We start from the raw sequence: 72,089 nt of genomic DNA, 5'->3' as shown, positions 1-72,089 counted from the left end.
TGGAGACCTCTCTCACATTGCTAGAAGTCAATGCAGCCGAAAGTTGGAAGATTCAGGGCAAATAAAAGAAACACCTTTTTCATGCAGCACATAGTCACATTTTTGAACTTGTTCCCACAGGAGGCAGTGATGGGTCATGAATTTGGATGGCTTTGGAAGAAGACTGGACAAATGCATGTTGAAGGAGGCTATGAATGGTTACTAACCATTCTTGTGGTTGTGCTCTTGTGGTTGGTTACTGCTTCCTGGTTTTCCAGAGGCATCTGGTTCAGCCACCGTGAGATCAGGGCCATCGGTCCGATTCTACAGGCTCTTCTTACATTTTAATGTCAGCTGTTTTGCTGAGAGACCAGCAGATGTATTGCTGTTACGAAGCTCAGAGAACTCAGTGGAACTCCAGGTCCAGTTTCCAAGTGGGGCTTGGAAAGACCCCTGTTTGAAACCTTGGAGAGCACCTAGTGGTCAATATTCAATTTCCCAGTTCAGTATTTGGCCAGTCATATAGTTCTTTATTCATGAATTCCTGGGGCAGTGCTGTGTGTGTGTGTGTGTGATTCTGTTATTGTTTCACTGCTCCAAGTGTATAAAGTGTTTTTAAACATTTTTGAGCAGTTTTTAATCTGCGGGGTTTCAAATTTTAGCTGTCTTGTTTTGTTTTAGTTAGGTTGGGGTTGTTTTTAATGCTTTAAAAGGTAATGGTAAAGGACCCCTGAGAATTAAGTCCAGTTGTGAACGGCTGTGGGGTTGCGGTGCTCATCTCGCTTAACTGGGAGCCAGCGTTTGTTCGCAGGCAGTTTTTCCAGGTCATGTGGACAGCATGACTAAGTCACTTCTGGCAAAATCAGAGCAGTGCCCGGAAATGCCGTTTACCTTCCCACCGGGATGGTACCTATTTATCTACTTGCACTTTGAAGTGCTTTCGAACAGCTAGGTTGGCAGGAGCTGGGCCTGAGCAATGGGAGCTCACCCCACTGTGGGGATTCGAACCACCGACCTTCCAATCGGCAAGCCCTAGGCTCTGTGGTTTAGACCACAGATGATTTTAACGCTTAATCTGTCTGTAATTTTAAATTGTGCCCCCCCCCTATTGGTTTGCTGTTTGTTTTGTAGTTGTTATACAAAAACTAGTATTTATGGGATAGGTTCAGGACTGCCCTTGGAGTGGGTCTTAACCAACAGAATGGCTGGGGTAGGTTCTACACGGGGGGTAGGGGGTGGGGGGTTGATGTTCTGGGACACCTGATCTCAGTGATCATGGGCATGAAACTGTCATCTGAGCAGTAACAGCAGCAAGAATATTATTGGCCCAAAAATGGAAACAAGAAGAATTACCAAAGATGGAAGAATGGAGAATGAAATTAATGGACTATGCAGAACTTGACAAATTAACAGGAAGGATCCAAAACCGGTGGGACCAGAAGTTCACCGAGGACTGGAGTAAATTTACAGATTATCTGAAAACTAGTTGCGATGACCAGACAATGTTTGTAGGTTTGCAGGAAGCTCTGTGAAGAATCAAATATCAGAAATATTGTAAAAATGAAAAAGGAGACAGGATAGGTTATTAATATAAGGCAATATTAAATTAAGAAATGCGTAAGAAGTGAATAAGACGGAGGATTATCAGAGGAGCTGATGGAAGTCCAATAAGAGTGTATTCGTGATAAATTGTGTGATATGTTTTATAATTTTGTAGAGAAAATTGAATAAAAATATTTATATAAAAAAGAAACTGTCATCTGAGCAGACGCAATGACTCCCTCAAATGTGCACACCTTATCTGAACTCCAGAGTGAATGTGGGTTACGTTTTCCAGTTGAATGGAAGCTGTTTTAGGGAAAACACAACTAACAGCAGTACAGTGGTACCTTGGGTTACATACGCTTCAGGTTACATACGCTTCAGGTTACAGACTCCGCTAACCCAGAAATAGTACCTCGGGTTAAGAACTTTGCTTCAGGATGGTTAGGGTTCCAGGTGGAGAAATCGAAGTTGGAAACGGAATTGTTAGAGCCTAAGACTAAGGTACTTTCAAGAATGTATAACTTGCTGTTAAAATGGAACACACAAGATGAAACGGTAAAATCAGCCATGATAAAGTGGGCACAGGACATTGGGTATAATATCATGTTTGAGGACTGGGAAAGGTTGTGGACTACTGGGTTGAATTTCACTGCTTGCAACGCTTTGAAAGAAAATGTAATGAAAATGATATATAGATGGTATATGACCCCAGTCAAACTTGCAAAAATATACCACTTGTCTGATAATAAGTGTTGGAAATGTAAAGAAAAGGAAGGAACATTCTTTCACCTCTGGTGGACCTGCCCTAAAGTGAAGGCTTTCTGGGAAATGATATATAATGAACTGAAAAAGGTGTTTAAGTATACCTTCTCTAAGAAACCAGAGGCCTTTCTTCTGGGTATGGTGGGCCAAGGGGTGGTAAAGAAGGATCAAATATTCTTTATGTATGCCACAACAGCAGCAAGGATACTTCTCGCGAAACACTGGAAAACTCAAGATCTACCCACACTGGAAGAATGGCAGATGCAACTGATGGACTATATGCAATTGGCTGAAATGACCAGCAGAATCCGAGACCTGGGAGAGGAGACGGTAGAGGAAGATTGGAAAAAAATTAAGATTTATTTGCAAAAACATTGTAAACTGTATGAATGCTAAGCAGGATGCTTGATCATAAACAATTTGGCACCATCAAAATAGATGAAGAGAAGTAAGAAGATAAGAAAATGTAAGAAAAAACAATTTTTATTTTGGACAAACAGTTGGTTAAATTTAATTGATAATTAGACAGTGAGGATGGAAGTAAGGTGATAATTTGCTGGATTAAATTTTTTCAACATGGAAGGTAGGGGCGGGAGATGTGAGGAGGTCACAAGAAGATAAGAAAGTATGTTATGTTTTGTTATAATTTTGTTTGATTATTATATTGCAACTTAAAAATTTCAATAAAATATTTATACATATGTCTGGAATTCCCTGGACATATCCAAGGGGGAAAAAAAAGAAATTTGCTTCAGGATGAAAACAGAAATCAGGTGGCGGCAGCGCGGCAGCAGCAGGAGGTCCCATTAGCTAAAGTGGTGTCTCAGGTTAAGAACAGTTTCAGGTTAAGAACGGACCTCCAGAACGAATTAAGTATGTAACCAGAGGTACCACTGTATAGCTTAAAAAAAAACCTACAGGGGGTTGGGCTGTGTCTAATTTCATGTGTACACAGCTTAAAACACCACCAGCAGCAGCACACTGGAGCAGGAGTAAATGTTAAAGTGTAAACAAGCTAACTATTTGAGGAAATTAATTTGATGCATGGATGAGTGGATGGGGAAAGCCCCACAAAAATGCAATTATAAGTGACCTATCTCCCAAGGATTTAGTCAAGCGGCGTTTTACAATCATGTATGTAAGTGATTTCTTCACAACTTCCTGAGGCAAGGAGTGCCTTGGAGGAATGGTGTGTTGCGAAGAGAGGAAAACATTCCAGAGCACTGTCACACTCAGTCCGGGATCTTTTCCCTGTCAGTGGATGATAATTATGTTTTCATAACAGCCTTGTTTCAATCTCAGCTGGTTTCACTTGGAGGTACTCAGCCAATTGGAATCTGGAAGGTACCAGCAAGGGCTCTAAGTGGTTCATGTGTTGGTGGTCCAATCCAAGAATAACCAGTGTGAAACTATTGAAGGATGTCAAATCCACATGTTCTTATGTTCTGGATCTTTATCTCTTTGTTTTTCACTTTCATCTCTCTCTGAGAACATCTTCCAGCCTTGCGTCAGGAAACTGGAACAACCTTCCAAACTGGAACAACCTCCTGAGGTTACTGTGAGGACAAATTGTGCAGAATGTGCTTTGCATATTCAATTTATTATTGTCATTCCTTTTTCTCTTATCATTTAATGCCTTGCTGACGTCGAAATTGTTTGGCCTATTTTATCCTTACAGCAACCCTGTCAAATAGGTTAGGCTGAGAGACAGTGACGGACCTAAAGTCACCCAGTGAACATCACGGCTGCATGAACCCTTGTCTCCTAGGTACTAGTCCAACACTCAAACCACTTCACCACCTCTGGCTCTCATTCTATGTCTTCCACTGACTTAAACCCATTGGGAAATGCCTCTAAAAACATCAGTGTTTCAATCACTTCAGTACCACTTCATGTCTGAGTGGGAAATTGAGCCCTGGCCTCTCCCAGGTCTTAGTCCAACTCTCCAGCAACTACACCAGCTCTCACTTACCCAGTAAGACACATGGATGGTTGGATATGTGAATATTTATTTCGCCAGTTCAAAACTAGACGCTCACATGCCTCCACGAGTAATGACCTAGATGCATGTGCAAACTTCAAAGCCTTGTGAATAATACCTCGATCATCCACTTTAAAACTTGTTCAGAGGCTCTCCCATTCTATTCTCACAGCAACGTGAGGTGAGTGAAGCTGCAGAGAAGTGTCTGATTGGTTCGTGTTCACCTTGTGAGATTATATAGATGGCTGGAGAGTTGAACATAGCCACAATTGACACTTTCAGAACCGATGTGCATACCACGCAGAGAATAGCTTAGCACACTCATATGCATGACAACGCACCTCACAGACACGGCAATAATATAATTATTACAATTATAAATGAATTGGCTAATGTTATAAATGTAATACAATTATAATGGGATATGGACATTGCTGTATTTCTCCGTTTCCAATTACTGGATGTCCGATCACTGGAAGGTATTAATTGATTGCAGTAGGAAGCATGACCCCCTTCATGGATCACTGCCTTGCTGTGGCGAAGGGGCTTGAATAACTCAGAGAAGCTGTGAGCTATGCCTTACAGGGCCACCCAAGATGGATCCATAGAGCCAAAAACATGGGGTGTATTTATTTCTCTGGCGATAACAGGGGCATGTTGCGTGCTGAGGTCCCCCAAAACCCCTACCCCAATAACTCACACATCACACATAATTTTTGTTTAAGGTTTTTGGCATACTTTTGGCCACAACTTTATTTGAATACAAATTGAGAGTGGTTGCTTAGGCATTGGTTATGACTATCTGTCCCCCCCGCCTTGGGGACAGCGCTGACTCCCGTGAGTCAGCGTGTGGAGGAACAAGACCAGGGACAGCTGGGACTGCGACACAGACCCTCAGCTATTCCCTGCTTGTTCCTTGGGAACTTACACGGCCCGCACCCTGCTCCAAGGGTTTGGACGAAGGGATGGTAAGCCCCAGAATTCCTTTAACGGAATTCCCAGCAGCAGCAGCATTGGAGGGGCAGGCACAGCCAATCCATACCCCTCCACCAACCAATTTAACCAATGCCTAACCGCCAACCTTACAAGTTGTGACGATTTGCTAAGCAGTAGGCAAAACCCAAAAGGCACACACTAATCAGCCAATTGGAAAAATTCCTACTGGGCCCCCGCACCAAGGCGAACGACCCCATGACAGGCAGAGCAAGGTCAAGGCGCAAGCCCAAGCAAGGGAGGGCGGGCGGGAGATCCGATGTCCACAGCGAAAGAGAAAGAGAAAGCTGTGGACCTTGCTTAAATAACCACTGATCCCACCCCTAAATTGGCAACATCAAATTTACCCCAGTAACACCATCCTCCAATCTGCTCCAGGCCCCTTGAATCTAATACTGCCTGGCAACCAAGTGGAGTTTTGTTCGGCCCCATCCGCAACACGTGCTCTCTTTTAGTGAGAACACGCTTTGCGTGCTGAGGTCCCCCAAAACCCCTACCCCAATAACTCACACATCACACATAATTTTTGTTTAAGGTTTTTGGCATACTTTTGGCCACAACTTTATTTGAATACAAATTGAGAGTGGTTGCTTAGGCATTGGTTATGACTATCTGTCCCCCCCGCCTTGGGGACAGCGCTGACTCCCGTGAGTCAGCGTGTGGAGGAACAAGACCAGGGACAGCTGGGACTGCGACACAGACCCTCAGCTATTCCCTGCTTGTTCCTTGGGAACTTACACGGCCCGCACCCTGCTCCAAGGGTTTGGACGAAGGGATGGTAAGCCCCAGAATTCCTTTAACGGAATTCCCAGCAGCAGCAGCATTGGAGGGGCAGGCACAGCCAATCCATACCCCTCCACCAACCAATTTAACCAATGCCTAACCGCCACAGAGCCTTAGCTCACCGCCAAACCACTCACAAATGCAACCCTTCCTTCAATCCCAAAGCAACCATAGCCAACCAGGTGTCGTTCCCTATAGGGGAAATATTCACCCTAAAGCTGGCAGCAGCCTTGAAGGTAATCACAGGGTGCAAAATCATGGAACCACCTGAAGCAAAGCCTATTTTACTTTATTATTTTAATTATTATTTTATTTTATTTTATTTTATTTTACACTTCCTTATTAACATGCTTCCCGGCCTCTTTGGTGGTAGTTTGTCTAGGCACTGGTTCCTGACTAGCTGCACCTGACCTCAGCAGGGCAGCACTGACGACTGGGCCCCACCATATCGTCAGTACCAGCAACATTGTGGGGGAGCAATGAATCCCAAGGCAATCGCATCCCGCCAGGTGTCGTTCCCCATAGGGGAAAGATGCACCCCCCATCTGCCCCAAAGAGGGGAACAGTCTTGAAGAAAATAGCAGGGTGCAATATCACAGAACCACCTAAAGCAAGGACCTATTTTATTTTATTTGTTATTTTATTTTATATGTTATTTTATTTTATTTGATTTACTTTATTTATTTTATTTTCCACCGCCATATTAACATGCTTTCTGGCCTGCTCGGTGGTAGTTTGTCTAGGCATTGGTTCCCGACTAGCTGCACCTGACCTCAGCAGGGCAGCACTGACGACTGGGCCCCACCATATCGTCAGTACAAGTAAACAGCGTGGGGGAGCAATGAACCAGGATCAGACTCAAGCTCACCCCAAATGCTCCCAGGGACTCTTGCGTGGCCCTACCCCTCGAAAGGGGTTGACAAAGCATGGCAAATCCTTGGTTTCCTTTAATGGAATATCTTTGCGCATTGGAGGGGACAGGTGCTCCAACCCCCCCTCCAGACCACCTTGAACCAAATGCCTTAAATTATTTTGAGTCCAGGGAGAGCTGCCATCAACTCAATCCAAGCCCTCTTGCATGCAGGAATGCAAACTTATGCTGGAGGAAGACAGCAAATCATTCTCGCCCAGCTGTACCACCAGCCCTGCGGGAGGACCTGCACAGGTCACACTCGACCGCACCAAAGGAAGGACCTCCTCCCAAAGCATTCCCCATCTGGACATCCAGTATATGTCCACATGGGCAGGAAGACTGAGATGGCGCCCCAGTCCAGACTTGTCAGCGCGCTTGCCAGCCCAGTGTACAATGCTGTGGCCCAAATGTGCACAGCTGCTCCTATGAGAAAAGGAAATAACAGACAAGCATCAGCACAGACATCATTGTGACACTTCCTGATATAACCCTTGTCAGCGTCAGACTTCCAATGACCCGTATTCACAATCCTGTCTACAGACAGGCCCCCAGTGTGCAGCCGTTGCAGCAGCCCTATTCGGAAGGAATGAGGCGTGTTCAGTGGTAGGCAAGCCGCAGGCCGTAATAACTGGTGCACGGCGTAAGCACATTAATGCCTGGCTAACGGGAACCCATTTTCATGCACTAGGAGTGGGCCAGCCCCCAGGGGAATGAAAAGCCAATTTTTTCTGGTATCCATAACCGTGCAAGGGCCCTCCTCATCTGTAATGGGAAGCCTGATTGTGGCACTCCTGCCCACTAAGTCTGTTTTAGAGTTCCCAACTCTAATGACAAGCTCCAAAGCAGATAAGGAAAAGTCCTGAAGCAATAAGCCTCCAGACTCTCAGCCCTGTGCTGGCTCCAACAACCATTTCCCCAACCCTCAGTGCCCAAAATGCAATGGAATACTGAAAGGAGTCTCGCCTTGATCTTTTACCAGCAGACAAGTTTTAACTTGTTGCAGATCCTGCCTAGGTAAAATTGACCGACTTCCTGCCCACTGTCCTATGAGGTTGGAGCCTATTCCAACCTTCCAAGGCCCTGCACATTACAAACTTTATGCAAGGGTCTCTGAAAAATAAAGCTTCAGTATAACAGACATTGCAGCGGACTGAATTCTTATAGTTATAACAGGACGCCCAATCTGCGGCAGGTGGACCAAATACTGCAGGATCTGCTCAGAGGATGGGGGCCAGTTCATCTGAATGGCCGAGGACTGCCAGCTTAAGGCTAAGAAATCCATCCAGGCCTTCCCATAAGAGCTAAAAGCAGAAGGGGAAATGGAAGCTGCTGCTCTCTGTAATTACTAATTGTTGTCAAAATGCCACAGGTGGTCTGGAAAAGTCTGGCAATAGCTGAGTCTGGAGCCCAGGATCTGAAGCGCTCCATCTGAAAATGGGATAGAGTGTCAGAGACATCATTAGAGGATCCCGTAATCAGGAGAGCAGAAAGCACAATAGTAAACCTTAAGCGGTGCAGCTCAAAAGCATGAGCGGAGGGGCGGAGACTCTGCTGGAGCGTGAGAACTGTTTAGCCAAGACGCTCACCACTACCTGGTTATCAGACCAAAAGCAGATCCGATGGTCACTGAACTCCTCGGGCCACATGTGAACTGCTACTACAATGGGGAAAACTCAAAAGTTAGGTCACATGATTGCCTCACCATACCGGGCTTGAGGCCATGGCTTTGCACACCAGCAGCCCCTGAAATAAAAAACCAAAGGGCAAAGATCCAGCAGCATCAGCATGAACCTGAAAAATCCCTGTGCAAGTATCCTGCCATGGCCAACTACTATTGCATACATATAGGAATTGCAACCATTGCATGAGATCCCATTGCATGAGAAAGGTAAGGGGACCTCAGGCCGCAGGCAGCCTGGCCTAGTGGGAAGGGAAGGGGCGGCCTGGGGCAACCACTCTGCATGCAAGATTAATTAAGTGACCCAGCAAGATCGGATCTGATGAAGCATCACTTGCTACAGAGGAAGTATTACAAAATAACTTCCTTTAAGGCAGACAGCTTCTCCATAGGCAAGTGGTATGTTTTAGCAACGATATCCAACTGGATCCCTAAATAAAATGGGAATATGGGCAAAAAGTATTGAGGTATTGCTTGCCAGCTTCCAGCCCTGCTTGGGCAGGGGGCATCTTGTGCTGCCATCATAATACGTAAATTTACAGGGCCGACGCTGGCCAGAACCGCTAAAAAAAATCCCGACAAAACTGCCGCCGTGCCAGCTTCCTTTTCAGACACACACTGTGCAATGCAAAAACACACTCTGTGCGGTGCTCACACAATCCATGCAATGCAACTATACTCCGTGCGATGCAGCTACACACTCCGTTCAATGCAACTACACACTCAGTGCAAAAAAACACTCCGTGCAATGCAAAAACGCACTCCATGCAATGCAACTACCCTCCATGCAATGCAACTACCCACTCTGTGCAATGCAACTACACACTCCATGCAATGCAACTACACACTTCATGCAATGCAACTACACACTCCGTTCAATGCAACTACACACTCCGTGCAATGCAAAAACGCACTCCGTGCAATGCAAAAACGCACTCCATGCAATGCAACTACCCTCCATGCAATGCAACTACCCACTCTGTGCAAGGCAACTACCCTCCATGCAATGCAACTACACACTCCGTGCACTGCACACACCCTCTGTTCAATGCAACTACACACTCCGTGCAATGCACTCTCTGTGCAATGCAAAAAAAAAAAACCAAACCACACACACTCTGTGCAAATGCCACTACACCCTCCGTGCAATGCACACACACTCTGTGCAATGCACACACACCCTCTGTGCAATGCACTCACACCCTCTGTGCAATGCGCACAACCTCTGTGCAATGCAAATGCAAATCTCTCACGCAATGCAATGCAAATGCAGCCCGTGCAGCGCTGTGCCCTGTAACGCACAGAGCAAACTGCAGTGCGGGCACACAAAGGTGCTTTCTCCCGCTTGCATATTGCAAACGTGGCGCCTGTTACATCCCTCGCAGTGAGGGAACCACCAAAAGGCCCTCGACACTGGACCTAAGTGTCCAGGTAGAGCAATGGGGGAGCATGCAGCTGTCCCATATAGGGACCAATCCTGCAACCTAGGCATTATCGGCACTATGCGCTGACCAGCTGAGTTATCCAGGATGATCCCTAAAGACCCGGGACAGCCTCACCCTGACCCCTGTAGAGGTCCAAGGTGATGTCTGAATCATGATCCCTGCTCCTCTTTGCCCTCCTCCTGGATTGCAGCCTTCGAAGATGCTTTCTTCTGGAAGAAGACACCTGGGGCGTCCACAAGTCATCCCCTGCAGGAGAGGCAAGCTCTTGAGGCATTTGCAAAAGCCCAGTCATAGTCCGCAAAAACTAAACAATGTAAGGAACTGGTGAAACCAATGCTTCATGGACCACATGGGGACACTATTCAGGCCGGAAACGCTTCCAGGCCATCGAATTCTAGGGCAAAGCCCTAGGATCACCTGCCAGGCCAGGCATAAATGTTTCCAGTGAAATAGCAGAGTTGAAGCAGCCCACAGCTTGTCCAGGTACCCCTGCTTGCCCTTTTAGAGGGAAGCACCCCTTCAAGAAACCCAAAGTTCTTTTATGGACCGAACTACCCAGCAACAGAATAGCCCAAAAGGAGCAGTTTGTTTTGTTTTGTTATAACAATGGCTAAGAGGGGGATATGAACCCTGTCTCCCAGGTCCTAGTCCTACACTTTAGCCACTAAACCACAATGGCTCGCCTCTAAAATGGCAGTCGCCACTATCAGGGCAAAACAAACTTAAAGAAAATAAACCTGTTCAGAAACAGCATAGTTCAAGAGCATATACAGAGTGCTCATAGTCATTGGAGGCACAGAGAGCCTCTGCCGCCCTCTGATATACATTAGCAGCAACTGAGCCTGCAAGCAGGTACATTCTTATAGAGAGGTCAGAGACTTAACAATTAACTGCTACCTGTAGCAGACTTAGGCTCGGAAGTTATGCCCAGGCCGAATAGGGCTCCATGCCTCTGCTCTTGAGAATCTTAGTCTCATAGCAATATTAAAGGAACTCAAAATAGTGCTCCCGCCCAAGGCTAGATTAAAATTTGGCCAACAGCGCTGCACACACCCAAATAAAGCCAACCTTCGGGGGTGCTGTAAACGAAAGTGATTCCAGCTAAGCTGGGAACAGCCCTGACTAGCCCCACAATTTACAACAGGAGAAATGGGGGAAACCTTTTTGCGAAAGAAAGGCAAGCCACAGATACAGGGAGAATCTTCCCACAGGGCAGGGTAAGGGGCGGGGTGGGAAATTGAACAGGAAAAAGGGGAATTAAATTATTTAAGGGACTAAAGAGGATTAAAAGAAGGGGGAAATAAAGAAATGTAACCAGACAATGAGAAGTTTGCATCACTGTCCTCCAGACAGTCCAAGTGCTCCATGTGATCCGATGTCCACAGCGAAAGAGAAAGAGAAAGCTGTGGACCTTGCTTAAATAACCACTGATCCCACCCCTAAATTGGCAACATCAAATTTACCCCAGTAACACCATCCTCCAATCTGCTCCAGGCCCCTTGAATCTAATACTGCCTGGCAACCAAGTGGAGTTTTGTTCGGCCCCATCCGCAACACGTGCTCTCTTTTAGTGAGAACACGCTTTCTCCATGATGTTGTGGTCATAAGAACTATAAGAAGAGCCTGCTGCCTCAATACAATCGCCCACCTAGTCCAATATCCTGGACGGATAATGAATAAAGGTGAACTATAGTAGGTAAAAATGCAGACAATTCCAACAAGAAAGAAAAGTGGGAAACATTTAAAGAAATGACTGTGGATGCATAAGCAGATTACAAATGAGCTGAGATTTAAGAAGGGTATATATAAGAAATGGGGGAAAGAGGAAATCATGAAGGAAGAGTATACAGTGGTACCTCGGGTTACATACGCTTCAGGTTACAGACTCTGCTAACCCAGAAATAGTGCTTCAGGTTAAGAACTTTGCTTCATGATGAGAACAGAAATTGTCCTCCGGCGGCGCGGCAGCAGTGGGAGGCCCCATTAGCTAAAGTGGTGCTTCAGGTTAAGAACAGCTTCAGGTTAAGAACGGACCTCCGGAATGAATTAAGTACTTAACCTGAGGTACCACTGTACATGATTAGCCAACAGTTGTAGAGAGAAGGCCAGGTGGGCCAAGGCTCAGAATAAGCTCAGGCTTGCAAGAGAGGTTAAACATAATAAAAGGGCGTCTTCAGCTAAGTTCGAAGCAAGAGGGAAAACAAGAAGAAGACAGAGAAATCCTAATGGGTGACAGAGAGAAGATGGAAAGCGGAACTGATCCAGTGGGGCTCTTTTTGTGTTCCTGGGTTTTGTAAAACATACAGCCTCTAGAATGTTGGGAAACCAGAGTATAAATGTTAAATAAATATAGATCACCCTTCATCAGTGATGGAAAGTTAAATCAACAACTGCGGTGTCATTCCAACAGCACACCAATCATATCATATTTGCAAATTACACATCTGGGGATGTGACAGGAGATTAGGAGGCTTCCTGGTGGGGCAGCTTCATGAATCACCACAATATTAATATGGAGAAAGAGATCCCAACAACATCCTCTTTATGTGACAATGCAAAGAGTGCCCTCGGGGCTGTATTGTACTGAAAATATCTCACAGCCCCCACCAAATCGTTGGTGTGTCAGTCTCAAGGTGGCAAAGGGAGTCTAGCCGACACACCCTGGAAAAAGAACCAGTTGCTCTTCTGAGGTGTCACTAGAGGGCAACTGTGCCTTCTAGTGTAGAGAATGAGATGGGAGAGGCTGTCTCTTTGGGAAAGGAGCAGAAAGTGAAGGAAATTTGGGTCCTACTTCAAGGATATGTAATAAAGCACTAGTTTTCAACTGCTGGACCAGGATCCGCTAGTGAGTCAATTAGAAAAGGAGCACAACCGCCAAGCAAATATATGGTAAAAAGATTAAGAATTGGGATCCCAAATGTATGTGTGTTAAAAGAGGGCTCTGAAAAGACTGAAGATGCCTGCAAGTTACTGAACTGTGCTGGTGGGGAAATTGTATGACTCCTTAATCATCATCATCATCATCATCTATAAACTAGATGTAGGGGAGAGGAATCCTAGCTTAGTGTTCTACCTCACATACTAGGTTTTTCCTGAGTGACCCACCCCCTATCAAAAAATCAACTGCTTAATTCCAAGTCTAATCCAGAAACCATTGTTCTTCAACAATACTTATCCTTCAATACCAGAGCTGGAGAACCTGCAACCTGTGGACCTAATGAGTCCCTCCTCATCTGGAAGCTGCCCTGAAAACTAGGGCTCATGGGAATTGGAGTAGAGGAACATTTGGAGATCTCCTATCTGTGGCCTAGAACTTCATCTCTTGTCACCACCACCTGCCACGCTCATCACACTACTAGAACTCAAGAGGGCCATCAAAAGAAGTTGAATAGTGGGAGTCTGAGGACAGACAAAAGGAAGCTCTTGTTCACAGTGCTCATTCATAAATTTAGTGCCACAGGAAATAGTGGTGGCCGCCAATTTGAATGGCTTTTAAAAGGGCTTAGAGGAACATGTTTGTCAGATTTGGCCACTGACAATTTAAGGGTCCTTGTAACTGAGGTTTGTCAACATTTCTTAATGCTTTCAAGCATTTAAATGAGAGGTGGCCTTCCCTTATTGGAATCATCTGAAGCAAGAAGAGCGTACTGGAGCAAACCAGTTGTCCAGCTCTGTTGGTTAGAGCATGCTGATCATAATGCCAAGGTTGCAAGTTCACTCACTGTATGGGGCAGCTGCACATTCCTGCATTGCAAGGGATTGGGGCTAGATGATCAACCAGATGAATCTGGGGTGTCCACAAGCAAGAGCTGAGAACAACAGCACCCTCCTCGGATGGTGGAGGTAGAACAGGTTAGTAGCAATTGGGAGCCTTATCCTACAAGTACAAGCGTGGTGTAGTGGTTAGGCTTTCAGACTAGGACCTAAGGAACCAGTGTTCAAATCCCCACTTGGCTACGAAGCTCATTGGGCTACCTTGGGCCAGTCACTATCTGTCAGCCTAACCTGCCTTGTGGGCTTGTTGTGGGGATTAAATTAGGAGGTGGAGAACCATGTGCTCCACTTTGAGCTCCTTAGGGAAGGTGGGATATAAATGCAATAAATAAAGAATAAAGAACATGAATGTTTTCAGTGTCACATTCAACAGACCTCTGGGTATAGGGCAGTATATAAATTCACTAGACAACCATTAGCAGCAAGAAAACTCTTTCAGAGTGAGTTTGGTTGAATGACAGGTGATAGAAGCAGGGTTATTATTATTATTATTATTATTTGTAGGATATTACTTGTAGGATAAGGAAGCAATCTTGGGATAAGAAGGAATCAGATTTTTGTGACAGTTAACAATTGTCATTTGCATCACATTTTCACATATCTTGCTGCCATTCACACACCGCAACCATACGTGGAACAAGCAAGTAGAAAAGTAGACATGCATTATCTGTAAAGATTTGCAATCCAAGCCCTGATTCGTTTACATTTCTTTATTTCAGCTCTTATCTCTGCCTGTGCTTTTTTTAATAAACCGTGCTGCGGAGATGCTTTGAAGATTACTGTGCTCTATTGACTATAAAGTTCTTTGATACCTTCTGGTATTGCTTTGAAACCGAGAAGTTTGCATTAAATCTGTATGGGGTGTGACCAGAATGCTACATTACACAGGGCTTGGATGATCAAGTAATAATTTCAAATGAGAAGGGAAAATAATTACAGCAGTTTGAGAAGTTACACGTAGCATCTTCTGGTTGCCTGGATAATTAAGAGTTGTAGAACAAAGAGGCTTCTTCAAAGCCCCCTGAGGGTGCATTAGGAACGTATATAAGAGTGTCAACTATGAATTTCACAAAAAAACTCTTCCTCTCAACTTCATCTACTCCTTGAAGTCGGTAAGTGCAATTTGACTTGATTTATTGACAAAAGATTTTAAAATGTTGCTTTGCTGTCTGAACACCTTGGGTGGGGAGTGGATTATGAAGACAATGTCCCTGAGATGCAGGATTGAATTGTACTGAAAATGGGTTGGCTTGCTCAAAAGTCCTCCTTCAGGTCTCGCCCACAGAGTAATCTTCATGTTACGTTGCAGCAAACTCAACTATCAACCCACAACCCTGTGTGGAAATCTTACCCGGGAAACTTTTGCTCATCTCATCAATATTCTCATTCTGAAAATAAAATAAAATAAAATAAAATCCTCAGTGTTTCATTTGAGGGTGGCCAGATGGAAAAGAGGAGAGGGCTCCTGAACCTTTTTGTGTTGAAGAGGGAGTTTCATTGAGAAGCTACACCTTATTCTAGTCCACCATCAAAGGTAAAGAAGCCCTGTCTTCTAGCCACCCTAGGAGGAACCTTCCTAATTGCCTAGAATTTTGCTTTGGGGGGAAATGGAGTGTGAATTCTTGGGTGACTGTAGAAAATGAAAATGAAGAAATAAACGAGTCCTCCAATTTCACACCATGATCTGAAGCCAAAAGGAGGGAGACCCATAGATCCCCATGGTGTGATCTGAACTGAAAAGATCACTAATGATCTTCATACCTGCTTCCTGTGTACTTATTTATAGCGTTTTATTTATTTGAAAGCATTTCTAAGCAATGTAATGTTTCAAAAAATTCTAAGTGGTGTACATCATGTCAAGTAAAACAAAAATGCATTATGAAAACAGTAAAGAAGAAAGTATAACAGTATTTAAAAGAAAATGAAACAGACTTGGGGGATTCAAACAGATAACAAGCAGTCTAATTTCATGGGTCAGAGTCACTGGTACCCAAAGTTTGCTGTTTGTAGCCAATGGCCACTGCAATATAAACATAAAACACATATGTGTAAAACACAGAAAAAAGAAAAGCATAGGTCCAATAAGAGAGGGATAAATGCAGGTAAACAGGACTTACAGAAATGTTCCCTTACTGACTTACTGGGAAATCTATTATGGATCAGAGGGAAGAATATTCCAAAGTGAAGGGCCAACTGTTGAAAATCCCAATTTTGGGGTCGCTGCCATTTGATATTCTGCAGGATGTACTGCCCCCAGTTGAATTTCCACAGCTGATCTAAATTGTCCTATAGGTCTGTACAGGGGCAGGAGATCTTGCAGATACTTAGGGTGCACAACACAATCCCATTCCCATATATGGAGAAGTGGGTCCAATTCAAGTCAATGGGACTTACTCCATGGCAAGTGTGTCTTGAAGCTAAAAGGAAGTCCTACTGAACTTAAAACAATGGAGACACCTGGTCTGAACAGAGACATTGGATTCTTATCTCATTATATATGACTAAAAGCCACTTCTCACCTTCTCACCCCTTGCCTTTTCCTGTAAGACCTACTACAGTCGTTAAGAGTCGTCAACAGGCTCATCAGGCTCATCTCAGCTATCTGCCAATCTCCGATTCCCACCACCCTTCTGAGTAATACCCCTCCCCACCTTCTCTATATATAGAAGGATCTGGCAACTTCTGTTTCAGTGTATCTGAAGAAGTGTGCATGCACACGAAAGCTTATACCAAGAACTAACTTAGTTGGTCTTTAAGGTGCTACAGGAAGGAATTTTTTTATTCAGAAATTTTACAGTGAGAGGGGAGCTCCTAAGGAAATCATTGCAAAATAGCTTGAACATAAACTGTAGAAGCTTGACGTGTTTAAGATGCTTTAATTGCATTTCTACAATTGCAATTATAATGAGTAATAATGGAGACTCCTGCTTGTCTGCTTCACCATATATTCACAGAAGGGTTTTGTGTTGGTTGGACCAGAATGACAGGGTCTTCAGGGAAGGGCAGCAGTAGAGCTATAGTTTGCTGTGGGTTTGGGGAGTTGTTAGGTGACCTCTATATTCCCCTCACAGAGCTACAATATCCAAAATTCCCTGGGAAGAGGGATTGTTTGCTAAAAGACTCTAGGAGTGGTTAACTCTCTGAGAGTAGTAGGAGCCACCAAACAACCTTCAGCACCCTTATTCAACTAAAACTCCCAAAATGCTTTGGGGGGAAGCCACAAATGTTTTTAAAGCATTGTTATTGTGCTTTGAATGCATTGTGTAAGTGTGACCTACGTTAGATGCAACCCAGACATATGTTAGATACAACTGATTTTATTATTTGATTGTATGTATCTATTGACGTAACCTGCCGTGAGATCAATGGACAAGGGCGGAATATAAAATATATTCAGAAATGAATTAAGCACCACCCAAATTAATTCTGTTGACTTTCTCCCTTCTATTACAGACCCACCTCCCCATTTAGAAAGATGATGCTCTATAGGCAATCAAGCTGCTATCAGCCTTGTTATCAACCATGCTACCAACCTTGTGGCTATAGCGGTGGCACTGGCTATTCCAGTGGCACAAGCTGTGGCTATGGTTACAGTTCTGGCTGCGGTGGTTATGGTTCCGGTGGCTATGGCTATGGCCCAGCTTGCATGCCACCGTGCAGTTACGGTTACCGGTACAGTCGCAGAGGGGGCTGCTATGACCCCAGTGCCTACAGGTTGGGGTATGGAGCTCGGCTCAACTCTCCTTCAAGAAGATATGGCGGAAGCTATCGAGGAAGCTGTGGTGGAAGCTATGGAGGATGCTATGGAGGAGGCTATGGAGGAGGCTATGGAGGAGGCTATGGAGGAGGCTACGGAGGAGGCTATGGCGGAAGTTGCGGATGGCCCTGCTAATCCCAGCAAGAGCACCCATGGGATCAAAGGCGGAGCAGCAAATCCAGGGCTAAACATGATTTCAGAAAGGCTGAGGACAAACAAACCCCTTCCATTGGTTTCGTGAGTGGTTTGGGAACTCAGCACTTCTGAAACACTGAGCCAGGACTCTCTTCCCCCCATGTTGAGGGAACAAAACCTGACAGCCATCATTTTCACCCAGTGACAATTGCATCTTTTTCAAGACTCGATGTGAAACTGACCCCTTTACCTTTTTGACTTGTGACTCTACCTGGAGGGGTGGGCAAAAGCTGGTTGAAGGAAAAGGAAAGACGGGGCTGAAAGTTTGCCTGTGTGGAATGATGAAGACTTCTCTCACTGTCACACTTTCCTGTGCCATTCAATAAAACTCTAACTTAACAGCAAATTAGTAAAAACGCTTTTTACTGTTTGTGTATACTTGATGTATGGGTCCTCATTTTAACACAGGACAGGGATTGTGGAAGTGCTTTTTTAAGCGAGGAGGACTCAAAATGATCATCATATGGTGACTGTTGCTCATTTTCCAGAAACACATTTACCTATGCCATAGAGACATGGGATCGGTAACTTATCAGGACAGCCAGGAATGCTTCTGTTCAGGGTTCAAACCCAAGAGGTGGATGTCCTCTTCCATGAAACTCTCATATTTTATTAATTTATAAGGGATTGTCCCCCAACTAAGTCCTACCCAAAGTAGACCCACTGAAGTTAATAAGGTAAAGGGACCCCTGACCATTAGGTCCAGTTGTGGCCGACTCTGGGGTTGCGACGCTCATCTCGCTTTCTTGGCCGAGGGAGCCAGCGTACAGCTTCCGGGTCATGTGGCCAGCATGACTAAGCCGCTTCTAGTGAACCAGAGCAGCACACGGAAATGCCGTTTACCTTCCCGCTGGAGTGGTACCTATTTATCTACTTGCACTTTGACGTGCTTTCGAACTGCTAGGTGGGCAGGAGCAGGGACTGAGCAACAGGAGCTCACCCCGTCGCGGGGATTCGAACCGCCAACCTTCTGATCAGCAAGTCGTAGGCTCTGTGTTTTAACCCACAGTGCCACCCGCGTCCCTTTTACTGAAGTTAATAGGCATGACTAATTTAGGTTCATTAATTCCAACGAGTAGACATTCTACCGGGGTAGAACTTAGTTGGATGCAACCCAAGATTTCTTACCTGACCTTTACCACAATGTCCCCAGGAAGCTGCCTTGTTCCATCAACACTGACTGGCAATAGCTCTCCAGGGTTTGTGGCAGGGAATATTTCCCAGCCCTTCTTGAAAGACACCAGAGATTGAACCTGGGGTCTTCTCTTTGCAAAGCAGATGCTCTGTTTCTGAGCTATGGACCTTCTCCAGGGTGAGTTCCAATAATATAATTGACAATTATAAAAATGAATTTAAACAATTATATAAGACACGTGAATGGAACAAAACAGCAACCGTATGCTAGATGTAGTCAGATGCCCATCTAGTCTACCATCCTGTTTCCCAAAGTAGTCAATGAGATGCACACAAGCAGGGTATTAACACAAAAAAACTCTCACCCCCTTCTTCACCCTGAAGAGAATATATATATATATATATATATATATATATATATATATATATATATGCTTTCGTAGATTTTCACGGGTACAGGAATGCAGGTTTTGGTGTCTTCGGGTGTCTTCCCGTGTAAGAGTCGGGGTGTCTGTGCGACGTTTCGACGAGGTCTCACTCGTCATCTTCAGGCTGGTGCTTTCGGCTTCTTGTTACTGGAACAGAGCAGAGGCACACTAATCTAGGAACTTCCTCTCTGCCCAGAACGTTGGAGGCTATACACCACACCCCTCAACAGTATTTATAGGAACTCAAACACCAGATTCTGCTCTGTTCCAGTAACAAGAAGCCGAAAGCACCAGCCTGAAGATGACGAGTGAGACCTCGTCGAAACGTCGCACAGACACCCCGACTCTTACACGGGAAGACACCCGAAGACACCAAAACCTGCATATATATATATATATATATATATATATATATATATATATATATATATATAGCCTTCTTGGCTAACCATGGTCATTTGATAGCTTTATCCTCCTTGGTGTTGTTTAACAATAAAAAATATATATTCAGTTTTCTTTTTTATTCATTACATACATCTCATATCCATAATATTTACTATGCATTCCACCCTCCCTCCCCTCCTAGGCTTCCCCCAACTTCCCGCTTCTGGTTTATTTCTCCTTTCACCCACCTTGCTACCTCCTAAAAGAAAAAGTACTAATAACATATTTATACAATAATATCAAACCTAAAAACATAAAAATAACGATGAATACACCATATTATTTCTCTATCTTCTACACATTTTCTAATACTAACAATGTGAATGTTTATTTAAATCCTGTCGTCAAGTCTATAGACTTTCTTTGTTTCTGCAAATATAACATTAATGGTTCCCATTCTTTTTCAAAGTCACGGTTGTCTTTTTCTCGTAGTCTGTCTGTCATTTTTGCCAGTTCTGCATAGTTCATCAACTTCCCTTTCCATTGTTCTTTAGTTGATGTTTCTCCAGTCTTCCAGTTTTGTGCAATCAACATTCTCGCAGCTGTAGTGGCATACATAAATAAGAGTCCTCTTTTCCCACACAAAAGAATTTTTATTCCTCCCTGAATTCCAGTCACTGGGAATCACAAGTGGGAGGACTCAGTGCTCAAGTTCTGCTTTTGGACTGACCATTAGGTATCTGATTGCCCATTGTGAAGCCTCTGGCCTGACCCAGCAGCAGGGCTGTTCTTACCTAGATGACATTTGAGGTGGCCTCCGACTCATCATGATTCTATGATCAAGCAATTTAGTTAGATTTGTGGAACCCGCTCATCAATATTGTCATCTCGGTGGGGTGTTAAATGCTCTGTAACTGAGAGGAAAGCAACAAAAGGGAAAGTTGAGGGCATGATGGAAAACAAGATTTTGTTTTTGTTTTGATTTTAGAGGAAGGAAGCTTGGGTAACCTACTACCCAAACAAGTCTGTTATTTTGGCAGAAATGGCTGGCAGAATCCGAGATCAGGGAGAAGAGTCAGTGAAAGAAGATTGGAAGAAATTTAAAGGCTATTTACAGAAATATTGTAAAATTAATGAATGTTAGAAGGATGTTGGAAAGAAACTAAGCGGTTTCCAGCTGTAATGCTTTAAGAGTTATGGGGACAAAAAAGGGTTTCACAAATGGGTAAAAGTTTAATGGTAAGGATTTGCTGAACCAACAAATTGAACTGGAATACAAAGAAGGGAGGTATGAGGAGGTCCGGGGAAATAAGTGTAAGGAAGTTATGCTATGGAAAATTAATGTGTTTTTAACTACTTTTATTTTGTATGTTTCTTTTTATTTTTCATTTTTTTTTCTTATAACTTAAAAACTCTTAATAAATATCTTCTAAAAAAAACCACAAGTCTGTTATTATATGTGTGTAGGTGTGGCGCGCGCGCGCGCGCACACACACACACACACACACACACACACATTGTGGCTAATGTCTACCCATTGGAAATCTGCCCCTTCCAATAAGGCCTCCTCTTGTATTTATAATATATGTTTGTGCTGTAAAAGCCAAAGGCGAAAGCTATCCATCTTCATCTCGAAAGGCAACAACTAATTTGTTTAGTATGCTCCCGGATCTGCCCCAGCACGTTGGTGCTGTTCCTACAGCCCCTGGGGCAAAGGCGCTCATGTTTACTTCAAAGTTCAGCATTATTCATTTGAATGCATATTTTACAGGAGCACAAGATCATGGGGTAGAGGCAATTATTCTACTCTTGTTCTCTCTCTTTTCCCATTTGCCCATTATATCCTCAGTGTCCTTGACTTCATCTACCCATTATTGTCCTCATTGCCGCCTGGCTCATTGGCTCATTGTGGCCTTTATTCCCTTCTCACTTTGGTTTCATAATATTTAAGAGTGTCTGCCAAACATATTGCTCTGCTTTCCTTCGGTCCACATTAGTGAGGCCTGAATGTGGGGTCTTCAGCCAACAAGCACATGCCCAACTTGGGGGGAAAGGAAGGAGGACTCTAGGACCCTGTCAGAACCCTCACTCCTTCTCAAAGCCAGGCACCCTTCTTGGCTGCATGCCTCCTGAGACCACACCATTCCCACTGTCCTAAATCTGCCTCTGCCAGGACCTCCAAACACACTGCCTAGGCTTCCCCTTGAGGGAGGTCACCAGTGCTGCTAATACAACTTCATCCCTGGAGGCACATTCCATTGTCTCAAGACAGATAAAAGGTAAAGGGTAAAGGGACCCCTGACCATTAGGTCCAGTTGTGGCTGACTCTGGGGTTGCGGCGCTCATCTCGCTTTATTGGCCGAGGGAGCCAGCGTACAGTCATGTGGCCAGCATGACTAAGCCGCTTCTGGTGAACCAGAGCAGCACACGGAAACGCCGTTTACCTTCCCACCAGATCTATTTATCTACTTGCATTTTGACATGCTTTCGAACTGCTAGGTGGGCAGGAGCAGGGACCGAGCAACCGGAGCTCACCCTGTCGCGGGGATTTGAACCTCCGACCTTCTGATCAGCAGGTCCTAGGCTCTGTGGTTTAACCCACATTGCCACCCACGTCCCTTTAATCTATCTCAAGACAGATAGATGCCAACAATAAAAAATAAAATAAAATGCCAGAGGTAGCATCATGGGGTCATTTGTGGGGGAAGACTGCCTTTGGGGAGGGCAAGGCAGCCAGAACTTCACTGAGGGAGGAAGGCAAGTCCATCAAGCTCCAAGTGAAGAACTTCATGGCAGGAGCTGCCCTGTCCTTTTGGCCTGGGCATTGTCACCAGCTGTGACTTGTGAGGAAGAGTGTCTTAGGGCAAGGCAGCCAAAGCCACTACCAGCACAGACTTGAGTTTTAAAACTGTAAATTTAAGCATGCATTCAATGGATTGCTTTTCACTCCTCAATCCTCTTCTTAAGTTAGATTGCAAGCCTGGGGGCAGGGATGATGTCTCCGCACTAATTTTTGCAAGGCACTTTGTAAGACCTTTTTGGAGTAAAGAGGAATGAATGCCATAAACAAATAAATCAAATGGTTCAACGTGTCCAATGGGATTAAACCCAAGTGTGAGCAAATGTGGGGATGTGAGGGAAGAGTTAATTTCCTTACCTATTTAGTCCATAAAATTCATACAAACACACAAACGAAACCCTCAAAGTGGTTGTCCTCAAAGAGCGAGGGTGGAAGAGAAGGGAAGGGAGGTTAACAGCATTGGAATGATATAACAGGTGCTGAAATTTGCTTTAGAGGAAATCTGGTGAGGACGTTGGCACCTCCTTCCCTTCTCTCTTCACTGATCTAATGAAAACAAAGGTTTGGCCTCCCCTAACATTCTGCAGATGTTTTGCCCAAAGGAGGAACACCCAAACTAGCTTTTCAAATCTCCCTTAAGGTGACATTTCAGTGCCAAATGTAATCCCAGTTCTTGTCTGGGAGGTGTAATAGCGTGTTTCTTGTTTTTAAGTGTATAACCCCTATATAAATAGGTATGGGCAAATGTGTCAGTTCCAGTTTTGCTCCATTGTTCACCCCACCCCCTAACCTTAATTACAGTTTGCCCCAAATTCAACATAAATTTGCATTATAAAAAAAAATCCACATGGAAGTCATGCGAATTCGGGCCTGCATGCGAATACTGGCTGGGTTCATAATAAAAAGGAGGTGGAGCAATATATATGATTTTTCTTCCTTTCATAAAAAGGCTGGTTTGTTCATACACCTCTCTCACTAGCCTTCATGCATGATACAAGCAAGACAGTGTTCAAGGACAATTCCAGCCAGGCAAAAGAACTAATGGATGGTGTGAAGCAGGGTCAATATAGAGTGTGGCCTGGATAAAGAGGGTGTAGTCTGGGGAGAGTTTTGAGGGCAAGATTGAGAGGCTTAGAGGGCCACATTTACACAACCCTGAGGCAGTGGTGGTCACCAACTTGGGTAGTTTTAAAAGAGTATTAGACAAGAAGAAGAGTTTGGATTTGATATCCCGCCTTTCACTCCCCTTCAGGAGTCTCAAAGCGGCTAACATTCTCCTTTCCCTTCCTCCCCCACAACAAACACTCTGTGAGGTGAGCGGGGCTGAGAGACTTCAAAGAAGTGTGACTGGCCCAAGGTCACCCAGCAGCTGCATGTGGAGGAGCAGGGAATCGAACCTGGTTCACCAGATTACGAGACTACCGCTCTTAACCACTACACCACAAAATTCATAGATGATTCATAGACTATCAGTGGCTACCAACCACCATGATTATGTTCACCAATGACACTGTTGGGATGTCGGGGGTTGTGCTGAAAAGGGCTGCACTGAGGAAGAATGGTGGGAGCCACCCCCTCCCCCTCCTCCTAATCCTGAATCTTTTCAGAAAGAGGAAGATAGTATAGATTTGGAACAGTGGTTTGCAGAGGGGCAAATTTCAGAAGTCAGAAGCTGGGAAATACTGGATGGGGAACAGCTAGGGGAAGAAACACTGGAAGAGAGAGGGTTAACAGATTCACAGTCTCTGGACAGCATTCCTCCGCTCAGCCCAAGGTCAAGAAGAGCTCAGAAAGTGTCAGAATAGAAAACACAGAGGCTCCAAGCTAAAATTACAAGAAGTAGGAGTGACGTATATTAATAGGGACGGGGGGGGGGGAGTGAAATGAATTGGGAGCACCGCCATTCTGCTTAGATCAGGGGTCAGCAATCTAAGGCCCAGGGGCCACAAGCAGCCCATGGGGGTGTTTAACTGGCCCATGGACCCCCGCCCCCCGCTCGAAGACCCCCACTGCCCGCTTGGTCGGCTCCCATGCACTGTGCTAAACCAGTGCAGAGCAGAGCAGGGACAGCTTTCCATGACGCTTGCCGGCTTCCCATTGACTGTAGGAAGCTCCTGCAGCCAATGGGAAGATGCGCATGCCTCCTCCGCGCTAGAAGGAGCATCAGAAATAGCTTTTGCGCATGCATGTGCATGCATGGGCGTGTGTGCGAGTGGACTCCAGCCCAGTGCAGTGTCTGCGGAACCGTGAACCAGCCCAAGCCACAAAAACTTTGCTGACCCCTGTGTTAGATGCTTTCTTTTGTCCTTCACAGTGTTTATTAAAGAAACTAACTGGTAAGAATTCCCTTTAATTTGATCTGCTCATTTACAGCCATGGAGGACGAAGCCGATTCTCCAAAGACTGACATGGAGGCCGTGTGCCTCTGAATGTCAGTTTCTGGGAATCACAAGTGGGCTGTTGCACTCAGATCCCGCTTTCAGACTTTCCAGAGGGATCTGGTTGGTCATTGTAAGAACAGGATGCTGGAGGTTGTGAAGCAAGGCTGGATAGGGGTGCAACCAGGCCAGAGGGAAGGTATGTGGTCTGGTCCAAAGGGTTAGATGAAAAGGGAACATTCAGCCATGGTCCCTGGGGTCCCCAACCCTGGTGATAAAAGATGAACACAGGTAAATGCTTCACTGCATACTTTAATGATAATAAGAAAGCGAGGAAAGAACTATTCATTACAAAGCAGAAGACATAATATCAAGGATACTTAAGAACATGATGTGTCATGATGGATGAGATCAAAAATATTATGAGCTTATCCAATCCATCACCCTGTTTCCTACAGGCTCACCATGTTCCCCAGAGAAATACACAAGGGTTGTGTGGAAAAGGAGAATACACTCCCTTGTGGTTAGTCTCCAGGAACATCTATTAATCAGAGATATGATGGGTTGCACACAACTAATTCCTACTCATAGTAGGTGGATTGATTTTGATGCTCATGCTCATTTATTTCAATGGGTCCACTCTTAGGTAGGAGTAAACTGAATATACAGCCCATAGTCTCTGAACATAGAGGTGCAATTCTTAGCTATTCTGTTGAACAGCTGTGGCTAGATCTCTCCTCCATGGATCGATCTAGATGTGCCCAAAATGCCATCTAATCTTGAATGGCCATTTCCTGACCTCTGGAATCCTTCCTTCCTTCTCACTGACGTACTGACTTACCTAACATGCACAACCACCCTACCTAACTAACATGCAAAGGTCCCTTTTGTCTCCTAGAAATAATTTTCTTTCCAACAGTAGCCACTTGTCTGGATCATGTTGAGGGCTTCTTCTGACACCCCACCCTTTGTTCCATGATGAACAATCTCAACAAGCAAAAAGGGGAGGGTTTCTTTCCCTCTTAGCAATACATATCTTCCTCATACCACCATTCACTGGCCTAAACCACATTCTAGCTACGCGGTTTAGGCCAGATGGCATATATGCAAATTGTTCTGGCCATTGTAGGATGTGCCTTCACCAGAAATTCCTGTGATAAACTCACACCGGCTAAAGATCTACACATTACTGGCTGGATGTGGAGCAACCACAAAAGCTGCCATGATCCAGCTACTCAATATAATGTGCAAAATAGCCCTAAGCTGGTGGCCATCCCTGAAATGGGTTTGAGAAGCAGTGGTTTTCATGGTTCCTATCTTGGGGAGAACACTTTCAAATAGTTTTGGAGGAGCAGGTGTGAGTGGTTTGAAAACCATTTGTCACCCCCTTTTAAATTTGCTTTGTCTTTTGTTTTGGGACAGTGGAGACAGAAACAAGAACATTCTTCTAAATGGTGAGCTGTAATTATATTTTCACTGTTCCAGCAAAGTGCTTGGAGTGAACTAATTTTGATTTAACCAATTCATTGAAACTAATTCAAAGAAAATCTCTGAATTACACTGTGTGTGTGTGTGTGTGTGTCCATTGCATTTGTATTTTATAACTACATGAAAAGTGATGCTTCTGTTTCAGCGCAAATGTCATAGTTGTTGGAGGGGGGAAAATAAAACAATTGTTCACATCACATTGTTCATTCCACACCTTACATCTGAAGCACTATGATACCACTTTAAACAGTTGTGGCTTCTTCCAAATGATTTGGGGAAGTGTAGTTTATCAAGGGTGCTGAGAGTTTCTTGGGAGACCCCTATTCCCCTCCAGAGTCCCCTGGGAAGAGTGATTGATTGCTACGTTGCTCTGGGAATTGTACCTCTGAGAGTGAGAGAACCTTCCACAAACCACACATCCTAGGATGCTTGGTGGGGGCATGACTGTTAAAGTTGTCTAGCAGTGCTTCTAATGTGTGTTGTGGAGATGGCCTTTCACACAGCATCTTGTGAAAGCTGGGAAAAAAATATGCCAAGGAACATGTGAATGAATTGTGAATCGAAATAGAAGGGGGTGGGTGGAACTGGAAATGATGTTTCTTTGTAGAATGAGATTTCAAAGTACTGGTTCTTCAATGATTCCCTGCCCTCTTAGCTCTACTCACAGAGGTTGATGTTGTGTGTTGTTGTTTTTTAAATGCCCTTAAACCCCAAGTTTCCTCAGAACACAGTTTGAAAACCACGGTACAATACTTATTCCCCCCTCCCGCAAAAAGAAACAAGCAGAATAATTTATTGGCATCTCTTGGATGTTCAAGACTAGTAAGGAGAAAAACGTGCACATACTGTATTATATGCAGTGGCTATATAATAAAGAACATCTAGAATAGCCCTCAACAACCTGATGCCCTCCAAGTGTTTGGGAGTACAATCCTCAACAGTCCCAGCTGGCTAGGACTTATGGGAGTTGTGGTCCAAAACATCTGAAATACACTAGGTTGGCGAAGGATGATCTAGAACCTGTCCTCCATTCAAAGGTGCAAGAAACTTAATTCTTGACCTTCAGAGGTACTGAAGACACACACAAAAACTGACTTCATTGGAAATAATCTGGGAGCCCACGTTCTTTGAAAGCTGTCCTCAGTCGTTGCAGATTGTTTGTTCCTATTTGTGTTGTGTCTTCCTGTCTTGAGGACACTCCTGTCCCAATTTAGCATGGGGAGGAGTTGCTGCGGCGGTATCTCCGGTATCCACCAGAGTGGCAGCAGCTTCCCGAAGAGCAGCCATAGCATGGTGAGCAACAGCTGGAACTGTAGCGGGGCGAGCAACAGCTGGAACTGCAGCAGGGTGAGCAGCAGCTGGTACTGTAGCGAGGTGAGCAACAGCTGGAACTGTACCGAGGGGAGCAGCAGCTGGAACTGTACCGAGGCGAGCAGCAGCTGGAACTGTACCGAGGCGAGCAACAGCTGGAACTATAACGAGGTGAGCAACAGCTAGAACTGTACCGAGGTGAGCAGCAGCTGGAACTGTAGCAAGGCGAGCAACAGCTGGAACTGTACCGAGGTGAGCAACAGCTGGAACTGTACTGAGGTGAGCAGCTGGAACTGTAGCGATGTGAGCAACAGCTGGAACTGTACTGAGGCGAGCAGCTGGAACTGTAGCGAGGTGAGCAACAGCTGGAACTGTACTGAGGTGCATAACAGCTGGAACTGTACCGAGGCGAGCAACAGCTGGAACTGTACTGAGGTGCATAACAGCTGGAACTGTAGCGAGGTGAGCAACAGCTGGAACTGTACTGAGGTGCATAACAGCTGGAACTGTGCCGAGGCGAGCAACAGCTGGAACTGTACTGAGGTGAGTAACAGCTGGAACTGGAGTTATAGCCAGTGGGGCCACAGCTGGATCCAGATCCACAGCCATATCCAGGGGAGTAGCGGCAGCCAGAACTATTCCCCGAGGGGCGGCAGTAGCTTCTCACCCGGTTGCCTCCCCAATTCGAGCTGTATGGATTCCAGGAATCCTGGGGTCTGTAACAAGTCATCTTCGTGGGTTGGAGGTGGATCTGGAATGGTGTAAAAGAAAGCAAAATGAGAGGAAAGTCCTTTGCTTGTAGAAACAGCATGGACAGATGTCTCCCACATTTCTAGTTCTTATGTTCTTGTTATTAACCAGAATAACAACAACAAGAAGAGGAACAACAGGAGCAGCAGCAATCAAGCCCACTCCCATTTGCTGTGCAGGTTCACCATTTGCTTCAGGGCTGAGAAGGAAGTGTCTCTGTCAACTCTTAGAATAATGTGTGCCTTCGAAATAAGTTATCCACCAATCGATACAGAGATCTAGTTATCAAATCTATCTATTCTTTCTTTCTTTCTCTATAAGAGCAAAAGTGAGGTACATAGAAATAGGCATGTAGAGATGTAGATAGATGATATTAAGGTTACCATATTTCAAAAAGTGAAAATATGGACACTAAAGTTGTTGAGCTCTATTTTGTTTTTCTTTTCTTTTTTTCTTTTGCCAAATCAACACGTCCAAAATGGGCTGCCATACACTCAGGCTCTCCTGGAAATTTTCACTGATTTTCGTAAATTCCACCCGGGCATCATTTTCGGCAGATGAATGCCGGGTATGTCCAATAAATTCCTGGCATCTGGCAGCCCTAAGATAGTTCTGTAGATCCACTTATCATCTACCTAGCAACTAACTGCCATCTATCAATTATTACTCAATTTAATTAAATGTGAAGTTAATTGAGATTATTGCAAATGGGGACAGCATGGGTTTATAGCTGAGCCAATGTGGAAGGACAGGGACAAGAACCAGACTGTGATAGCCAACTAAATTCTGCTCACAGTAGACGCACTTCAGTTAGGCATCTCTATTCATTTCTGCTGGTCTACTCTAGATGAGACAAAGGACTTGTCCACACTGACTTTTTGCCCTGCTCTTTCCAGGCAAATGTCTGCACGTTACAGCTGCATGTTCCAGAATGCCTTGGTTTGTTTGTTTGCCCCAATCTTTCCCCACAAAAAAACGGAATCAGAGCAAATGTCAATTAAAGCTGAATTGAAACAAATGCCAATTCAGGTTTTCCACAGATTCGTGTTTACTCCAATTGAGCTTTAAAGAGTGGGTTTCTGCAAGAAAAGCTCTAGAGCAGGGGTCAGCAAACTTTTTCAGCAGGGGGCTGGTCCACTGTCTCTCAGACCTTGTGGGGGACCAGACTATAATTTGAAGGGGGGGGGGAATGAACGAATTCCTATGCCCCAGGAATAACCCAGAGATGCATTTTAAATAAAAGGGCACATTCTACTCATGTAAAAACACATTGATTCCCGGACCATCTGTGAGCCGGATTTAGAAGGCAATTGGGCTGGATCCGGCCCCTGGGCCTTAGTTTGCCTAAGAGCAGAGGAAAGGTAAGAGTGGATAAGCCACAAGGTAAAAGGTAAAGGTAAAGGACCCCTGGATGGTTAAGTCCAGTCAAAGGTGGCTATGGGGTTGCAGCACTCATCTCACGTTCAGGCCGAGGGAGCCAACGTTTGTCCACAGACAGCTTTCTGGCCAGCAGGACTAAACTGCTTCTGGTGCAACAGAACACCATGATGGAAACCAGAGTGCAAGGAAACACCGTTTCCCTTCTTACAGCAGCGGTAACTATTTATTTATGCACTGGAGCTGGGACAGAGCAGCGGGAGCTCACTCCGTTGCAGGGATTCGAACTGCTGACCTTCTGATCGGTAAGCCCAAGTTGCTCAGTGGTTTAGACCACAGCATCACCCACGCCCCATCAGATGAGCCACAACATTGCATGCAACTCTGAAGCTGCAATCCTACACTCACTTACATGGGAATAAAGCTCAGTTTAGTCACATTAGCTTTGAGTGAACACACTGTGATTTCCCTACCCCATATCTTTCTTTGAGTTTGTTATCTGATGGTGTTTGTGTTGTGTTGTTCATTAATGTATCAGGCACAATGAGGAGGAGGAAGATGACAACAACAAACAACAACAACAACAACAGAGGCAACTAAAATTCTCTCGTTTTGAATTTCAAATTTCCTCCCTTAATTCCTTGCCACAATTCCATTCATCCTTGACGGTTCCCTTTCCCCTAAACTCTGTTGGCCCCACTGCCTTTTAGCTGATTTCAAGAAGGCATCTCACTATGGTGCAAACATATTTAGTCAGATATGTTCTTCATATGTCTCTTTGTAAGATAATTCAAAAGTGGACTTACCTGGATCACGGTTGATAGAAATCATTGAGATGTTTCTGAGAGTGCTCAGAGATGCTGGCCTTTCTTATAGAGTTTCCCTTGGGTGTATAGAGTGTACATGTGGATGGTTAATAAACCGGAAGGCCAAAATTAGCACCCACATATTTTCCCTTATTTTCAGAAAGATAATTTGGTTTAGGCTGGGCTCACCATCACACCCTTACAGTCTCTCTAATTTTAAGAAATTAAGTGTCATTTGTGTTCCAGGAGTCCATATATTAGACTTATGAGCTGCATTAGCCAAACAGATGGCTGGCTCCAAGGTATATGTGACCCACATATCATGCCTATTGGGCTATTTACTACCAGAAAGGCTTCCAGTGGGGATCCTTGTTTCACTGAAATGGAAGTTACCCATAGCCCCAAAGGCATTTGCCTTTCACCTGTGTGGTGCTCCATAAAATGTTGGACTACATCTCCTATTGTTTAGTGGCCATTGGTCAAGGGGCTTAGGGGAGTTCCCGAAAGTATCTGGAGTGATACCATATGTTAGCTACCTCTGTTTTAACTCATTAATTACATGCTAAAATTTTATAATATTTTAACTAGGATTTATATATTGTAATGTTTTAAATATGAATTTGGTATTGTTGATTGTTAAGTGTTTTTTCTCTTCGTTCTTTTTCTTGTTTCTTTTCTTCTATCTTTCGTTTCTTTTCTTTTCCAGTCTGCATTTTGAAAAATGCATAGATAAATATTTTTATGTATTGTTTCTATTTCTTTTTTCTTGTAATATTTAATAAAATTTAATTAAAAAAATTAATTACATGTTAAAATTTGAGGAACCTAAGAAGTCACAGAGAGAGAAAGAGAAGTGCCCAATCAGAACCAAATACCGGTAACTCCTATCTGAATAACATGTTCCTTACAGAGGTTAAGCAAACATCTCAGGTAAGCTCACAAGCAGGATAGGATGCCAGTGGAAGCTGGTTCATCAGGCAAGGGGGCACTGCCCCATGAACCTCAATTTGCCCTTGGCCAGCTCCTACAAACCGCCTGCCTTCTTACCTACAATCAGTCCAAGGATGGTGCTGCTTGCCTGTTCCATCCTCCTTAGTGTCACTGTTGCCCTTGTAGAACTCAAGAAGAGGAGGATGGGGACAACACTCAGATCAGGTGGATCCACCTGTCACTGGCTCTGTCTCCAGAATTTGTTGGCTTCCCTGCATTCCACTCCACCAGTCTCAATAGGCACCAACTGCTGCTGAATAGCCTTCACCTACTGTTCCCCTCCGCCCCCAAATCCCTGGTATTAAAAAATTAAATAAAAATACACTGCCACAAAACATTGAAGTTTGTTCATTTATTATTATATGTATATCCCACTTTATCTCCAAGGACCTTTAGGCGATGTTCCCCATTTTGTCCTCACCACAATCCTTTGAAGTAGGCGAAGACCAAGTCCATGACATATACAGTGGTACCTCGGGTTAAGTACTTAATTCGTTCTGGAGGTCCGTTCTTTACCTGAAACTGTTCTTAACCTGAAGCACCACTTTAGCTAATGGGGCCTCCTGCTGCCGCCATGCCACCGGAGCACAATTTCTGTTCTCATCCTGAAGCAAAGTTCTTAAGCCGAGGTACTATTTCTGGGTTAGCGGAGTCTGTAACCTGAAGTGTATGTAACCTGCAGCGTATGTAACCCGAGGTACCACTGTATTTAAAACATTGTGATACCACTTTAAACAAGCATGGCTTACCCCAAACAATTAAAGGAGATGTAGTTTGTTAAGGGTGCTGATAATTTTTCGGGTGGCGCCATTGCTGTTTAGAGTGGCACCTTAGTACTACTACTACTACTACTACTACTACTACTACTACTAATAATAATAATAATAATAATTTATTTATAGCCTGTCCATCTGGCTGGGTTTCCCCAGCCCCTCTTGGTAGCTTCCAGTAAAATATTAAAATACAATAATTCATCAAATATTAAAAGCTTCCCCAAACAGGGATGCCTTCAGATGTCTTCTAAAATTCAGATAGTTGTTTATTTCCTTGACATCTGACAGGAGGTTGCTCCACAGGGCGGCTGCTACTACCGAGAAGGCCCTCTGCCTGGTTCCCTGTAGCTTTGCTTCTCGCAGTGAGGGAACCACCAGAAGGCCCTTCAGCGCTGGACCTCAGTGTCTGGGCTGAGCGATGGGGGTGGAGACGCTCCTTCAGGTACACTGGGCTGAGGCCGTGTAAATGTGTGGATGTTGCATAAGAGATATTGAGTGACTCAAGGGGACCCAGTGAGCTTTGTGGCTGAGTGGAGGATTTGAACCCTAGACCAACACTTTAATCACTGGTTCCATTTAGCCAGTGATAATTGAGAGACCAATACCCCATCTAAGCTTGACTCCATCACATTAATTATGTGCTATGTGTGAAGATGTTCTTCATTTTGTCTAATCTTTGGGATCAGTTTTGAGAACTTTGACCTTTTTCCTTCTGGCAGGATTTGCTAGAATCTGAATTTTACCCTAAATGTATGTGGACCAAAGGCCAAACAGCTTTCCCACCCCCCACCCCTTACTTGAGCATGTACATTCCCATTACTTAAAAGAAAACTTTCAAAGAGAACTAGAAGAGAGAACATCAGGACCTTGTGGCTCACTAATTGCTGCTGAAATTAGCAGTTTCTCATTTCAAATTTGTAGCTGCATGTCTGCATTTTGGTCACACCTGCAGTGCTTTGTGGGTTATGTAGTCATTCCCTTCAGCTTCTCTGATGACCCCCCCTCCCACTTCTTTATTAATTTGATCATATTGACATGTTCCTTTTCAATGAAAATAGAACAACATTAGGTGTGTGTGAAGGAAGCAGAACTGATGTCCCACCCATGCCCTGTTTGTGGGCATCTAACATTTATTTTTATTTTGCTAAAAATTGCCTCATTTTTAATAATAATAATAATAATAATAATAATAATAATAATACAGTAGAATCTTGGTTTCCCAACTCAATCCGTTCTGGAAGTCAGTTCGACTTCCAAAACATTCGCAAACCCTATTGAAGGAGAATTATATGAAGATGATGTACAGATGGTACACAACACCAGCGCAGTTAGGGAAAATGTACAAAACTAGTTCAAATATGTGTTGGAAGTGTAAGGGAAAGGAGGTGACATTTTATCATATGTGGTGAGATTGTAAGGTAATTAAAAAATTTTGGGAAATGATATACAACGAACTGAAGAAAATGTTCCATTTAACATTTGTTAAAAAACCCGAGGCATTTTTGTTGGGGATTGTAGGGAAAGACCTGCCAAAAAAATTGAAAAAACATCTTCATCTATGTGACAACGGCTGCGAGAGTTCTGGTAGCACAAGGATGGAAGACTGAAGAAACCCCAACTAAAGAATCATGGCAAGAAAAATTGATGGACTATGCAGAACTGGAAAAACTGACATATAAGCTACGGGACAAGGATAACTGTGACTTTAAAGATGAATGGAAGCCCTTTACAAAGTATTTCAAGACGCAACAAAGCGAACTGGACTCCTTGGCAGGTTTTGAATAAACATTCACAAACTTTTTATTGATAATAATCAGCTAAATAGTTTGAGGATCTATACAACTTTGTAACATGCAGAAAACAACATTCTTAGAGAAACCAAAGACTGGAACTGAGGGGGTATGGGGGTGGGTGGGTTTTGTGTGGGAGGAAAAATGGGGGGGGGGAACAAGGATGATATGTTTTTGGATAATATGTATTGTTATAATTTTGAATAAAAAAATTAAAACAAAACAAAACATTTGCAAACCAAGGCTTCTGATTGTCTTATCGGCCCGGAAACAATACCGACAGCCGAAATGGAGGTTTGGCTTCCAAGAAACGTTTGCAAAGCGGAACACTCACTTCCAGGTTTGCGATGTTCGGGATCTGATTTGTTTGGGACCCAAGCCATTTGGGAACCGAGGTACCACTGTAATGAAACATTAGATTGTGGGGTTTAAGAGGAAAAAATGCATGTACATTTGCTTCTGATATTTGTTGATCAACCAGTCCCCAGTGATTGGTCGTTCTGCAGTCCTAAGGCAGAGGTTGAAACCTCATTCTAATTAAATCTTGTGTCTCCATTATTGACTGGAGAAGGCAGCCAACCTTCATTAGCGAGAACAGAGTTGAATCCCTGGATTATGCTTCTGAAAGGGCCAGACATTTACTTTGTCATTTTGACCATGCCAAATATCAACTAATTACCACTTCAGTGGGTGAAGGTTATGAAAAGGTCCTCTTAATACCACATGTCTAGAAGGCATCACCCCTGGTGATGCTCCACATGCGCAATGAACTGTGTTATTTCACTAATAGCTGGTTCCATTCCTTTTGTACACCCGCTTCAAATTATATGATGGAAGACTATGGAAAAAGTTGTTCTACCCAAACCATTTCTTGTCCTTCTATAAACCAGGCCACAATCGTCATGGCGATCTTCCAGATTTCCTGGATACAACTTAAATGGGAGAAATAAGAAAATATCTTAATCCTTAGCCTTCTATCATCTTAAAGTAAAGGCAACACATTACATTAACTGCTGCCATTAATGTCATATAGGATTAGGATTTTTCTTCTTCTAATGCCTATCTCACTTTGATGTAAAGAAAGGATGTGTTTATGGGATTTCTTTGCTGGGTCCACTATATGAACAGTTCTCAACTATCAAATGCATTCTTATACATATTATTATAGTATATAATACACTCTGGAATTCCTAAATTAGCAAACACATAAAATATATACATGCAACAATTTCATGTTAATATAAAATTATGCTGCAGAAATATAGGACTTATTTACAGAATGTGTTTATTGCTTTTATTGTTATTATTATTAAAGTTGCATAACTATATAGTATAGTTGGATAAAATTATTGTTTATCCAACTATATTGTTGGATATGGAAACTTATTGTTTTCCTCAAGTATACATTGATTCGTGGGTCCCTAGAGTTTTGATAAATACCTTCCAAATATCATTAAATTTATCTTTGCATGATCTTCATCTGAAAGTGATCCATTTGTGGTTTGCAAGAGTTGTCACATCATCTATCTGTTGATTGAAGGGGGTGGCATATTTTTGTCCTTCCCATGTATCAATATCAATCTTTTTACAGATGTAGGGGTATGAAGAATCCATTTGCGCTGACTGATTCTCAAGCCACATATACTAGATAGATAGCTTAAGATGTTATCTTCCAAAATTTTCAACTCTTTCTCCACAATAATATTTACACATCCCAATATTTCTCCCCCATTTACCAACACCAAACATTGTATAAATATATATGTTTCAAATAAGCATTTTCCTTATTACGTACATCTTCAACACCATGTCAACATTGATAGGCCCTGTTTATGCAATTACGATGGAGTCCATTAACTCAAAATAAAATCTTTTGTTATATGAGAAATAATTTATATATGCATCATTATACATATTATTATGTAATATATAATACACTGTGGTTTCTAGAGGACCAAATACATACAACAATTTTATGTTAATATAAAATCATTCTGCAGAAATATAGGGACTTTTAGACGCAATGTGATTATTTCTTAATATGGCTTGATTTTAACAAATGAAGAAGCACTCAAAGCAATTTACAAACAGAATAACACTGAAAATATCAGTAAAATAAATAAATATTGGTTATAAACAGCAATTTAAAACATTTAACAATAATTAAAGTCAATGTAGAGCAAACAAAAAGCAGATTAAAACACATGTAAACTTTCTAGATATCTGGGTAAGCTTGTTTAAACAAAAATGTTTTTAACAGATGCCAAGAAGAGCGGTTTAACGGCTTAGTGGATCAGCTGATAAGCGGTTTAGCGGCTTAGTGGATCAGCTGTTTAGCGGCTTGGCGGATCAGCTGTTAAGCGGCTTAACGGCTTAGCGGATCAGCTGTTAAGCTGCTTGGCGGATCAGCTGATAAGTGGCTTAGCGGCTTGGGAAAAAGGGGGGTTTCGGCTTGCAAATCAAGCCCATTAGCGGCTTAGCGGATTAGCGCTATTAGCGACTTAGCCGGATTAGCGGATCAGCTGATAAGCGGATTAGCGGATTAGCGGATTAGCGGATTAGCGGATTAGCGGATCAGCGGATCAGCTGATAAGCGGTTTAGCGGCTTAGTGGATCAGCTGTTAAGCGGCTTAACGGCTTAGTGGATCAGCTATTAAGCTGCTTGGCGGATCAGCTGATAAGCGGCTTAGCGGCTTGGGGAAAAGGGGGGGGAGGAAAAAAACCCCGCAGGAACTCGCAAGACATTTTCGTCTTGCGAAGCAAGCCCATAGGAGATTTGTTTTGCGAAGCACCTCCAAAACGGAAAACCCTTTCGTCTAGCGGGCTTTCCGTCTTGCGAGGCATTCGTCTTGCGGGGCACCACTGTATTCTGTATTCTTTAGTTGTGGTTCCTGCATTGTAGCAGGTTGGGGTCCCTTCTAACTCTAACAATTCTATGATTCTGGGTTGGAAGACTCAAGTCCCATGAGGAAATCTGCTTAAAATGGATTCCTCTTCCAACCCTAATGTGTGACAACCTCCTCTTCCAAGGTATGGAGAAACATGCTCATGTTGTGTATTTCTTTGTCCCAGTTCTGGGTCATTGTTGGTTGCCTCCAACCATCAAATGTTGGCGTATGGCAGCATCCGGAGAACACTTTGTTCCATTTCCCCAACATTTCCTTACCCATATGGGCCAGCTCCTAGGGGCTGAGGCACTGTCGCCCACCCCAATGGTTGTGGTTTTTTTGAGGGTCTGGGCGCCTTAATGTTCAAAGGGTGTTCAGTTCCGCCCCCTGGCTCCTTGAAACATCACACATATGATGTCAGAATGTCGCCGCAGGCCCCTCTCAATCATCTCGAGAAGATGGCACCTCTGCCCTTACCTGCTATTTTTTCATTTTTTTTTCATTTTTTTTTGCATTTGCACAATGTAAAAGCCACTTCTGGAAAGTGTAGCAGAAGTTCAGCACTCCTTTCTGTGTTAACTGCTTCCAGAAAAACAAAACAAATCTGTTTGCAACCCCATTACCCTGGGAAATTGTGGGATGGAATTTGAGGATATATGAAGACATGCAGTTATTTCCTACCACTTTCATGGGTGAATCATGAGGAAGTGTTCATATGTATAAAGGGTGGTGGATGGTGACATGTCCAGAATGACACCTGCTGTTGTGTCTCACCACGTCCACTGCTGTGAATGACATGGCAGTACATTGATCGGAAAGCCACACAGCTCCATTATGCACCAGGTAATGATGTAGTGCGCATGTTCAAAACCAGGACAGAAGAGCTAAAATTATAACCAGGGAAACTAACAAAATAATCCCCACAACTAAATGCACTCTTGGTCATTGATACGGATGGGCAGAATAGCCCTTTCTGTTCTGTTTTGCTGGTGCTCAAATTTAAGCCTGTTACATCCCATTTTTCTTACTGATCTTTCCAAAACAACAACAACAACAACAACACACACACACCACCACCACCACCACCTGCACAAGGCCCATTTTATGTTCAGATGTTCTTCTGAATACAGTGGTACCTCGGGTTACAAACACCTTGGGTTACAAACACTTTGGGTTACAGACTCTGCTAACCTGGAAATAGTACCTCAGGTTAAGTACTTTACCTCAGGATAAGAACAGAAATCGCACGCCGCCGATGCGGAAGCAACAGGAGGCCCGATTAGCTAAAGTGGTACCTCAGCTTAAGAACGGTTTCAGGTTGAGAACGGTCCTCCGGAATGAATTAAGTTCGTAACCAGAGGTACCACTGTACCAGTTCCTGGAAATTGCAGGAGAGCAGAGTGCTCTTGTGTTCAGGTCCTGCTTGTGGACTTCACCCAGGGGCACCTGGTTGGCCACTGTGAAAAGGTAAAAGGTAAAGGTAAAGGACCCCTGGACAGTTAAGTCCAGTCAAAGGTGACTATGGGTTTGCAGCGCTCATCTCGCTTTCAGGCCGAAGGAGCCGGCGTTTGTCCACAGACAGCTTTCTGTGTCATCTAGCCAGCATGACTAAACTTCTTCTGGTGCAACGGGCCACCGTGACAGAAACCAGAGTGCACGGAAATGCCATTTACCTTCCCGCCACAGTGGTACCTATTTATCTACTTGCACTGCTTACGAACTGCTAAGTTGGCAGGAGCTGGGACAGAGCTCACCCCGTCATGGGGATTCGAACCGCCGACTTTCCGATCAGCAAGCTCAAGAGGCTCAGTGGTTTAGACCACAGCGCCATCCATGTCCCTACTGTGAAAACAGAATGCTGGACTAGATGGGGTCATTGGGCTAATTCAGCAGGGCTCTTACGTTCTTACAATGGCTATGTTCTGCCTCCACTGTCTTCTCTTAAACAAGACACCAGAAACATGCAACTCCACCCATCTACAACTGAGTCCAGTGCCACCTAGTGAATAAACCATTTACTAACGTAGAATCATAAAATTGTAGAGTTGTAGAGGTATCCCACCCCTTCATGGATCACTGCCTTGCCGTGGCGAAGGGGCTTGAAGAACTCAGAGAAGCTATGAACTACGCCGAGCAGGGCACCCAAGATGAACAGGTCATAGTGGAGAGTTTTGACCAAACGTGATCCACCTGGAGTAGGAATCGGCAAGCCACTCCAGTATCCCTGCCAAGAAAACTCCATGGACAAAGACAACAGGCATATAAAAGTTATGACACTGGAAGATGAGCCCCTCAGGTCGGAAGGTGTCCAACATGCTACTGGGGAAGAGCGGAGGACAAGTACAAGTAGATCCAGAGCTGATGAAGCGGCTGGGCCAAAGCCGAAAGGACGCTCAGTTGTGGATATGCATGGAAGCGAAAGGAAAGTCCAATGCTGTAAAGAAAAATATTGCATAGGAACCTGGAATGTAAGAACCATGAACCTGGGTAAGTTGGATGTGGTCAAAAATGAGATGGCAAGAATAAATATTGACATCCTGGGCATCAGTGAGCTAAAATGGACGGGAATGGGCGAATTCAGTTCGGATGACTACCATATCTACTACTGTGGGCAAGAAACCCGTAAGAGAAATGGAGTGGCCCTCATAGTCAACAAAAGAGTGGCGAAAGCTGTACTGGGATGCAGTCTCAAAAATGATAGAATGATCTCGATACGAATCCAAGGCAGACCTTTTAACATCACAGTAATCCAAGTTTATGCACCAACTACTGGTGCTGAAGAAACTGAAATTGACCAGTTCTATGAAGACTTACAAAACCTTATCGAAGTGACACCAAAGAAGGATGTTCTGCTCATTATAGGGGATTGGAATGCTAAAGTAGGGAATCAAGAGATAAAAGGAACAACTGGCAAGTTTGGCCTTGGAGATCAAAACGAAGCAGGGCAAAGGCTAATAGAGTTCTGTCAAGAGAACAAGCTGGTCATCACAAACACGCTTTTCCAACAACACAAGAGACGACTCTACACATGGACATCCCCAGATGGGCAACATCGAAATCAGATTGATTATATTCTCTGCAGCCAAAGATGGAGAAGCTCTATACAGTCAGCAAAAACAAGACCTGGAGCTGACTGTGGCTCAGATCATCAGCTCCTTATAGCAAAATTCAAGCTTAAACTGAAGAAAGTAGGAAAAACCACTGGACAGGTAAGATACAATCTAAACCAAATCCCTTATGAATACACAGTGGAAGTGAGGAACAGGTTTAAGGATTTAGATTTGCTGGACAGAGTGCCTGAAGAACTATGGATGGAGGCTCGCAACATTATACAGGAGGCAGCAACTAAAACCATCCCAATGAAAAAGAAATGCAAGAAAGCAAAGTGGCTGTCCAACGAGGCCTTACAAATAGCGGGGGAGAGAAGGCAAGCAAAATGCGAGGGAGATAGTGAAAGATACAGGAAATTGAATGCAGATTTCCAAAGAACAGCAAGGAGAGACAAGAAGGCCTTCTTAAACGAGCAATGCAAAGAAATAGAGGAAAGCAACAGAACGGGAAGAACCAGAGATCTGTTCAAGAAAATCGGAAATATGAAAGGAACATTTCGTACAAAGATTACCATAATAAAGGACAAAAGTGGTAAAGATCTAACTGAAGCAGAAGACATCAAGAAGAGGTGGCAAGAATACACAGAGGAATTATACCAGAAAGATATGGATGTCTCGTACACCCCAGGTAGTGTGGTTGCTGACCTTGAGCCAGACATCCTGGAGAGTGAAGTCAAATGGGCCTTAGAAAGCACTGCAAATAACAAGGCCAGTGGAAGTGATGGTATTCCAGCCGAACTGTTTAAAATTTTAAAAGATGATGCTGTTAAGGTGCTACACTCAATATGCCAGCAAGTTTGGAAAACTCAGCAGTGGCCAGAGGATTGGAGAAGATCAGTCTACATTCCAATCCCAAAGAAAGGCAGTGCCAAAGAATGCTCCAACTACCGCACAATTTCACTCATTTCACATGCTAGCAAGGTTATGCTTAAAATTCTACAAGGAAGGCTCAAGCAGTATGTGGACCGAGAACTCCCAGAAGTGCAAGCTGGATTTAGAAGAGGCAGAGGAACCAGAGACCAAATTGCAAACATGCGCTGGATTATGGAGAAAGCTAGAGAGTTCCAGAAAGACATCTACTTCTGCTTCATTGACTATGCAAAAGCCTTTGACTGTGTTGACCACAGCAAACTATGGCAAGTTCTTAAAGAAATGGGAGTGCCTGATCACCTCATCTGTCTCCTGCGAAATCTCTATGTGGGACAAGAAGCTACAGTTAGAACTGGATATGGAACAACTGATTGGTTCCAAATTGGGAAAGGAGTACGGCAAGGCTGTATATTGTCTCCCTGCTTATTTAACTTATATGCAGAATTCATCATGCGAAAGGCTGGGCTGGATGAATCCCAAGCCGGAATTAAGATTGCCGGAAGAAATATCAACAACCTCAGATATGCAGATGACACAACCTTGATGGCAGAAAGTGAAGAGGAATTAAAGAACCTTTTAATGAGGGTGAAAGAGGAGAGCGCAAAATATGGTCTGAAGCTCAACATCAAAAAAACGAAGATCATGGCCACTGGGCCCATCACCTCCTGGCAAATAGATGGGGAAGAAATGGAGGCAGTGAGAGATTTTACTTTCTTGGGCTCCATGATCAGTGCAGATGGTGACAGCAGTCACGAAATTAAAAGACGCCTGCTCCTTGGGAGAAAGGCGATGGCAAACCTAGACAACATCTTAAAAAGCAGAGACATCACCTTGCCAACAAAGGTCCGTATAGTAAAAGCCATGGTTTTCCCAGTAGTGATGTATGGAAGTGAGAGCTGGACCATAAAGAAGGCTGATCGCCGAAGAATTGATGCTTTTGAATTATGGTGCTGGAGGAGACTCTTGAGAGTCCCATGGACTGCAAGAAGATCAAACCTCTCCATTCTGAAGGAAATCAGCCCTGAGTGCTCACTGGAAGGACAGATCGTGAAGCTGAGGCTCCAATACTTTGGCCACCTCATGAGAAGAGAGGACTCCCTGGAAAAGACCCTGATGTTGGGAAAGATGGAGGGCACAAGGAGAAGGGGACGACAGAGAATGAGATGGTTGGATGGTGTTCTTGAAGCTACTAGCATGAGTTTGATCAAACTGCGGGAGGCAGTGGAGGACAGAAGTGCCTGGCGTGCTCTGGTCCATGGGGTCACGAAGAGTCGGACACGACTAAACGACTAAACAACAACAGAGGTATCCCAAGGGCCATCTAGTCCAACCCCTTGCAATGCAGGAATCACAACTAAAGCACCCAAGGCAGAAAGAAAGTCCACAACTCTCTTCCTGACGCTGAATTGGAATCACCTTTCTTTTAACTCAAACCATGACTTCAAGTTCATCAATCACCAGCATCTCCACCTAGGGCTGAGAAAGAACCCTTTTTGAAACTATGGAGAGTTGCTGCAAATTAATACTGAGCTATATGGACCAAAGGTCTGACAAGATATAAGACAACTTCCTAGGTTCCTATATTACATCTTATAGAATGCTCTCCCCATAAAAGCTAAAGGTAAAGGGACCCCTGACTGTTAGGTCCAGTCGTGGCCGACTCTGGGGTTGTGGCGCTCATCTCGCTTTATTGGCCGAAGGAGCCGGCGTACAGCTTCCGGGTCATGTGGCCAGCATGACTAAGCCACTTCTGGCGAACCAGAGCAGCACACGGAAACGCCGTTTACCTTCCCGCCAGAGCGGTACCTGTTTATCTACTTGCACTTTGACATGCTTTCGAACTGCTAGGTTGGCAGGAGCTGGGACCGAGCAACGGGAGCTCACCCCGTCACGGGGATTAGAACTGCCGACCTTCTGATTGGCAAGTCCTAGTCTCCTTGGTTTAACCCACAGCACCACCCGTGTCCCTCTTGTTATAAACTAGAATGTCCAGGTTGTGGCTTTGAGGCTTGCCTTAGCATCAAGCTAAGAGCTTTTGAAGAGATGCCTTCAAAAAGGTTACCCTCTTGTTTTCTTTACTTTATTTGATCTCCTTTGTGATACCTGGTGCAAATAATGCATGTTAGCCAGGGATACATCTCCCAGAACTCCTGTCTGTTTGCATGGATTTAGGGAAAGTATTAATAACATGGTGCAAATACCTTCTCCAGCGAGTCTAAAATTACAAGGGTTGAGAAGCATGTTAACTGCACATTAATAAGGCGCAAAAGTACTAAACCAGTATATGAGATTAGTATGAACACTGGGTTGACATCTAATTAGATTTTCTTTTTGTAGATGAGGTCCCTTAGGCTGTGTGAAGATCTATAAAAAAGAACTCCTGGGTGAACAGTATTCCAGAAAAAGATCTCATCTGAAATATCTCTTCAGACATCAAGGTAGGCCCAAGTTGATTCATGCTTTTAAAATTTGTGAAATGCTTCTGTGCATATATATTTTTAAAAAACTGGGGGTGGGAGCCATGGTTAATTGGGGATGGGTCATAAGTCAGTAGCAGAGCATATTGGCATGCTTTGCACAAGAGATATTCCGGCCTTCCGTTTTTATTTTTATTTTATTCTAAAGGATCAGGTAGGAAGAAAGACCTTGGATGGAGACCCTAGAAAGCTGTTGAAACTGCAGGGAAGTCAAAGAATTCTGACAAAAAGAGAAATAGAAGTAGATGATATAAAAATAAAAATAACAAAAAATTGTCCAGTAGCACCTTATATAGACCAACTAAGTTTGTTCTAGTATAAGCTTTCGTGTGCATACACACTTCTTCAGATACTTCTTCAGATACTTCTTCTTTGGAGCAATGGATCCAAACTACAAGAAAGAAGATTCCACCTAAACATTAGGAAGAACTTCCTGACAGTAAGAGCTGTTCGACAGTGGAATTTGCTGCCAAGGAGTGTGGTGGAGCCTCCATCTTTGGAGGTCTTTAAGCAGAGGCTTGACAACCATATGTCAGGAGTGCTTTGATGGTGTTTCCTGCTTGGCAGGGGATTGGACTCGATGGCCCTTGTGGTCTATTCCAACTCTATGATTCTATGATTCTATACTCTGAAACAGAAGTCACCAGACCCTTATATATAGTGGGGGTGGGGTGGGGTATTTCTCAGAAGGGTAGTAGGAGATGGGTGCTAGGTTCAATGGGTATGGTAAACCTGTTGATGACTGTTAACGACTGCAATTAGTCCTACAAGAAAAAGCAAGGGATAGTATGCAGATGACCAAAAATAGCTTTAGCATGTGTAATGAGACAAGAATCCAATATCTCTATTCAGACCAGGTCTCTGCATAGTTTTCAGTTTGGTAATAAGTTGTAATTCAGCAACTGCATCTGACCAACACGGCTACCTACCTGAATCTAGAAGCAGATGGTGTTTGCTTTATCATCCTATAGCTGAAACAGAGATTAATCCAGGGAACAGGATTGAGATTCATTATGGTTGCTGCTTTCAAACCGTGAGCAATCCATAATGGATTAAGTTTCTTTTCCCCACTTGCCTTGTGTTTCTTTTGCCCTGAAATAAAGGGGGTGGAATAACGTATGGACAATGTAACTTGCGTAATTAATGGCGTGCATCATGTAATTCCACCACCGTGGACAGTGAGATGAGTAATGTTGGTTTTGGCAGAAGGCAGATGGCAGAGGAATGGGAATGGTGCTGCACCTGGAATACTGTGTCCAGTTCGGGGCGCCACAATTTAAGAAGGATATGGACAAGCTGGAACATGTGCAGAGGAGGGTAACCAAGATGATCAAGGGTCTGGAAATCAAGCCCAATGAGGAATGGTTGAGGGAACTGGTTATGTTTCGTCTAGTAAAGAGGAGACTGAAAGGAGATAGGATAAAGGTAAAAGGACCCCTGACCATTAGGTCCAGTCGTGGCCAACTCTGGGGTTGTAGCACTCATCTCGCTTTATTGGCCGAGGGAGCCGGCGTACAGCTTCCGGGTCATGTGGCCAGCATGACTAAGCCGCTTCTGGCGAACCAGAGCAGCGCACGGAAATGCCGTTTACCTTCCCGCCGGAGCGGTACCTATTTATCTACTTGCACTTTGACGTGCTGCTAGGTTGGCAGGAGCAGGGACTGAGCAACAGGAGCTCACCCCGTTGCGGGGATTCAAAGATGACCAAGGGTCTGGAAATCAAGCCCAATGAGGAATGGTTGAGGGAACTGGTTATGTTTAGCCTAGTAAAGAGGAAAGTGGAAGGAGATAGCATAGCCATTGTCACATATCTAAACAGCTGTCACATGGAGCATGAGCAAGTTTGTTGTTTCCTGCTCCAGAGGCTAGGAGCTAAACCAATGGATTCAAGTTACAAGAAAGGAGTGTCTGGCTAAAGAGCAGCAATAGCTTTATGACAGTAAGAGCTGTTCAACAGTAGAACATACTCCCACAAGAGGTTGTGGACTCTCCTTCCTTGGAGGTTTTAAAGCAGAGGTTGGATGGCCATCTGTCTTGTATGATCTAGTTGACATTCCTGCATTGCAGAAGGTCGAACCACATGTTCCTTGGGGTCCCTTCCAACTCTACAATTCTATGATTCCATGGAACACAGGGCAGAAATGGAAGCAATGCATCCTTACATTCTTGTTGCCAAGCAGAATAGATGTACTAATGAGAGGATTAAGTGCAAAGTAGCCACAAGTGCTCATGTAGAAGGTTCTGGGCAATTTAGTAGCAAGTCTGTTAATCCGTTGGCTGCCTATCTTGTGGGTTCATCCTTCCCTCCAAGGTTGATGCGCTGAAGGCTTTGGAAGGCAAAATGTCTCACGGAGAATCACAAGGGAAGTACTGGCACATGCATGAAGCAAAGTGAGGTGTAGAGAGTCCTCTCAAAAGTGAAAGCACTGGTCAGCTAAACTGGTCAGCAAATCTTTAAGCACTTTTATTTATTTGTTTATTTTTAAAATGCTTATCTTGGCCACTTTCCCCTCTAATGTAGATCTTCATTTCCTGAGCTGGAGAGCTGATTAACAAGGTACAAGTCTTTAGCTGCTCAAAACTATATTGTCTTACTTGTTTTAAACTGACCCTATGTTTTAAAACAACTATTTGCAGCTACTACTTCAATCACCTTGTTTTGGTTTGAATTGTATTGCAATTGTAGGCTATGCTATGCAAGGTTCCTTGTGTGGGCCATGCATCTCCCCCAAAATATTGTGGCCTACGTGTGCATTTATAAAGAGTGTTGCATGCGCCCTCATCTCAGAGCTGCGAGAGACTCCATTGGTTCCAGCACTTAGCCAGGGTTCAGTTTCCTTGGGACGAAGGTTGGTGGAGACTGTGGTGCCTTTGGGATATAGGGTTTTATTTACACACATATACAACCTGAATGTAGGATAGAGGGGCTCACAGCATTAGCATGTCACAGATCTTGCCTCCACAATAGGTTCCCAGTGACTTCCCACAGCTTTGGATTCAGCACAGAGCAAGGCAAGCTTCTGTGTATCCAGTTTCCAGCACCACACACCCAAACTAGGTCCCCTGGCCTATTGTTCTCCTTCCTAGGATGATACAGCATCCATTCAGGTCAGATGGGAAATGCCTTCCCCATTCTGGAAGCATGTTCAGTTGTTCCCAATCTCTTCTTAGCTAACTCTTAGAGATGCTGAGGAGGCCAGCCAAGGCCATTACCTTAACAAAAGAACTGGGTTGACTGGTTCACCAGGTTTCCACTCGTAGATGCTAAATTCACAAACACAAATTCACAGGACTGGAAGGGGCCCATGGATATCATCCAGACTGACCCCCCCAAAAAAAACCCTCACCTATAATACTACATGTATTCAGTGTTCATCCTATTTAGAGTAAACCCATTGAAATTAGTGGGCCTGATTTATATGGGTAATAGGGCGGTTAATATATATATATATATATATGCCTGCTCCAACGGTTTTATCTTACTAAACTAGGGATTATATAGCTATATCTGAAATTTCATGAATATCAGTTAATATTTTGGCCCTGCTCCACTGAATTGAAATTTCAGCTTTCACGACGTAGGAAAATGGCCAAGTAAACAGCTATTTTCGTGGAGGAGGGTCAATATATTAACTGATATGCATGAAATTTCAGATATCACTATATAATCCCTGGTCTAGGAAGATAAGACTTTTGGAGCAGACTTTTTTTTTTTTAAAAAAGGGTTTTTTATGAACTGCCCTAATGGTTACATTAATTTCAAGGCATCCACTCAAAGTAGAACTTAGATCCTCATCCCATAAACTGCTGAGGGTGAACAAGAGTGTAGATTTTTATCTGTGTGTGAAAGAAGGAGGAGTGGTGGTGACTCCAAGTTTTCAGGAGTCCTTTGACAATACACCGCCAACGCCTGCCTCTCCTGAGTCTACCCTCTCACTGCCATTCTAGGCAGCTGCTCTTCTTTGGAATCTCTTCCACTACGCAGAAGTGGCAGCTACTTCTATTTCTCACTACCATTGCTTGTTCATCTCATCTGGTGCCAGAGTGAGGGGCAGGTGAGCAGGCTTGTCACAATTGCGAAGAGGAGGAGCAAGTCCAGGGGGACTCTTGCCAAAGTTCTCTGGCCTCCACTAGTGTGCGGGCCCTCAGTGGCTGCCTGGCTGCAGTAGCATAGCATGGGTTGCCAGTGCCTGGGACCACGTGGAACTGAGGAAGGGAAATGGACACAGTATGCATGCACATTCAACTGCCTAATGACATCCGTGTCACCCAGGAGATCACAGCTGCAGAGATATGAAAAGAGAAGTCATTCCGTTGTCTGGAGAGGTCACTTTCTGGTTCACATGGAAGAAGCCATTTTCAGCTGAGCTCAGCGACTGAAGCACACAGCTGTATTGAGGCAGCACCGGGTGTTGAAATTTTGCACCCCTAAGAATTTTGCACCCAGGGCAGCTACCCCTGTGCCCCCCTATGCTACATCACTGTCTGGCTGTGCCAGTAGTTGCTGCCAGTTCTGAAAAGTAGGAAGTTCTTTAGGAGAAGGAGGTGGAGGTAGTTAGTAGTTAAAAAAAAGGATTAGGTGGCAAAGAGGAGCACAACGACTTGTTGCTAGTCCTTCCCTGAACTAGATCATTCCCACCAATGATTTTTTCCTCTGCTTTTTTTGGGTTTCAGGTGTGCCTCTTTCCAAGAAAGATGATTGGCATCAGTCTTCTAAGCAACTATCCACCTGGTGGCCTTCAAATGATCCATACACCACAAAGCATCAGTAGCTCAGGCCCTAGCATCTCTCACACCAGCTGCTACAGACCCTATCACAGTGGCAGCAGCTGCTACAGACCACAAGGTTATGGTTATGTCTCTGGCTATGGCGGAAGCTGCTATAACCCTTGTGGCTACAGCAGGCAATCCAGTTATGGAGGAAGCTGCTACAGGCCACAAGGTTATGGTTATGTCTCTGGCTATGGCGGAAGCTGCTATAACCCTTGTGGCTACAGCGGGCAGTCCAGTTATGGAGGAAGCTGCTACAGACCACAAGGTTATGGTTATGTCTCCGGCCATGGAGGAAGCTGCTATAACCCTTGTGGCTACAGCAGGCAGTCCAGTTATGGAGGAAGCTGCTACAGACCACAAGGTTATGGTTATGTCTCTGGCTATGGAGGAAGCTGCTATAACCCTTGTGGCTACAGCGGGCAATCCAGTTATGGAGGAAGCTGCTACAGACCACAAGGTTATGGTTACGTCTCCGGCTATGGAGGAAGCTGCTATAACCCTTGTGGCTACAGCAGGCAGTCCAGTTATGGAGGAAGCTGCTACAGACCACAAGGTTATGGTTACGTCTCTGGCGGGAGCTGCTATGATCCTTGTGGCTACAGCTGCCAATCCAGTTATGGAGGAAGCTGCTACAGACCACAAGGTTATGGCTACGTCTCTGGCTCTGGCTCTGGCGGGAGCTGCTATGATCCTTGTGGCTACAGCTGCCAATCCAGTTATGGAGGAAGCTGCTATAGGCCACAAGGTTATGGTTACATCTCTGGGAAATCCTGCTATGGACCACGTGGCTATAAATCCCTCTCTGGTTATAGCGGAAGCTGCTATGAACCATGTGTCCATAGTCCCCTCTACAGTTACAGCAAAAGCTGCTCTGGGTCACATGGCTACGGTTACAGCTCTGGCTATGGCGGAAGCGGCTGTGACCCATGTTATGGTGGAAGCAGCTACAAGCCACAAGGTTGTGGTTACCTCTCCAGCCAAGGCAGCAGCAGCTGCTACAAGCCACGTAAATATAGCAGTGTCTGCAGTTATGGCGGAAGCTGCCACGAACCACGTGGTTATGGGTACCGCTGCGGTTACGGCGACAGTTCCTGCGACCCATGCTATGCTCCCAGCTGCCACCAGCCACGCTATGCCTACCGGCGCCGTTACAGCTGCCGATCCACTTCCAGTGACCCGTGTTACTAAGGCTCAGGATCGTCATACCCACCCAGTCACTGGAGGCATGACCGTGGCAGCTCTACTGGTTGTGGGCCATGCTAAACCCAGAAGAAGAAAAATCTCCAGGAAGACCAAGAAGACTCAAGATATTTGAAAGCATTGCTGAGCTTAGTACATAGTGTTTCTTCTGAGAAATGCTCATCGCCTCCAAAACACACACGCACACCTACAATTCCAGTTGGAGTGAACCCAAAGTTTTGATGTTTGGAACCTTTGAAAATTAAGTTTTTTGTTTCCCAGAGTTCTCGATCGCATAACTTTACAAATTGCTTTGCAAATCACACCTTGGTGAGCCAAACTTTGTTATCTGTATGTCATTTTTCTGCATTCTTTTCATTCACACCCTGTCAGTAATGTTACGAGCAGCTACATTCTGCATTCCACACCCTTGTTTCCAATAAAGCTTTGCATCACATAAGATTGCTTGTCTTCTCTTGGGTCCTTTCAATCATGTGTGGGGATGAGATTAAGAAATGCCATCGACTTGTTTATGAATTAATAAAAAAGTTAATGCAGGGCACAGTTGAAGTATGGAATTCTCTCCCACAGGAGACAACGCTGGCCACCATTTTGAATGGCTTTAAAAAAGCAGTAGAAAAAATAAATAAAGCAGGTCAAGGCCCTGCTCCACCTCCATAGTCAGAAGTAGTTTCCTTCTGAATACCAGTTTCTGGGGCTCACAGGTGAGGAGAGTTGCTGTTGCAGTCAGGGCTTCCCATTGGCATCTGGTTGGCAACTGTGAAAAGAGTGTGATACTAGATGGACTATTGACCTAAATCTGCAGGTTCTTATTTTTTCCCCCCAGTTTCAAAATGGGGATAAGTGGGATTTGCTTCAATTCACATTTCAATGTGTGCCCACCTAATGTGTGCTTCCCAAATGAATATCTGAGCTAAAACACACCTATAATTAGAAATTCACACTTCCACAAATTTGGTTGACAATTTTAGTTTGAACACTCTCACGACAATCTTGCGATACTAAGGGTAGTAGACCAGTGGGGTCCTATGCCAAATCTGTAATTCAACAGAGGGGAATTTTGCAATGAAGCATTTGGAACACAGGGTGGAACAGGGGGAAAAATGCCTTAGGAATTTAGATTGAACAGCTTCTGTAGATCCACGGTGAGTGTTTGGCAAAATCTGAGCCCCATATAATAACTAAGCTAGGGGTTTAGCTTTAAACACTTCAAGGGGTGATGGTATGTGATTGACACCTCTTTAGAAGAAATGATCAGCAAAATGCTTAAGACTGATTGCCATAAGCTAAGTCATGCCCATTAATATTAAGGGTGCTATTCTGAGGATGGCAAAGATTATAGACAGATGATTAAGAAATTAGTGAATTGAACTGAAAACTAGAAAAAAAGAAACTGAAATGGACAGAGTGCTGTATACAACATTATAGTGTATACAACATTATAGAGCAGACCCATGGGAAAGGATGGACTTGAATTTCAATGGGTCTACTCCAGGCATGGCCAAACTTGGCCTTCCAGCTGTTTTGGGACTACAACTCCCATCATCCCTAGCTAACAGCACCAGTGGTCAGGGATGATGGGAACTGTAGTCCTAAAACAGCTGGAGGGCCAAGTTTGACCATGCCTAGTCTACACTGTACAGGATGGAACTTGGATACAACCCAGATTCTCCCATGCACGGCAGAAGCACCCAGAAGCAGCAAGAAGGACCTTTTCTGAAGAATCAGGCTAGAAGCAATTAATTTTGTTTCCTCCTGACCCATGACAAGCAACATGAAAGAAGCAAGCAGGGTGTTGTCCCTTCTATTACACCGAGATTGCGATCTGGCATTGTAAACAAAGAAGCCTGGGTAATTACAGGGATTTCAAAGCATGGCCCTTCTGACAGCCTTGGGTCACTGATGAATGAGCAGCTTCAACCACAGCTCATTCCTAGGTGTTTACCTTACAATGCTGGCATGGAGACTCCAAATAAAAAGGGGGCACCATTTTGGATTTAGGGCAATGGCGTCAAAGATTCCATGACCACGTGAAATTTCTCAATATGGAGTCAGACTATTGGTCCATCTAGAGCAGACCTGAGGCACCTGAGTTCTCCAGATGTTGGAAAATGCAAGTGGACGGATGGCATTTAAAATATACAACAGCTAGCTCATAAGGAGGAACGTCTTTCTCCTCCCCAATGGGAAGGGGAAGCTATTTAGATCAGGAGTGGGTAATCTGGTCCCCACTAGATGTTTTTCTTAGACTCTAAGAATCTAACTCCCATCAGCCCCAGCCAGCATCAAGGTTGTTGGAGACTGAAGTCCAGCAACATCTGGAGGGCCATAGCTTCCCCATCCTTGCCATAAACAGCTTATGGTGGGATTATTTAAAGGGCCACCTATGTCTATATGAATTTGTGTGGGCCCACAGGGATCTTTCTTATAGGCTTATCACTAGAATCCACCCAATCCATGGTGGGCACAAGAGACATAACCTTTTCAGTGGTGGCCCCATCTCTATGGAACTCTCTCCAATGAAATATGGGTGTGTGTCCCTCTCCAGTTGTTTTTGAATAGGTCTTAAATACCTTGTTTCCCCATGCAATTCATATCCAAATATGGTTGCTGGTGTATACCAGTTCTGGAAAACCTATGGCCGTCCAGTTTTGGTTGATTTCCCAACTCCCATCGGCCTCAGCAAGTGTGTCCAATGGCCAGAGATGGTGGGAGTTCTAGTTCAGCAACATCTGGAGAACCAAAATGTTCCCCACACCTGGTCTATACTTTTATGTGTTGCTGCCTTTACCTATGGTAGCATTGTGTTAGATGGTTAATGTATTGAATTAGTTCTGATGGTTGCCTCTGTGAAGAGCCTTGAGAGGATTTTTGACCCTAAAAGAGAATCTGTACAGAAATAAAGAAGCTGGAATTCTAGAATAATTTTTGCATGTATTGAGGAAAAGGTTGGGGGGGGTATGATATTTCCATTTGTACTGCTCAGGGTATAAGGCAGGTTTGGGGAACCTTTCGCCATCCAGATGCTATCACTCCCATCTGCTCTAGAAATCACTGCTAATGGCCAGGGATGATGAGAACTGTTGTTTAACAACATCTAAAGGGCTCAAAATTCCCCGAGCCTGTTATAAGCAATGGTTATAAGGTCTGCACCAGATTGGCACCAAAGAATCACCTTTCCTCTTAAAGAGTTTATCAAAAGCAGAAGACCATTCAAGGAACTGCTGCGTTTTCGATCAGTTGAAGTTCCTAAATTGTCTTTGAGGACAGTCTCACACAGAGCACATTGCAATAATCCAGTCTGGATTATTTTGAGGGCAGTTAGAGAAATTTCTGATAGAATCTCTTAGCGATTCCATGCAACTTTATCCATTTCCACTGGTCTTAATGCATCAAGCATGGGTGTTCCCAAGTCACAGTTGCTAAGCCTCTATTGAAAGCACAAAATTAGTGTGTTTCAGAGGAGTTCACCTGCATTGTCTCATCTGGGGGGGAAACTGCTCGGAGAAGCTCAGCTGCCTTTGCAATTACTTCTAACTGCTGTAATTATGCTTATTAAAAATCCCAGTTTCTTTGTTTGAGTCGGTTCCTCCCCTGCTCCCACCCCAGTACAAGCTACCTGGAGAAGTAGTTTCACACCATGACTCTCTTGTAGAACGTGTCTCTGTGTCAGCGTCATAAGACACATAAACCTCCTGAGGATTTCTGCTTGGGTTTTTTTGTTTTTTGTTTGCAAGCTAATCAAACAACACTATTGGTTTCTCAAAAGGCTGAAGGGGTAACTAAAGCCCAGAGCTGTTTTTTTAAATGAAGTTAAAGCTGTAAAAATGTCCGCTTTGATGACACAGTTTCAAAGCCTGCATGGGTCCAGTTTTAAAGCACCTGATTTGCACGCAGAAGGTCCCTGGCGTCTCCAGGTCTGGTTGGGAATGTATCCAATCTGAAACCCTGGTGAGTTGCTGTTGGCCAATACAGACTGAGCTAGATGAACCAATAATCTGACTTTGTATAAGGCAACTCCCTAAATTTCTCTTTAAGTCAACCCTTCATCCAGAACCCTAGGGGATGGAATCTTATTGTATTTCTAGGGGAAGGAGCATTTTTCATGGGGTAGAACACATGCTTCGCCAGCAGAAGTCTCCAAGCCAGGTCAAATCCCCTGTAGGGTATCTCCAGGCAGGGCTAAGGATGTCTCCATTCTGAAACCTGGAGAGCAGCTGTTGGACAGTGTTGGCAACACACATTGGATGGACCAATGGGCCTAAGAAGGCAGCTTGTGTTGGCTTCTTACCCAAAGTTCACCTAGCTGGAAGGACATAATCTCTTCCCCATCTTTTACTGGGGAGCCACTACTTGCCCAGGGGTCTAGGCATGAATCCTCACCTGCCTGTACTTTTAAAAATGGGTTAAAGTTGGTTAGCAGTTCCTCCAATTATATATCAATAAATAAAACCATTTCCCCAATGCTTGGGACTCACGAGTCTGCTTTGCAGGTGTGTGGGCAGTAGGCCTTTGGTTTTACCCAGTGGAATTTTGGGGGAACAGGGAATTCCATATGTCAGCCTTGAACTGGTGGCCTTCCCTTCACTAGCCTTGGGCTTCGCTTGCCTACCATCTTCGTCAGGAGATAATGACCCCATCTGGGAGAGGTTTCAATTTCTTATTCTTTAGAACAAAGGAATCCCATGAAGCTTCACAAACACTCATTAAGGTTACACACATGCAAAGTGGTGCATTATATGGTGAGAGAGATTGGGGCCACACCTTCCTGCTGCATTGCTCAATATGCCCCATTTTACAATATTTTATAGAGTAACCCTATATTCATATACTGAGTAAGTTTAATTGGACTTCCTCCTAGTTGACTATAGCTTGGTTTGTTTTGTTGTTGTTTTTTTTGTTCTTGTTTTAAGTATGTGTTTTGGGTTTTTAAATTACATTTTTATGCTGTGAACCACCCCGAGATCTATGGATGAAGGGCGGTATACAAATTTTAAAAATAATGAACAAAGGTATGGAATAGGAGGTTCCCATTTCATTGGAGCAATGTTGGAGGGTATGGGCTCAGGACACATGGCTGTATTGTGTTCAGGGAGAAAGGTTGTTTTCTGCTGCTCCAGAGAAGCGGACACGGAGCAATGGATCCAAACTACAAGAAAGAAGATTCCACCTAAACATTAGGAAGAACTTCCTGACAGTAAGAGCTGTTTGACAGTGGAATTTGCTGCCAAGGAGTGTGGTGGAGTCTCCTTCTTTGGAGGTCTTTAAGCAGATGCTTGACAACCATATGTCAGGAGTGCTCTGATGGTGTTTCCTGCTTGGCAGGGGGTTGGACTCGATGGCCCTTGTGGTCTCTTCCAACTCTATGATTCTATGATTCTATGATCTGCAGCAGAATACACAGTTAGCTGCCCTCATACTTCTTTGTGTCAATGGAGCCCTCAGAACCCAGGGAAGCATCCTAACCCAAGTCTCTGGAAACTGGGGGTGGCTAACCGATGTGCCTCTAGATGTTGCTGAGCCACAGGTGCCATCATTCCTGACCATTGGTCATACTGGATGGTTCTGATGGGAGGTGGAGTCTTAACCACATCTGGTTGGTTGCTCATGAAATGATAGTTCAGAGATAAGCCTTCCATCACTACTAGGCTGCCTCAAGGTGCCTATCAGCCTACGCTGATAACCACATTGAACCAGTGACCCAATTAGGTGCGCCCTCAGTTAGCCAAATCATCCTCAGTTAAGCCAATAGAATTTCTCTAATCCTTTTTAAAAAGCCATCTAATATATTGTCACTACAATTTGCGGAGTTTAATTATGTACCACATGAATGCAGTATTCCACATGCCCAGCCGGAGGTAAGTCCCATTCAATTAAATGCGGCATACTCCCAGATAAGTGGGACCATAGTTGCAACTTTCATCGGATTATCAGTAATACCACTGAAGTCGCTTTGAAGTGGTTGAAACGCTGATGTGTAAGTGTAAATATTTCCCAATGTATTCAAGTCAATGGAAGGACATACCATGAGAGACAGTGGTGGTGCAGTGGTTAGAGTATTGGACTATTAGCTCGGAGAGCAGAATTCCAATCTCCACCCAGTTATGAAGTTCTCTGAGTGATCCTGTATCAGCCAGTATCTTAGCCTAAGCTATCTCATGGGGTTGTTATGAACATAAAGTTGAAAGAAAGAGAGTCATGCACACTTCCTTGAGCTCCTTGGAGTAAAAGTGGGACAATCATCAGCATTATGCTACTACTGGAGAAAGAGAGGATAGGAACATTGTCAGATAAGAGACAACAGTGGATAGAAGGCCTCTTTAACTCAGGAGTCCAGGTTCCCAGCTTGATAACACAGTAAGCGTAGGTAATTAAAAAGGAGGATTTTTTTGCAAAAACAAACAGATAGCTCTGGCATCATTACTCAAGATGACCCTTCTGAAAACTATTTCTGGAGTTTACAGAAGATATTGAACTTATGACCCTTGTGTTTCTTCTTTTGCTTCCTATCTAGCAGCCCTCCCACCCGCCGACTCTTCAGACTTAATGGATCAGCTCCAACCTCTTCCTGTTCTCAGAGGCTGTCTCTGAGTTTGTTCGTGCCTTTTTGTGCTTCCTGTGAGCTTTGGCTGTGTTCTAGCCTGCTCTCAGCTACTGCCTTAGCAGCCTGCCCGTCAAGGTCAGTCAGAGCAGAAGTCTGCAGCTGCCGGCTCTCCCCTTCCTGACTAACATCTAAGCATCTCTGTTCCTGACTGCTTTCTGCAGTTGGCTGCAAACCTTCACTGGGAGCTGGCTCATTCCTGACACTTTCCAAGGATCATTGTCAGATGACAGTGTATAGATTCCACTCCTATTCAATGCACTCCTCCTATTGGAGCAGAAAAGACAGTGCACCAGAAGTCCAATGTGACCCAAAAGGCAAAATCTAAATACATATGATATCCCTGCTCAATTTTTATCTTGTGGTGTGCATCTCAGAAAGTAAACATTGGCAGCTGGGAGGATTTGTTCTTTCAAACAGATTTAGGTTGTAAGACTATCAGAATAGTTCGGCTCGGTCACTCTACAGGGGGCAAGAAGGCAGTGGGCTTCCCTCGCTGCATTCTTCTCAACAAGTGGAATTCAGAGGCAGAGTCCCCCAGAAACTGGAGATTTAAGTTACCATGTCCATGTGGCAGACTTGTCCTTCTCCACAAATTTGTCTCATCTCTTCCTGACTCTGTGTAAGTCAATGGTTATACCTTCCTCACCACCATCAACAGCTCATCTCTTCTTTATCAATAGGGTTGCTATGGGGGTTAAAGGGGGAGGAGGAGACACATGTATGCCACGTTGAGTTCTTGGGGGGAAACAAATCAGATATACCATATTTTTCACTCTATAAGACGCACCAGACCACAAGACGCACCTAGTTTTGGGAGGAGGAAAACAAGAAAAAAAATATTCTGAATCTCAGAAGCCAGAACAGCAAGAGGGATCATTGCACAGTGAAAGCAGCAATCCCTCTTGCTGTTCTGGCTTCTGGGATAGCTGTGCAGCCTGCATTCGCTCCATAAGACGCACACACATTTCCCCTTACTTTTTAGGAGGGAAAAAGTGAGTCTTATACAGCAAAAAATATGGTAAATGTGAAATTTAAAACAAACAAACAGGATCCAATCTTATGGGCCTGGCTAGCATATGGAGGTCCACCGATTACTTATGTTGCCTTAATCACTCAGTAGCTATTCTTTGTTCCTTTCTCAAAGCTTATGAGTCACAGAGCAACTCCTTATTCCCTGGGATGCTAGGAGGGAGGAAAAGAGATGTCACAAACAGGCCAGTGAACAAAAGTTGCTGCAAAGTATCTATGGCCCAACCCTCAGAGGAGGGAATACCTCAAGCCAGATATCTCACAAAACCTCATCATCACATGTGCTCCGCTCTCGATATTCCAGATCATTTGCTGTTTGGCAGATAGGCATTAAGCACAGCGATGATTCATTTCTCTCTCTCTCTCTCTCTCTCTCTCTCTCTCTCTCTCTCTCTCTCTCTCTTAAAAATGCTGTCATCTGACAAAGCCAGGGCAGGCATCTGAACATGACTTGATAAGCTGCTGTTGACAGGCATTCATATCCCATGACAAGGAACAAACCATTACAGGGATCTTGTGAAAGCACTTCAAAGATCCTTCTTTCCCTTTGCTGGGAATCCAACCGGTACCTCTCCCTGCCTCGAGGGTGTAATTATCCCCTGCTTTGCCTGCCTTGCAGAAAAAAGGGCAAGCAGTAGTTATGACAATTACTCAAGGCTAATAGTGTGAGGCTTGTTTTGAAGAAGCAATGAAGAGTGGCAGAGATGAACGCTCTCTCTCTCTCTCCCTCCTCTAGTCCATCTCACCCCAGAAAAATGGAGTCCATTGAATGTTTTAAGAAATTGTCATAATTTTAGCCTCTTGTTGCTCGGCTGCTCATTCCACACTATGAATAAATGCAGACACGCCCCCCCCCCCAATGTTCTTATTTTCCAGGGACACTCCTGGATTTACATAAGCCGTTCCAGTTTCTGACTTGATCCCAGAATGTCCCACTTTTCCTTAGGAGGTCCCTATTCTCATCAGAGAAATGTTGGAGGATATGGAGATATGCAACCCCCGATCCAACTACACAACCTTTAGAAGACATCTAAAGATAGCCCTGTTTAGGGAAGTTTTTTAAATGTTTTATTTTGCTTTTATATGTGTTGGAAGCCCCCCCAGAGTGGCTGGGGCAATTCGTTCAGATGAGTGGGGTATAAATAATAAAAATTATTATTGTTGTTATTATTAGGGAATAGGATGTCCTTATTTTAATCAGAGAAATGATGGAGGGTGTGTAAGAGAGAGAGTAGCCATATTCACACCATACATTGAAAGCACTAATAACCCCTTCAGACAATCATAAGGTAAAGGTAAAGGGACCCCTGACCATTAGGCCCAGTTGTTGCCGACTCTGGGGTTGCGGCACTCATCTCGCTTTATTGGCCGAGGGAACCGGCGTACAGCTTCCGGGTCATGTGGCCAGCATGACTAAGCCTCTTCTGGCAAACCAGAGCGGTGCACGGAAACGCTGTTTACCTTACCCCGCCAGAGCGGTACCTATTTATCTACTTGCACTTTGACGTGCTTTCAAACTGCTAGGTTAGCAGGAGCAGGGACCAAGCAATGGGAGCTCACCCCGTCGTGGGGATTTGAACCGCCGACCTTCTTATCGGCAAGTCCCAGGCTCTGTAGTTTAACCCACAGCGCCACCCAGATCCCTCAGGCAATCATGGATTTCCCCAAAGAATTCTAGGAGCTGTTGTTTGATAAAGGTGCTGAGAATTGTTAAGAGGCCCCTATTACTCTTGGAGAGCCATAGCTCCAGGAATTCCCTGTAAAGAAGGGTGCTATCCACGATGCCCATAGTTTGCTGCTATTGTTCGAGAAAGTTTCCTGGGAATACCAGCTACTGGCACTTACAACTGCGGAGAACTAATGCTGTGCTCAGGTTCTGCTCGCAGACTTTCCAAAGGCCACTGTGAGAAGAGAATGCTGTACAACAGGGGTCAGCAACATTTTTCAGCTGTGGACCGGTCCACTGTCCCTCAGACCTTGTGGGGGGCCGGACTATATTTTGAAGGGGAAAAAATGAACGAATTCCTATGCCCCACAAATAACCCAGAGATGCATTTTAAATAAAAGGACACATTCTACTCATGTAAAAACACGCTGATTCCTGGACTATCCGCGGGCCAGATTTAGAAGGCAATTGGGCCGCATCCGTCCCATGGGCCTTACGTTGCCTACCCCTGCTGTATAAGATGGGACCCCTTTCACCTAACCTAGTAAGGATCGTCTGATGTTCACCTGTTACGGATACCGTATCATCTTCGCAATAATTTGCTATACTTAAAATTGACCTGTTTTAAAAGGTTTATCTAGAATTACAAAACCATACAGAACCTCACTGAGCCTTGTCCAAATCTGTCAAATCAAACACAGTCATCCAGATGATTAAATCCGTATTACAGGCTTCGGGCTGTGACTTATTTGTTTTTCTTTCCTAATTGGCCTTCCGATACATGGGTTTATGTCAATTGCGCAACCTGGCATTTCAGTTTCCTTACGCGTACATCCCAGGATGATTTAATTATTTCCTGGGTTCAGGTCTATGTGTGTAAGGCTTGAAAGTTTCAGCAGAAAGAAAGAGGAAACCACACAACCATGATATCAATATTGTAGTCCTCACAACCATAGCATAGCATCCAGGGACTCAGCTACATTAGTCAAAAGCAACACTTTGAATGCGTTATAAACATGCAATGCCAGATGGCGCCAGAGAGCAAACAAATTTTCTATGTGATTTTTACATAGGTTTCCCCCCTTCTTTTGTGATAACTATTTGATTTCTGACTTATTAACAGCGCGCGGGGGGGGGGTTCTGTGTGTAGATCCACCCCAGGTCATTCCTATCATTTGGAATGTCATGGGTTCTCCATACCTTACATTAGAGAGGTGGCCTCACTCACAATGTAATATTGTAATTATGGTGAAATTACATCATTTAAAATCTAGACAAGGACTATAATTTTCAGCCTTTTTTTGTAAATATAGCTTAGCATCATTTTATTACTTATACAGCCAATAGTACATTTTCCATACAACCTCACATATTTGGCATTTGACTTGACTGACATGTAATATTCTAGCGCTTTTAAAAATTTCAGATGTCACTCCTAATGTAGCCAGTGTAGACAATGGCGATCTAGATGGACCCAAGGTCTCACTCAGTTTAAGGCAGCTTCTTATGTTCCCAAATGTCTAATCAACCAAATTAGCCAGTCTTTCAAATATTTTCATACTGTCTCGGACCCTGCCATGAATAACCAAATAGTGGGAAGATAAAAGACTATGTATGCAACAACTGTGGCAAGAATTCTTTTAGCCGCAAAATGGAAACAACGAGAAGTACCAACGAAAGAAGAGTGGCAGATGAAGATGACGGACTTTGCAGAACTGGCGAAGCTGACGGGAAAAATCTGAAACCAGCAGGATCAAGTATTCCAAAAGGACTGGAGTAAATTAATACGATAGTTGAAAGATTATTCTAAACAATTGACATCACTAGCAGGGTTGTCTGAAGACTTGTAATGAGAAATTTCTGTTTTTCTATTTTTATTTACATTTTGAGCTATTTTGTAATGAGTGTAATTAGAACTGGGAAATGTACAAAATGCAATGATATAAAGGTTAATTTTGAAAGCCATGAGGTGGGAGGTATGGAAGTTGATGGGCTCTAAAGAGTCAGAGTATATATAACACCAAATAGTATACAGGCAACTCCCTGTTTGTGCAAGGGTTGCGTTCTGGGTCATTGCATGTTTGTGAAATCATGCGTAATCAAAATACCCATTGAAGAAACCTGCAAGCACCCCATTTTGGCCCTTCCCCATTCTGTCCCTTTTTGTGACGTTTTGGGGTCACTTCCAGGTTTAGCGTGATATGTGTGTGTGTGTGAGCGGTTGTGCACATATCAGACGCGCCCAAAACGGTCACTGCCTGCATTAGTAGTAGTTGTTGTATTGATGGTAACAACGAATTCACTGTCAATTATATCATTTTTTACCCTAGAAATCCCAAAATTGGGGAGATGCCATAAATATAATTGGAGTTTCTCCTAAAGCAAGATGGTGAGTGGTTGGTTGGAAGACCCTGAGTGAAAGGCAGGGAAGGCAAGGTCCCAGGGTGAGAGACTGGGAGAAGAAAAGGAAACTGCTAGGTGAGAGCTGGGAGGGTCTACTTCTTTCTGTGCATAGCTGTCAACTTTTCCCCCCTTTTAAGGGAAATTTCCTTAGAATCATAGAGTTGGAAGAGACCCCAAGGGCCATCGAGTCCAACCCCCTGCCAAGCAGGAAACACCATCAGAGCACTCCTGACATATGGTTGTCAAGCCTCTGCTTAAAGAGCTCCAAAGTAGGAGACTCCACCACACTCCTTGGCAGCAAATTCCACTGTCGAACAGCTCTTACTGTCAGGAAGTTCTTCCTAATGTTTAGGTGGAATCTTCTTTCTGAATAGGATTCCTCACAAGAAAAGGGAAAAGTTGACAGCTATGTTTCTGTGTGTGACAAGGGTTAAGGGCTATCTTTGAGAGAGGACTCTGTACTTTCTTTCTTTCTTTCTTTCTTTCTTTCTTTCTTTCTTTCTTTCTTTCTTTCTCTGTTTTTGTTTTTAATGTAGATTAGCTCCTTTTATTTTATTGTATTAGGAAAAACCTTTAATAAAATATTATGGGTGAGGGAATAAAATAAAGAAAGCAGGTGTGAATAAACCTGACCCTCCAGATTAGGGGTAGGCAAACAAAGGCCCGGGGGCCGGATGTGGCTCAATCGCCTTCTAAATCTGGCCTGTGGATGGTCCAGGAATCAGCATGTTTTTACATGAGTAGAATGTGTCCTTTTATTTAAAATGCATATCTGGATTATTTGTGGGGCATAGGAATTTATTCATTTTTTCCCCTTCAAAATATAGTCTGGCCCCCTACATGGTCTGAGGGGTGGTGGACCCACCCACAGCTGAAAAAGGTGGCTGATCCCTGCTCCGGATGTTGCTGAACTACAATTCCAATCATCCCCAGCCATTGGCCATGCACGCTGTGGTCAATGGGGATTGTAGTATACTAGGAACAAGGAGAAGGTCCCGCTCCTGTAGCAAAGCTTTAAAAAGTGGAAATGTGCTGCTACCTTGTGGAAGATGAGAGTACTCCTCAGCACTTGTATTTTTATTATAAACACAAGTGGGACCTGTAAACAAAGCGTCAAGCATGCAGTGTGTGTGTGTGTGTGTGTGTGTGTGTGTGTGTGTGTGTGAGTGAGTGTGTGTGTGTGTGTGTGTGTGTGAGAGAGAGAGAGAGAGAGAGAACTTTCCAGGAAGCATTTCTGAAGCCCTCAACCACCTTCCCTGGCTTCCCACACTTCCTATTCTGAAAAAGCACAAATGGAGGGACTGCAGTGTTTTGCTTCCCCCAGTTTTAAGTGAAGCACAGACACCCAGGAAAGCTAAAGCATTCAGACCACTGTTGAGATTATTTGTAGAACTGAGTTAAAACTGTGAAAAGGGTTAGAGCACCTTCACTGTTGAGGGAAGACTAAGGGTTGTATCCCACCAAGTTCTACTCAAAGCAGACCCACTGAAATAAATGAGTCAATCATGCCCATTAATTCTAAACAGTCTACTCTGAGTAGGAGTACCATGGCCCACAACCTTACATTCTCCAAGGTTTTGGGGGGTGGATACCTAAAATTGTGCTATAAAACAAATGATTAGAATTTGGATATTAGAAGTTAATGCAGTTCATGGCCACCAGGAGGCAATGATGCCTACTAAGAACTTGATGTTATGGATCAGAGCTTCTAAGAGTCTGAGGGATGCTATGGAGACAAAAGGCTCACCCGTCTCAAAATCTGCCTTGTGTGTTACTTGGTCCATCTTTTTTTGCAGATGAACCACAAGATGTTTCTACTGACTTTACGATAGACAGATTTATGTCAGGCAAAAACCCCACTTCCTGCTAATTAGCAGTAGCACAAAAAAAGGTTTTTGGAATTGGTTACATGGCAACTTGCCTGGCAGTGTAGTGATGTAAGATATGAGAGCCACCCTCAAGCTGGTGCCTTCCAAATGTTGTTAGACTGTAGCTCCCATCAGCCGAAGGCTGGGGTACAATCAAGCAAATGGCTTCTCAACAGCCTTGGGGGTAGCTGGTGCAAATGTCTTTGTCTGAGAGGAGGAGGACCCTACATACAGTGGTACCTCGGGTTAAGAACTTAATTCATTCTGAAGATCCATTCTTAACCTGAAACTATTCTTAACCTGAGGTACCACTTTAGCTAATGGGGTCTCCCGCTGCCACACAATTTCTGTTCTCATCCTGAAGCAAAGTTCTTAACCCGAGGTACTATTTCTGGGTTAGCGGAGTCTGTAACCTGAAGCGTCTGTACCAGAAGTGTCTGTAACCCGAAGTACCACTGTACTGTATTGCGTTGGGATGGCTTCCCATCCCTCCCCCCCCAATTCAAAAGTGAAATACCATAAGAAGGGCCTGATAGATCAGGCCAATGGTCCATCAAATCTAGCATCTTGGTCTCACAGATGCTCAGCCAGATGCTTGTGGTGAACCCTCAAGGAGCACCTGAGCATGAGAGCACTCTCCCCTCCAAAAACTGGTCTCCAAAAACTGGTACTCAGAAGCATTACTACCGCCAACCGTGGAGGCAGAGGAAGGTCATCTTGGCTAGTAACCATAGACAGCCTTATTCTCCATGAACTTGCCCCACTTTGTCCACTGTTGCTTAGTCCAAGTGTCTTCCCTAAGCCTTTTAACCAGGGAAGACTTTAGCAGAATGCCCCATAGATTCCACTTGGGCCCTTTTTTCCATCCTGTGACCACTTAACTTGGGAGAAAACCCAGCAGAACACAAGAGGATTTGCTCCCGAGGGAACATCTGCAGTTACCATTATGTGTTTCAAGCTATTTCATTGTATCAAAGGCCAATAGCATAACTCCACCCCCTAAATTTGAAATGAAATAAGGGCATGTTGCATATCCCAGTACTTGTTATTCACAGGACAGAACAGAAGGAGGCAGAAGTGAGCCTGTTTCATTGTTATTCTCATTTATTTTGAATCAGCTGGTGCATTTATTTACTTCTGCTAGGGATGTGCATAGCCCTTTTCAAAGGACAAGAAGGTGGGGTCTCCATCCCAAGGACCTTCCCCTCTAACATTCAGCACAAGGGACACAAAGGAGCACTTGAAGCAATCCTTCATCCTTGCATGCTTTGTTGTATATCTTCACATGAGTAAAAAGCCCCAAAATTTTAAAATCTAAACAAGGGGTCTGGAATATCCATGGGATGGTGGTGGATAGGTTTCTCTGTGGCTACACCTCTGCACAGATATTCTTCTTCTTGTCCCATTAACCTTGTGGTTCCCAGTGAGGACTATGGCTCAGTGCTAGAACATCTGTGTAGCTTACAGAAGGTTCTGTGTTCAATCTCTGGTACCTCCAGGTAAGGCTGCGAATTGTATCCTGTCTGAAAACCCCTGGAGAGCCACAGGTGATAAACATAAACAAAACCAAGCTTGATAGACCTCGGTATAAAGCCAGGCCAGATTATTTTAAGTAGCACGCTTTCAATTGGAATTTTGCATGGTTAGCATTTCTGGTGGGGAGTGGGAAATAAGACTTTAGAAAGATTGTCCTTTATAGCTTGTTTTCACTGGATGTTCCTGCCGAGTTAGACTCTTATATACCTGTATGAGAGGAGATGTGGCTTCCTTCGAACAGTGTAAGATTTTCCATGAGTGGCTTTTCTTCCCTTCAAAGACTCAGAAGTCGGTAGGGAGGAATGAACAGCCCTGCGTGGCCAAGAACTTATGTCACACAGGGAACCATAGCAGGGTTGATGTTTAGCAGTGACTACCTCTTTGGAAGCATTCGGAATTACCGGAACAACCACATGGATGGATGGCGATGTTAACATAACATCTGAGTTGCGAAGCTGTGAGGAATGCGTGACACTGAGTCTGTAGCGAGCCATGTTGGTGGAATAACCAGAAGGATCTACAATGACAGCCACAACAAAAATGCAGGGAATTAGATTATATCATTTCTATAGCGCTTTTCTTTTAAAGGTTTTTTTTTTTTTTAAGGAAAGGTTGTTTAAGATGATGAAAAATTAGAACACAATAGAGGTGTCATGATAGAAGTTTGTAATATTATGCATGGCATGTATAGAGAAAAGAAGAAGAAGTTAGGAGCTGAGAAATACAGATCATAGGAGATTAGGAACTGCTTAAAGAACAGAAGATGAAGAAGAAGAAGAAGAAGAAGAAGAAGAAGAAGAAGAAGAAGAAGAAGAAGAAGAGTAGTAGTAGTAGTAGTAGTTTGGATTTGATATCCTGCTTTATCACTACTCAAAGGAGTCTCAAAGCGGTTACAATCTCCTTTCCCTTCCTCCCCCACAACAAACACTCTGTGAGGTGAGTGGGGCTGAGAGACTTCAAAGAAGTGTGACTGGCCCAAGGTCACCCAGCAGCTGCATGTGGAGGAGCGAAGATGCGAACCTGGTTCACCAGATTACGAGTCTACCACTCTTAACCACTACACCATGCTGGCTCTCACTCTCTGCTCCCTGTGATTCAGGGACATCCAGTGAAGTTGAACACTGGAAGGTTCAGGACAGATATGACTTCTTTGATTCCCATGGAATCATAGAACTGAAGCGTTAAAAGGGACCCCAAGGATCATCAAGTCCAACCCCCCTGCAATGCAGGACTATGCAGTTGTCCATACAGTGATCAGACCTGCAACCTTGGCACTGGTTAAACCATGGAATTTGCTCCCTCAGGAGGCAACAGTTGGCTCCAACTTGGATGACTTCAAAAGAGGATTAGACAAATTGATGGAGGAGGAGAAGGATATCAGTGGTTACTGGACATAATGGCTAAGCTTTGCCTCCACATGCTCTTCATACTTTTTGAAACAAATTGCCCTCACACATTATGAAGGTTCTCAGTCATCTGTGCTATATAAGCCGTTCACCAAGCTGAAACGCTATGAATCACCAATGCTGCTCTTTATTCCTTTTTGCTCTTTCATGCTATTTCTGTCTGGGGTTTACCACTGCACAATTATTTATTATTTATACACCACCCATCTAAATGGGTTGCCCCAGCCACTTTGGGCAGCTTCCATTATATAAATATAAATATATATAAATTAAACATTTAAAAAACTTTCCTATGCAGGGCAGCCTTCAGATGGCTTAGGGGGGTCACATAACACCATACCACCCAACATTTATCTGGTGGAAGTTGGGACATCCTACCAAACCCTCCAGCTTTCATTGAAAATTTCAATGAAAATAGTGCCGTCCTAAGGAAAAGCAGGTGGCGCTGTGGGTTAAACCACAAAGCCTAGGACTTGCTGATCAGAAGGTCAGCGGTTTGAATCCCCGTGATGGAGCGAGCTCCCGTTGCTCGGTCCCAGCTCCTGCCAACCTAGTAGTTCGAAAGCACGTCAAAGTGCAAGTAGATAAATAGGTACCGCTCTGGCGGGAAGGTAAACGATGTTTCCGTACACTGCTCTGGTTTGCCAGAAGCAGCTTAGTCATACTGGCCACATGGCCTGGAAGCTGTACGCCAGCTCCCTTGGCCAATAAAGCAAGATGAGTGCCGCAACCCCAGAATCCAGTCCCAGAGTCCAGTCATCCATGACTGGACCTAATGGTCAGGGGTCCCTTTACCTTTACCATTAAGGAAAAGTGGGGCATTCCGGGAACAAATCAGAAACTGGGACAGCTTCTGTAAATCCAGGACTGTCCCTGTAAAATAGGGACCCCCTGGAGGGTCTGCAATAACTAAACAGAGCCTTGTTGGATCAGACCAAAAGCCCATCCAGTCCAGTATCCTGTTTTCACAGAGGTCAACTGGATGCTTGTGGGATGCTGGCAAGCAGGTCCAGAGTGCAGCAGCACTTTCCCCGCTTGTGATTCATGCCAGCTGATATTCAGAGACACATTGCCTTTGACAGTGGAGGGAAAACATGGCCATTTAGTAAATGTCCATCCTTGACCAGCTCTAAAGTGCAGGCAAGAAAGAAAAACAATTTAGATTCTTACCTAGTGACTGAAGAGAAGCGGGTTACATCTGTTCCAGCCAAATTGCTTGCTGACTTAGGAATGACAGACACATATATACAGCCTTGAATAATAACACACCATCCAAAGGAGGGCTCTGAGTGCAACTCAAATTGCTCTAAATTAATGTTTTCTTCTTTGCTGCTGTTAGCTCATCCCCCGCAGAATGATGTTTAGACCAGTGTTTCCCAACCTTGGGCCTCCAGCTGTTTTTGGACTACAACTCCCATCATCCCTAGCTAGCAAGACCAGTGGTCAGGGATGATGCGAATTGTAGTTCAAAAACAGCTGGAGGCCCAAGGTTGGGAAACACTGGTTTAGACTCCTGTCCAATGTGTATAATTTTGTAATGGAACAAGCCTGGAAACAGACCAGCAACGTTCAGTCTACAAACTCCAGGGTGTGTTTAAGTTAGTGATCTGTCTCTGACCTTAGATACTGCCTTCAACCATGAAGGATGAGCATGGCTATCATGACTGGTAGCGATTGACAGCCTGGTTCTCCGTGAATAGGCTTACCACCCATGAAAAATGTACACAAAGGTGACCTGCACCCAAATGTGTGTGAATTTCCTAAAGGTATGTTGGTTGCAGTGGCATAGCGTGGTTTGCCAGTGCCCAGGGAGACACAGAGGGGTGGGTGGGTGGGAAACAGATGGAGTGCACATGCACATTCAACTGCCTAATGGCATCTGTGTCACCCAGGAGATCACAGCCGCAGAGATAAGAAAAGAAGAGTCGTTCCATTGTCTGGAGAGGTCAGTTCCTGGTTCTCATGGAGAAGCCATTTACAATGGAGCCCAGCGATGGTAGTGAACAGCTGTATTGAGGCAGCACCAGGTGTTGAAATTTTGCACCCATAAAAATGTTGTGCCCAGGACAACCACCCTTGTGGTCCCCGACATGCTATGCCACTGGTTGGTTGTGTGAGTGTCTGGGCCCACACACATTTGTGTCTGACTCTTCACAGTGTTGCCCAGTGACTTTTCCCCCCTTCACACTGCGGTCACTGGTGTGATTGAAATTTGGCACAGCGTGTCGATATATTAATCAAAAAGCCACCATTCAGTAACATGTACTGCAGTGTGAAAGGAACAGTAGAAGATGGGACAGAAGCGTTAGCATTTTAGGAAAACTAATGCAATATTCTGCATGTCTTAATGCACCCTTGGTGCCATGCATTGTGTTCTTGGGGGGTCTAGAACTTGAGGATAAATGGGGGGGGGTCTCATGATGCCAGTTCTGAAGATAGCTTTGATGGGCCCTCTAGATATGGGGCTGCCTCTCTCAATCTAGATGATTCCCACATCAACATGAATTGGCCTAATTCAGTTCAATGTCTGGGATTCAGCCCTATATGTGATGATTGTGGTGCTATAATGTGTTCTATCCTGCAGTAATGGATATTCGAGTTCTCACATATCGTGCTGCATGGGCTCTGTATTTCTGCAATGGTGCTGTGCATCTCGGGCCATTTCAAAATGATTTCTTCCTGTTGTTGTTTGTCTGCATTTTTATTTTCTAAGAGCTATAATCAGCGTGAGGGACAGCAGTTTGCAGCAACAGTGGAATTATTGGGCGAGGGATTGCTGGAAGGTCTGCTCCAAGGGAGGATGAAAGAATTTCATACTATATATATATATACTTAATTCCACACACCCACAACACCCACATCCCAAAAAGAGTTCCTGTTTACACAATGGATTGGTTAAAAGTTTATTTAAAAAAAGTTTATTGGGGGAACAAGTTAGTATCAATTGCTGCTAACCATGGTGGATATAATTTCCCTTCTTGTCACGGTCCGGTCTACGGGCGATTGAAGTCCTGGCTGAGGACGTCAGGACTGGCAAGATGGTGGGGTGGGAACAGGAACGAGAGTCCAGAAGCCAGGGGTCCGAGGGTCAGGAAGCAGGAAGTCATGAAGTCAAGGGTCCGAGGGTCAAGAAGCAATGAGCCAAACACAGGAAGGCAGGAAACATGTTGTTGTAGCAAAGAGCCGAAGGGAAACGCTGACCTTATATCCCTTCACAGCTCTTGCCACCAGGTGCAGTGAGTTACCAGGCAGCCTCACCTGTGCGGCCGTGCCTTGCCTCCCCAGAACAAACTTAGGAAGGCCCCAGTCCTGCGAAGCCCAACTGGTCACAGGGCCCGGCTCCTGCATGCACTCCTGACACTTCCCTCTTGGAGGGAGACTGCCTCTGAATATCATTTTCTGGGAATCACAAGAGGGTAGGCTTGTCAGGGGAAAGAGGTGTCAACAGCTGCCTCAATATTCCTAAGCAGGGGGCTCAGCCTCCTTCCCTGCCAATATTGAGGGGGTGGAGGGGGCTGAACTGCTGAGCCAAAGCATCAAAGGCAGGGTCCTCCTGAGCGCAAGGGGGGAGGAGCTGCAGCCATTGAAGCTGTGCCACCCACCGCAAGTCCTCCTCCTAATGTTGCAGCACGACATCACGGGCCACACCACATATTGTCCTGCTACCCCTCAATCTTCAGCCCAAGGTGGTGCCTCTGCAAGCGGAGGAGGAGCAGAATTGCTATTGCATTCAGATTCTGCTTCTGGGCTTCCCACAAGCAGCTGCTTGGCCTCTGTGAGAACAGGATACTGCTCTAGATGGCCTTTGGCCTGATCCAACAAAGCTCTTCTTGATAGAATCATAGAAATGTAGAGCTGGAAGGTATGCCAATGGTCATCTAGTCAGGGCCGTCTTTAGCATATGCGCTGCCGGGGTGCAAAGATCTGCCCAGCGCCCGCCCCCAAATTAACATTTATTGAGCTTTTTTGGGGAGGGGGGAAGCCAAAGTTGTTAACCTTTCTTTAGGGGGGGAAATTGCTCACCTGTAACGATGATGCAGTGGAAAAAGAACTGCTTTTGTTTCCTGACTTGTTGGGAATATTTGACGCTACGGAGTAACAGAGTGACGGAGGGGTGGGGACTTTCGCTCCATTGCTTTTCACTGCCGCCAATTGAGAGGGACCAGTATATAGAAGGTATACATTTGGTGCCCCCCAGAATTTGGCGCCCGGGTGCCCTGCACCCCTTGCACCCCCGAGTAAAGACAGCCCTGCATCTGGTCCAACCCCCTCTCCCTCTAAGGTAAAGGTAAAGGGACCATGACAGTTAAGTCCAGTCATGAACGACTCTGGGGTTGCGGTGCTCATCTCGTTTTACAGGCCAAGGGAGCCAGCGTTTGTCCGCTTTGCAGACAGTTTTTCTGGGTCATGTGGGTCATGACTAACACCGACACCAGAGCAGTGCAAGAAAATGCCGTTTACCTTCCCACCAGAGTGGTACCTATTAATCTACTCACACTTTTTGGTGTGCTTTCGAACTGCTAGGTTGGCAGGAGTTGGGACCGAGCAATGGGAGCTCACTCCATCACAGGGATTCGAACCGCTGACCTTCTGATTGGCAAGCCCAAGGCTCAGTGGTTTAGACCACAGCACCACCCACATCCCTACCCCCTCTTAATAGTATCTTAATATATCTGTCCCATCCTCTTGAGATGCATTTCCAACACTTTCCGCTTGGAGATAGTGTGATGAAACCCATGACTCTTCAAACTTGCTAATCCTGCTAACCAGGAATGCACACTTTGCTTAGGGCACATTTAGAGTATGGGGAAGGACATAAATGCATTTGGCCCAGCGCCAACATTGCTATTGCTTCTAGCTGCTGGAGAGAATGAAAATCACTGCCATCCTCATGCCACAACCAACTCCTTCCTTACTGTATCCTGCAGCTTGTAAAAAAACTGGACAGCAAAGTTCTTGCCCCAGGATCCCCACAGTGCTGTTACAGCTGATACATTGGCAAGATATGTCTCAGTTGCTTCAAACCTCCATTCAACATGGGTAGCTGAGGCCTGCAGCCATTCTTGGAATCCAAATCCCCTTGGCCACATCTGCTATGGCTAATAACCAAGGGTGATAGGAGATACAGTCAGGAGCCGAGTCCAGTTCATGACTAGCAGTGGGCCGTGATGCCTGCTAAGAACTTTGTGTTGTGCTCAAAACCATTACCTAGCTCTTTTCAATAACCAGAATACAGTGGCACCTCGGGTTAAGTACTATAATTCATTCCGGAGGTCTGTAGTTAACCTGAAACTGTTCTTAACCTGAAGCACCACTTTAGCTAATGGGGCCTCTTGCTGCTGCTGTGCTGCCAGAGCACGATTTCTGTTCTCATCCAGAAGCAAAGTTCTTAACCTGAAGCACTATTTCTGGGTTAGCGGAGTCTGTAACCTGAAGCGTAAGTAACCTGAAGCGTATGTAACCCCAGGTACCACTGTATGTCATCCTTCCCTCAATGCAGACTATAAGATTTGCAGCATGTTGTAAAGTAAAAGCCAAAGACCATGTGAATGATGCAAACATACATTTTAATATGATATGGAGGCTTGGGATAAACAACAGGGCAGTAAGAATGGCACATGGGATAGAGAAGGATAAATGAAATATGGTATACACAAAAGAAAAACCAAAGAGAGGGTTTAGCATCAGTATTGATAACAAAGTCTCCTGCCAGGAACTAAGAGTCTGTAGGTAACTATTGCTCAATAGCTACTTCAGAGGACTTCTGATAGCATTATAGGTTCTCTTCAAGACAGTACATTGGCTCTGACCCAGACTTGTTAAACTTAGATTCCAGTCCAAATTCTATCAACTTGTCAGACAGGAGTGATCCCCAAATCTATGTGGTTTCATCTACCCAAGCTAGACAAGTTCTATTGCAAAGTCTTGTGTCCAAGGCAGTGCTTTTTTGTTGGATCTGTGACAGTTGTTTCACACAAGCTTGATGTCGAAGTCACTGAATGGTGAATCCTGACTGGTCTTGGTTTCTGATTTCAGTGGGGATTT

At 44.4% G+C, this 72,089-nt stretch overlaps 1 protein-coding gene and 1 long non-coding RNA gene across 19 annotated transcripts; one reads left to right on the top strand and one right to left on the bottom strand.

The window, feature by feature from the left end:
* The first annotated feature begins 26,630 nt into the window (after nucleotides 1-26,630).
* Nucleotides 26,631-49,971, top strand: LOC309520496 (uncharacterized protein). Of its 18 annotated transcripts, none has more exons than XM_082202368.1 (4): nucleotides 26,631-27,980; nucleotides 28,137-28,163; nucleotides 43,420-43,520; nucleotides 48,234-49,971. In XM_082202368.1, exon 4 carries the CDS (start codon nucleotides 48,255-48,257, stop codon nucleotides 49,518-49,520), a length of 1,266 nt encoding a protein of 421 aa, XP_082058494.1. In that variant the 5' UTR covers nucleotides 26,631-27,980; nucleotides 28,137-28,163; nucleotides 43,420-43,520; nucleotides 48,234-48,254; the 3' UTR covers nucleotides 49,521-49,971. The 18 variants fall into 18 exon arrangements, 14 of the variants coding, with proteins under 14 accessions (XP_082058494.1, XP_082058492.1, XP_082058485.1 ...); XM_082202366.1 differs by having other exon boundaries at nucleotides 28,110-28,217; XM_082202359.1 differs by having other exon boundaries at nucleotides 26,631-28,007; nucleotides 28,083-28,190.
* Nucleotides 49,972-64,180: 14,209 nt separating this feature from the next.
* Nucleotides 64,181-67,405, bottom strand: LOC309520785. The gene is made up of 2 exons (XR_014214418.1): nucleotides 67,215-67,405; nucleotides 64,181-65,155 (listed from the first exon to the last, which is right to left on the bottom strand). It is a non-coding gene; the product is annotated as an uncharacterized lncRNA (long non-coding RNA).
* Nucleotides 67,406-72,089: the final 4,684 nt, after the last annotated feature.

Source organism: Podarcis vaucheri (genome assembly GCF_965113315.1).
Source record: "Podarcis vaucheri genome assembly, chromosome: 16".
In the NCBI taxonomy this organism is placed as follows: Eukaryota; Metazoa; Chordata; class Lepidosauria; order Squamata; family Lacertidae; genus Podarcis; species Podarcis vaucheri.
Note: the sequence above shows the minus strand (reverse complement) of the source record. Positions and strands in the feature narration are given on the sequence as shown.

Bases quoted from the DNA above. Each gene is read 5' to 3' on its own strand.
- LOC309520496 (XM_082202362.1), top strand. From the start codon at position 48,255: ATGATTGGCATCAGTCTTCTAAGCAACTATCCACCTGGTGGCCTTCAA.